Source organism: Papaver somniferum, chromosome 2 (assembly GCF_003573695.1).
Source record: "Papaver somniferum cultivar HN1 chromosome 2, ASM357369v1, whole genome shotgun sequence".
In the NCBI taxonomy this organism is placed as follows: Eukaryota; Viridiplantae; Streptophyta; class Magnoliopsida; order Ranunculales; family Papaveraceae; genus Papaver; species Papaver somniferum.
This window is the reverse complement of record NC_039359.1, coordinates 122,362,094-122,434,182: the sequence shown is the minus strand read 5'-3', so window position 1 is coordinate 122,434,182 and position 72,089 is coordinate 122,362,094. Positions and strand designations below refer to the sequence as shown.

Here is a 72,089-nt window from a genome sequence, read left to right as displayed (position 1 = left end):
GAATAAGGTTGATATGAAAGTGCTCATATGGTTAACCATTGGTTAACTATTGTTGAACCAACTAAGTGTACACGTTTAGGTACGGTTACTCAAACCTAAATGAAGTTACATTTCATTTGTATATAACAATCTAAGTTCAATCTAAAGGTTGAAAGATATTAGCTTGAATCTAATTAGGTTTTCATCTAACGGTGAATATTGAATGCTTTGTTACCAAGGTAACCTAGATTGCAAACCCTGATTTGAAATCTATATAAAGGAGAACTCTAAGAACTGGGAGCTACAACGACGACATCATCCTTCCACTTGAGGTTAGTAATATTCGACTTGAACTTTTCATTTCCTAACGTATCTTTCAAGTCGTGCATATTGAAAACATAACTGCGAAGCTATGAATGATTATACTCTTGTTAGACATACTATTAAGGAATACAATACAAAGTATAAAACTTATCTTTTGAACTTTGTATATAAGACATCGACATAATCGTTTGAATTCTATTGTGATTATGTATGGGTATGAGGTGAAGATTTTATCCTAGGAAACAATGTTTTACATTCGTTTAAAAGAAATAAATTCATGAACTTATTTTGTGAATCGAAAGGGAAATCGCTAGGCTTATTGGTATTGATATTCATTGCAAATCTTTTGAATTAACAATATGTGTGTTTAGTGTAGCCGCTCATGACTTGCTTATGTTCTTGGTAAAACTATTCACAAGGCCTGACTTTTGTATTGGTATGACTTTTATTAGTGAAACCGATCTTAAGTAATCACATGAGATGGTATGATCGATTTGTTGTAATTGGTATGACCAACTCTAGACATTGGGGAACCCATCCTAGTAAGAGGTGCAACCGATCACAAAAGGTGAATCGATCCTTGTAAGAGGTGCAACAAGTTTCTAGTTATTTGGAACCGATCCTATGAACATGTGCAACACGTTTTTAGTTATTGGGAACCGATCCTATGGACATGTGCACCAAATACAAGTTAGATACCATATATATGTGGGAACCGATCCTAGTACCTAGTCAACCAAGTTTTGGTAAATAACGTGACTAATTCTAGTACCCACATGGAGGTAGAACCGAAACTTGTTTTGGTAGAACCGTTAAACCCATGTTTGGTGATTTGATAGGATAATCAGTCACATATATAGTTCTTGGAAGTCAGATGAACCAATTCTAAACTTGTTTGGAAGTGTGGCAAATCGGTTCCAAGATTGTAAGTATGAAAAAGGACTTACAAAGTAAAGATGTCGACATACTTTGAACATGTGCAATAACGCTTATCTTTTATTGTTCAAAGATATTCCTTAATAGCTAAAAGAGAATCTCGGATCGAAAATAAATTGAGAATCTTTTAATTAAGGTTTTTAATTTTATATTTGGAAAATAAAAATTAGTAATGGAGATTTTCTAGTGAGATTTCAGTCAATATTTGGACAAAGCATTTTCAGGAATTATGGAAACCGAATTTGGAAATATATTGCATATCTTGAGAATATTTTCGGTTTTGGAAATTCCTTGGTGTCCAAACTTCCTTGGTCTATAAATATTGAAGTTTTCATTTCAAGCAAACTAATCCTCGGAGCCAGCAAAACTACCTAGTTGTGTTGTTACTGGTAGAGCCGCCTATTCAGAGAGGAAAGTAACCTAATTAGGCGAAATATCTTACGACGACTCAGTTTAAAGACTTCTTTGGGATTGAGAAGCTCTATTAGTACCGTTGGTGGAAAACTAGATAATTGAAGTTTAATTTTAGTTTTCGATTGATTTGATTGACTAACGGTTGTTGAACTTTGATTGCACCTAGTTTGTTTATGCTTGAGAATCTTCTCTTCTGATATAAGATTCACTCAAACTAGATCGAAGTTTCGACGGGTATCTTTAGAATGTTTGTAGTTCTAAAGACGTCTTGTGATAATCCGTTGTTAACAGACTCCGTTTTGTGTATGATTGATCACAAGAGATTCAAGTTGATTGTGTGCAGGTGTTTATTGAAGATCTAAGAATATTTGAAGACGAAGAAGATTTCTGATTTGGGTTCATAATCTTTGGTGTGCACAATACTTGTTTCGGGTAAAGAGGATCCAACTATAATCAGTTTATCTTTGTGATAGATTGGATTGATTAGTTGAGTAGATCGACATCAATACAATTTTTTGTGATTCAAAGTATTGATTGCAAAATCCTGACAATTACTTTGGTAATTGTTATTGGATAGATCTAAAGACCTGACAAAGGAGTTTATTGGGATAAATGGAAGAGCCTTTTATCGAACTCATATCACGTCGATTGAAAAGAGTTGTTACCGAACAAATTTGTTGTTCCTTTACTGTTTGAAATACGAACCAAATGAATTGTTCCAAGTGCGTGACTTATTGCAAGTTGGAGGTGCAGGGATACAGACGGAACTAGGTGAACTATAGGTTTAGTTGCTTGGTCTCAACTATACGAAGTTGGTTTATATTTTTTATAGCGGCTTAATCCTGAGAGTATTCAATTCTGGACAAGGTCCCGGGGTTTTTCTGCATTTGCGGTTTCCTCGTTAACAAAATCTTGCCGTGTCATTTACTTTTATTTTCCGCAATTATAATTGTTGTTATTATAATTTAGAGTAAATTACACAAACGTTAATTCCTATTTACTTGATAGCAATCCTATTGTGTTTGTTTAAGTCCGAACCTTTTATCAAGTAAACATACTTCGTTGTTGTATTGTCTCGATCTCGTATCCATAGACGATCACACGAAGTGTGAACCGATTAGTTGTATTGTCTCAACTCAGTCCATAGACAGTCACTTTCGGAGAAAGGACTTAGAGGTGGAAAATTTTTATATTCAGGTATATTTGGGTACCCTCGTCTTTTCAATTGGTATCAGAGCAGGAAAATACGAAAAGATCTAACAATCTTTGTTTGGTGCGATCCAACCTATAAGAATGAACTCGAGTTCTCGTGAACTGACTTCAATTAACGTACCGCCAAGATTTGACGGAACAAACTATCTATGGTGGAAATATGCTATGAGATATTTTCTTCAATCACGAGACTTTAATACATGGCTATTAACCGTCGATGGTTATAATTACCGAAGGTAGAAAATCGGAAACTGAGTTTAAACGCTTATTAATGGATTTTTCAAATGAAGAAAAGGCTTTTGCTAAGCAGAGTTCAGATGGTTTGAATGCTATTATACATGTTGTAAGTCGTGATCTATAACATCATGTATCAACATGTCAAACTTTGAAAGAAGCTTGGGATAATCTTCAGATCGTATTCGAAGGTAACACATCAGAGAAAGAAGCTAGACTTCAAACTCTTACATACGATTGGGAAAACCTTCGAATGGATGACAACGACACTTTTGAAGAGTTTCATATTAAACTCTCTAAACTAATGCTTCTTTCTCTTTTGGAAAGACTATTTCTGAAAATGATATAGTATGCAAAATTCTCAGATCGTTGCCATCTAAATACGATTCTAAAAAGCATGCAATCGTTGAAGCTAATGATCTTTCTACTCTATCTAGAAATTCCCTAGTTGGAAAACTGAAGATATTTGATCAGGAGTATCTGTCTAAACAAAAAGACAATCTGGCCTACAAAGCCATAAAAAGGGTTCCAACTCAATATTCGGAAAACTCTCAAGATCAGGAAGATCGAACTGCTGAAGAAGAAGCTGAACTAAATCATCATTTGTGTCTTATTACTCAACGATTCAAGAAACTGTTGAGACATCGAAAAAGAGAATCACTTGTGTCAAAAGGAAAACATGTTCCTTCACATAAACATGAAGACACTTGGGATGATGATGATATTATTCCTCAATGCTACAAGTGCAGAGGGTTTGGTCATATTTCTCCAGATTGTCCAACCAAGGATACACAGTGGAAGAGAAATGCTTACACTGCCACACTTGATTATTGTCCTAATGAGAATTATCAAGTTGATGTGATAGATCATATTGCAACCATTTCAGAAGTCTACGACTGTGAAATTCTTCCAACTCTAGATACTCAAGAAGAGTTTACCCCTTCGATTTTCAAAGAAATGTTTCCATGTAAATATAAAAGAACTCACCTTCTAGAATCTGACATCATTGGAATAAAATCATCGCTTGATCAACTCAAACTGAGCTTTCTGAATGATAAACACAATTTAACAAGCAACTGGAGAAAATTGAGGTCTCTCAATGTTCCGAAAAGGTACAAGTATCTAAACTCATTCTCGTTGTCAAGATGAGATAAGGAAGTTAAAATCAGAAAATCAGAAACTGAGAGATAGACTCAATTGCTTTAGAAAGTCATCACCTGAAATGAATGGATCAAAAGGAAAAAAGGCAAGGCTAAATGAATTTGTGGAATCTAGATCCAGAAATAGTAATATTTCTGGTGTTTGTTTCCAGTGCAAGCAAAGAGCGCTTTATCAAAGACAATGTCATGATACTAAACAGAGAGGAAGACTGTATAAACCGAAAATTCAAGATCTAAGTGTAGATCAAAAATCTCTTCTAAAAGGGAGAATAAGATTTTCGAACATCAAGATCTTTCATCAAGATTAAGGGTTGAACCTAAAAGTTCAAACATAATGTCTCCTCAATCTGTAAGAATGTTGAAATCGTCAAGGGAAGAAAATTCAGCAACCGAAAATGACGACCTAACTGGTTATCATGGATCCTTACTTGTTACCCTCAAAAGTATACAGTAAGGATATTTTTTATGGGTGAAAACTGTTTATGCGGTTTTTGGTAAATTTGGGTGTGTGGATGAGAAACGAATCTAAACCCTAAACAAATGCACTGCACGGGAGTGCTTTCTTATTCGAGAGATCAATCTATACAATTCTGGCCTAAACCAAGAAATGGCCGTTCCATAGTTGCTTCGGTCACAAAGTGAAGGAGATGGGGTTGATCTTAGGGAGGGAAGCGAATAAGGTGTTGAGATTGTGGAGGTGTTGGATGTTTATGACTTGTATCAGAATATCGAACTGGCTTGCAATAATGTAAGCAATCAGCTCTGGGTGTTTGAATACGTTGTATCAACACTTGATTTCTGTCTATTCTGGAAATAGGGAGGAGAACCTATTTATACAAGTCATTGAGCCTAACCCTCGTCTCTCGTGGGAAGTGGAGGAAGTGGAGTGATGGAGTAGTGGAATCGTGTTAGTGTCTCACGATCAGTCTTGGCCCACTTCTCCCATCATCACTAACCGTCCATGTCTTCCTGACACGTTCTTGTGTTGGCGCGTTGCACGCTGCATGCTGTAAACCGCCAGACCGATACCCCAGTAAGTATTCCCCTAGTTTGTGACATGCTTGATGTCTCGTTTGTGTGGATCGTGGGATCCACATAAGGTAGCATAAGGTGCTAGGTTAAATAACTAAGTCATTTGGAAAATCGATATTTATGAAATATCGTGTACATTTGATGTATGTAATGCATCACAAATACCATGCATGAAGCATTGTCATTTCAAAGCCTGTCCGGATAAGTCGCGGACTAAGCGTCATAGAAAAGGATCATGTCCAACCATCTTCGAGTGATCGTTTGGAGGAGGTGCCGGCAAGCCCTCCCTTGGCCGATCACTCCATGTGGTTGGGTGACGGATGGTGATCACCACGACACCTTATTGGCCACTTCACTCCTAGCTTGGGCTGTCCGACCAAGCTGGTAGAGTTGGACGGACGAGATGATCTGTGACGCTCATCTGCGACCGTTGATAGTGTTTTAGGGTTTTGAAGAGGTGCACAGGCATCACTCTTCAGCTTGGTCGAAACCAAGCATGGGAGGCGTTTTTGGCAAGATCGACCGGGCATGCGTGTAGACAGCTTGCCGGTGTACACGTCCGTACCTCACTGTCTCATGAAGGTGTGAGATAAGCCACTCAATTAACCTGCAAAGTTGAGTAGCTGAGATCGGTTTACGGCAGAAATCCATTGCCGCAAAGGAATTGGAGACCACGCAACATGCCTAGTTTGGACGCACGAATCGAGGCATTCAGCCATGATTGGCCTTGGCCGATCGGTCATACGTATAGATGGGCCCACGGTGATCATGTTGACATGCTCGGGACCTTTTAAGTCTATATATACACCCTCACTCCAAGCTTGCGAAGATGGACGCTCGTGATCGATTAGCGACACATGTAACATGCCGCAAACCCTAATTAGGGTTTTGGATCGGTCGTGCACATGCAACTTCAACCAAAATATTTGGAAAGCCATGCTTCTCCCTTGGGGAAGTCGATCGTATGGGTAGAAAGTGGTCCCGCCAGAGTGTATAGAAACACTTGACCGATCAGCCACCAGACGATCTATGTCGTCCAATTAGGTCGGCGAAGTTGGACGGCCGAGATCTGTTTGAGACCGACATTGGCAGTCTTGCGCGTACAAGCTTTTCCAATCTTCTCCACACCAACCCAACCATACTACTCCAAGACGACGTTCGGTGGTTGTTTTGGGGGCGTAGCATGCATTCGACCGATCAGGGGATAAACGGGCCCGCTGGTGGTCATTAAGGTGGTAGACTGCTTCTGATGGGGATCGTCTAGGCTGGTTAAATCATGTGGCCAACTTGCCTGGTCGTGATTATTTCTGAGACTGACATGGACAATCCAGATTTCCCTTAGGGAATTAAATATGCTCAATCGGGCTAGTATAACACACCTATAGATGTATCCTGTACGGGTATTTTGTGCATGCCTCACTATTGCCACTTGGAGATTCGTGTTACTCTGCTGAGAACAACACTCAGTCGTCATGCCGCACAAATAATGAGAGTTCTGCGGGAACAACACATGACACACAAGGCTAATCATGCATTATAAATAATGCTAAAAATTCACAGGGTATTTGGGATTGTTACCACATGATCCAACCTGGATGAATTTTGTGTATTTAATTCACCGAATACTGGGATTGTTGCCACATGCTCCATTCTAGGTGAATTAGTAAAGTGAAGAAGTACTCATCACTCAGATGGCCTTATCCTCTGCAGGATGTCAGCGTATTAAATTTGACTTTTACAATTTTAGCCCTGAACTAAAATCCACCATCAACATTAAGTCTCCTGCCTAGCGCATAATGGTTACACTATTGTGGGGTAGGCATGAGATGGTGATGTATACAACGTAAAAAGAAAAGACAAAGGAAGTTTACCTGGAGGGACTCTGGCCGCCCGTGTTGTCAATCGTCCATGTGAGTACGCCAGGTGTGACCACGACCTTGGTGGGATCGGTTTCCTCCTTCGGGTATTTGAGCCAAGAAGGGAATAGAACTTGTATGCTCCTCTTCCCATAGAAAACCGTGCATGTAACCCTGGACGAATATGGACCCCACCATGTATATGCTTCTACCAACGTCACCCCGTTGCACCTGTTTGATAGGCATGTGGGCCCGCCAACTTCTCAACCGTGGGACTCATCATGCGCCTGTTTGATCGAATGTGGGGATTGTTGTGCCTGTTTCGGTTAAACGTGGGTCCACTGCGCGCCTGCTTTGATCGAACGTGGGACCTGATGTGAGCATACTTGCTTCGAACATGGGCAGCTGTGCATGCTTCGATCAAATACGGGTCCACTTGTGTACATGTTTCAAACGTAGGCCATGTCATGTGCCTGCTTTGCCCGTACGGTTGATGTGCTTGCTCGAGTGTCATCCTTGCTACTTCGACCAAACACCGACCCTGCTATCTTGACCAAATACCGGCCTTGTTGCCTACTTCGCTCGAATGTGGGACCCACCGCGTGCTTGCTTTGCTCAAAAATCAACCTTGTGTGCTCAAATGTGAATGTGGGTCCTGCAGAGAGCGTTGAAGTGTTGAAGCGACTTCTACTGGAGAGAGAGCTGAAACACCTTCTTCTGGAGAGAGCTGAAACGCCTTCTTCTGGAGAGAGAGCATTGAAGCGGCTTCTGCTGGAGGGAGCGTTGAAGCGGCTTCTTCTGTAGAGAGAGCATTGAAGTGGCTTCTGCTTCAGTTTGGTTTCCTCTTGTGAATTACATGCTTCTTGATTGACCATATCTCTTGTGCTGAAGAAGTTCTTGACTGAAGGCGAAGGAATTTCATGCTGAGCCTCAGTCCCCAAGCGTGGTCTACGTGGTTCTATCTTGTGTGCCCGATGGGTCTACCATAATAAAGGTATCGCCATCCATCCTTCGTACTATAATCATATTACTTCTCCATGGGTAAAAATATGCAGAAGTTTTTAGATTACCTTTTGTACGTAGTGGTCGTTGATATGGTGAAGCTCTAGATGGTATCAATCGACGAGCAACAACGGTTCTTGGCAGCAGCTGTGATCAGAAGAGACTGGCAGAGAGAGGCGTGGTGGAAACTTTCACGAACTTGGCACCCTTCATACAATGGTAGAGATCGTCTCGTTATTAGAGGGAGAAGCTGGAACCGATGGCTTTCTTGATGTTTCTTCATGGAATATAGAAGAGGGAGACAGTCCCCTTCCCATGAGTATCCACTGAGCTTTTGACTTGATAGATGTTGTCACGCTAGGTTCATGAGGTTATCTTTACGTCTGCTCACTTGAGTATATCCTCGTCTTTGGACATCTTGGAATCATAATGATAGCGTGCTTGTATCTCTCTAAATTCACCATCTTTGAGGTGGGAAGTGCTAAGCAGTCCCCAGTCATGATCCTTTGCCATTATCATCTTTGGATCGTGTCTTTGAGGAGTAGCGAAGTTCCTTCATGCAAATGACTTAACTAATAGGTTCTGCAAATATGATGAAGCTCTTGACATGGAGGATCTGTATGTACCTCTTAAGTCCCAGGTGCAATCTCCTTTGGTAACGCAACTACTTCTTCCACGGGAGACAAATTCTGAAAGCGTCTCTCATTGATGTAGTTATCGTCGATCCAGATATGGAATATCTTGGATGTTGTTTCATCATTGTGGCAGTCGTGCATCTAGTACTAGAGTTGAAGTTGACAATTTTGGATGCGCAGGATATTGTATCTCGGTGGCTTTCCTCTTGCTGGTTCTTTCTAGCAGGGCAGATGTTGTTGTAGATGAGCTTTCAACAGCTTCACGAAGTCCAGAGAATGACCAAAAGCGCAGATTCTCCAACATAGCACGATAGACATGCACCATCGTCTGATAGAGTGATTCTCCCGGATCTTTCTCGACATGACGCGCGGACATCTTTATCTTCTTGAGGCTGCTCCCTTGAGGTATCGGTTCCTGTGGAAGATTGCCGTCATAGAGCGTTGATACGTTGCACCGGAATTCTTCAAACCAAATGGCATTATAGTATAATAAAAATTTCTGAGAGGCCGAGTTCGAAAAGATGTCTTACTTGCGTCATGCTCGTACATCCTTATCTGATTGTACCCGCTATATCCATCCAAGAAGAAGAACATGTCGTGTCCGCTGATGGAGTCTACTAACATGTCAATGTTAGGTAGAGGAAAATCATCTTTGGGGAAGCATTTTTTCAAGTCTCTGAAATCCACGCAGCACCTGATCTGTCTGTTTTCCTTTTCACCGGGACCACATTAGCCAATCAGGTCAGATGATGGATGAGATTAATGAAGCCAGCAGCAAGCAACTTCTGAATCTCAGTCTTGATTTTCTCTTCTGCCTCGTGCCTGAATTGTCTAGGAGATTGCTTGATCAGCTTGGCTCCAGGTATGACATGTAGATGGTGGGTGAACAATTTTTCATCTGGACCGGGAATTTATTCATACGTCCAAGCGAATATGTCCTGGTATTCTTTGAAAAGTTGTACAAGCTTCATGCGTTCATCCGTACATAAGGTTGAGCTGGTGGAGATAAGCCTAGAACATTCTTCATTCTTGATGTTAATGATTTCGAGCTCATCAGTTGTGGAGTTGGTGTCGTCTTGCAGCTATCGTGGAGCATCCAACACCTATTCTTGTGGATCGTTGTTGTAGCATTCCGTTGGGCGGGGAGACTGGGTAACAGTATCTCCTGATTATTGCTAACATCGGCGTCAGTATACGGTTTTCCTTTTCTGGTCACGGCTTTCCACAAAAGTTCGTTCCCTCTTAGCGTGAGCGTGGGTTGCGGCTTCACCGGATGAAAAAGAACTCCTTGTCAGCAAAGATGCATCGTGGGGCTTAGACCTCAATGATGCGAGTCGGTCCTTCTCCTGAATCGACGCCTACGTAGGGAGTGGGATGCAATGAACTTTGTCTGATCCTTCCTGCGGAGCTTCTCTTGGTTCAAACAATTCTACTCCACATATCGGTGCATAGGGAGACAGCGATACAGGGATACAATGACTTCTTTATTCAGCATAGTCTTCAGACACTGGTGATATGTCGAAGGGACAATCCTACTGTCATGAAGCCACGGTCTCCCCAATATCATGTGGTAGTCTGGCTCTTTTTCTTCGAATTTCACCTTTGACTGGACGGGACCTACAGATAAATCCAGGTTGACATACCCGTACGCGTTGGTTTGGTTTCCCTCGAAGTCTCTCATCGTAGTAGGCTTCCGTACGATCTTGCCTGGGCGAACCTTGGCTGTCCTGAGAGTATTGAGAATAATCACATTTGAAGACGCTCCTGTATCGATAAGGGCCCTCTTGAACTCTGAATCCTTAATGCGTGCGGTAACATGTAGGGAACGGTTGTGACCTTACTCTGGTTGATTGCAGCAAACGTCTCCGCCCGCTGATTCTTCGAGAGGTGTAAAAGTTCGCATAAACTTTCCACTAGAGAAGCCGCTTCCTGATCCACCGACCTCTGGTTCATAGTGAAACTATTGACTTGAGGAGGATCGTTATGAGGATCAGTCCCCAGTGTAGGAGTCTACATGACAAGACCGCTCATATCTGATGTCATCTTGATGAGGAGATCGAGTATGTCGTTTATCGCTTCTTTGATCAGGTCCATGTAGGCCCGCGCCGCTGAAGTACCTTCTCCGGGTGCGTTGAATGCGTTCCTAGTTGGCTCCATAGGCTGTCGCGGCTCTTGTGGAAATCGATTAGTTAATGTCTTAAGAAAATTGAGTACCTCTTCCTTAGTTGTAGCCATGTTTGTTTGTTCCTTAGCAAGGATTTCTTGTCTCTCCATCAAATCCGCCATAGTAATAGGGGGTTGTCCTACCTTGGCTCCTCCGGCCCCTCGTCCTGAGGGAGGAGTGGCGGTTGCCATGGTGACGGTCGGAGGCGTTACACTCGAGGAAATTCCGGGGTTTGCAGCTGCTCTGGCTCTGGTGATAGGAGGCGTCACTCCCAATGGGATATATCCTCCTGCTCCACTGGTGGTTGAGGATGTAATTCCACGAGATACATTGATTGCACTGACAAGATGCACGGTAACACCACCAATCGGGATATCAACGCCAAGAGTGTTGTCAGCGCTGGTTCCATCGGGATTGGTTGCTGATCCAGACCTAAGATCCACCGTTTTTGAAATCAGAAATATTGAATTGTATTGAGGAAATGGACTTCACAACCGAGAAATTAATCTCCCATTGTGGTCTCCAATTGTTTATTGGTGAAAATTGTCTGCGGTTTTTGGTAAATTTGGGTGTGTGGATGAGAAACGAATCTAAACCCTAAACAAATGCACTGCACGGGAGTGCTTTCTGATTCGAGAGATCAATCTATACAATTATGGCCTAAACCAAGAAATGGCCGTTCCAGACTTGCTTCGGTCACAAAGTGAAGGAGATGGGGTTGATTTTAGGGAGGGAAGCGAAGAAGGTGTTGAGATTGTGGAGGTGTTGGCTGTTTATGAATTGTATCAGAATATCGAACTGTCTTGCAATAATGTAAGTAATCATCTCTGGGTGTTTGAATACGTTGTATCAACACTTGATTTCTGTCTATTCTAGAAATAGGGAGGAGAACCTATTTATACAAGTCATTGAGCCTAACCCTCGTCTCTCGTGGGAAGTAGAGGAAGTGGAGTGATGAAGTAGTGGAGTCGTGTTAGTGTCTCACGATCAGTCTTGGCCCACTTCTCCCATCATCACTAACCTTTCATGTCTTCCTGACACGTTCTTGTGTTGGCGCGTCGCATGCTGCACGCTATAAACCGCCAGACCAATACCCCAATAAGTATCCCCCATTTTGTGACATGCTTGATGTCTCGATTGTGTGGATCGTGGGACCCACATAAGGTAGCATAAGGTGCTAGGTTAAATAACTAAGTCATTTGGGAAATCGATATTTATGAAGTATCGTGTACATTTGATGTATGTAATGCATCGCAAATAGCATGCATGAAGCATTGCTGTTTCGAATCCTGTCCGGATAAGTCGCGGACTAAGCGTCTTAGAATAGGATCATGTCCAACCATCTTTGAGTGATCTTTTGGAGGCTGTGCAGGCAAGACCTCCCTTGGCCGATCACTCCATGTGGTAGGGTGACGGATAGTGATCACCAAGACACTTTATTGGCCACTTAACTCCTAGCTTGGGCTGTCCGACCAAGTTGGTAGAGTTGGACGGACGAGATGATCTATGACGCTCATCTGCGACCGTTGATAGTGTTTTAGGGTTTTGAAGAGGTACGCAAGCATCACTCTTCAGCTTGGTCGAAACCAAGCATGAGAGGCATTTTTGGCAGGACCGACTGGGCATGCGTGTAAACAGCTTGCCGGGTACACGTCCGTACCTTACTGTCTCATGAAGGTGTGATCTAAGCCACTCAATTTGACCGGAAAAGTTGAGTGGTTGAGATCGGTTTGCGTCAGAAATCCATTGCCGCAAAGGAATTGGAGACCACGCAACATGCTAGTTTGGGCGCACGAATCGAGGCATTCAGCCATGATTAGCCTTGGCCAATCGGTCATGCGTGTAGTTGGTCCCACGGTGATCATATTGACATGCTCGGGACCTTTTAAGTCTATATCTACACCCTCCATCCAAGCTTGCGAAGATGGACGCTCGTGATCGATTAGCGACACATGTAACATGTCGCAAACCCTAATTAGGGTTTTGGATCGGTCGTGCACATGCAACTTCAACCAAACGATTTGGCAAGCCATGCTCCACCTTTGGGGAAGTCGATCATGTGGGTAGAGAATGGTCCCGCCAGAGTGTATAGCAATACTTGACCGATCAACCACCAGACGATCTATGTCGTCCAACTAGGCCGGCGAAGTTGGACGACCGCGATCTGTTTGAGACCGACATTGGCAGTCTTGCGCATACAAGATTTTCCAATCTGCTCCACACCAACCCAACGATCCTACTTCATGCTGACGTTCGGTGGTTGTTTTGGGGGCGTAACATGCATTCGATCGATCAGGGGATAAACGGGTCCGTTGGTGGTCATTAAGGTGGTAGCCTGCTCCTGATGGGGATCGTCTAGGTTGGTTAAATCATGTGGCCAACTTGCGTGGTAGTGATTGTTTCTGAGACTGACATGGACAGTCCAGATTTCCCTTGGGGAATTAAATATGCTCAATCGGGCTAGTATAACACACCGAGAGATGTAGCCTGTACGGGTATTTCGTGCATGCCTCACTATTGACACTTGAAGATTCGTGTTACTCTGCTGAGAACATGCTCCATTCTAGGTGAATTACTAAAGTGAAGAAGTATTCATCACTCAGATAGCCTTATCCTCTGCAGGATGTCAGCGTATTAAATTTGGCTTTTACAATTTTAGCCCTGAACTAAAATCCACCATCAACAGATATATATGTAAATATTTGGATAAAAATATTTCTAAAAATGATTTTTCGGTCAAGAATTTAATTGAAATAATATTCTCAAAGATTTTACGAAAAAGTTCTCGAACTTATAAGAGGGAAGACCTCTTACTTCATTTTGATAAAGATTTGACAGAATGTCTACTTCTAGCTGCAACTCTCGCAAAACCAAAAAATTCTGGACTATATTGTTTCCTAACAAGAAGCTTCGTCTCGAGTCTTCTGATGGTGATTCAGATTCATCTCCAGAACTTCAGCAAGATGTTCCTAATGAAGAAATCTCTTCGATCAATGATAATCTTCTCAATAACCTTTCACTCAAATTAGATATAATTTTGTGTGAAGTAAGGAACATGGAAAAGGATTTGCGAAAGGAAGTAAAAGAAGTCAATGACAATGTTATTAGTCTTGAATCAAGATTAGTAATTATAGAAGATGATTGGAATCCTGTGAAATCTTCTGATTCGGCTTCAACTTTGAAGGAAACTCTAAAAGGATAAAATTAGAGTTTCAAGAATAAAATAAAATAGACATCAGTTTTTGATGTCTTTCAATAATTGTATAAGGTCTATTATGAATAAAACTATTAGTTATGAATAAAATTATTAGTTTATAATTTTTCTTGTAATAGTTTTTGATTACATAGTCGGTGCTTGAATGATTTATATTTTTGCTATGTATGTTTATGGGATGTTTGGTTTCGGTTTCATTACCTTAATATTTGATTTCATATGTGTGAACCCTTATGGTTTGGGTGACTTTTTGGTTTAGTAGGATTAAGTTATAGCCCATGTTGGTAGGCTTTATCAAAGGATCATGAGGGGTTCTGATTGAAACAATATGTGAAAAGTCACAATATGTTGAATCGTTTTTTGGTTTAGCATAAAAGCATATGTGTTTCGGGGTTTCAAATTTTGCATTGCATAATTTAAAACCGGTTTTCAACCTTTCTCTGGCAAATGTTGGTTGTTGTTGTTCTTTTGTCTTGCAAGAGGATGACAACATAATGATATTTTGGTATCAATTCTCCCTGGGAAGATGCAAACATTAATGGAGAAGATGATGCGAAATTTGAGGTAACGACTTTGTTAGTTAATCGTTTTCCTGTTTGAGAAAAGCCTGATTTTATTGCATATATTTATTGCTCTTGCTTAACAAAATTTCGGTACAATTGGTGTTTTATTCCATTGTTTGTGTATGGATGTGTGTGTGATTCAATTGTTTCCGGTTAAGAAAAACTATTGTTATCCTGCTTTATTGTTTGGTATCAATTGTTTAGGCTTACAAAATTTCGGTGCAATTATGGTGTTTTAATGTCTATGTTGTTTCAATTGCTTCCGGTTGAGGTAAATAATTATGCAAGTTGATTTATTTGGTTTGTATGAATTGTTTATGGCTTAACAAAAGAAAAGGTTTACGTGATGAATTGTTTAGTCCAATTTTATTCCGGATAAGAGAAACTAAGTTAATTCTGATCTTAGTTAGACTTATCAAAGTGGAGGTTTCGATTATTCAAGTCTAATCGAATGCCTTAACAAGAAATGCTAGTTAACTAACCTAGTACTTGTCTTGTTTAAAAGTGAAAGGTCTAAGCTATATGGATAATTAGAACCTGATGAGAAAAATAGAGTTAACTCTGATCTTTATTTTGGTCTTATCGAACAAGCGATTGTATTTGTACAATCGGTTTAGGAAAAGGAACTAAGGTGCTTAGTCGATTTTTGGTTTTCTAAACTATTAGGGAAAATTGCTTCGGGCAATTGTTTTCTTGGTAGCATATCAAAACAAAATTACTTTGTAGTTTCGGTTTTGACATTGGTTATCAAAAATAGTGTGTGGAACCCTCGTGCTTAACTCTTATAGGTTGCAAGTCTTGTGAGATTTATAAGATCCTTTCGGTTTATCTTTTATTTGCTCGTACCTTTGTCATTTTGTGACAAAAAGGGGAAGAAATACATGGAGTAAACAAGTGATATTGGTATTGATTTATATTGATTTGGTATCACTAAGGAAAAGACAACAGTGCTTAAACGTTTTATCTAACGAAAAAGTAAAGCATAGACTAAGGGGAGTAGCATATCATATTAATAAGGGAATAACAAAGACGTGCGGATTGAAAATCTACCTATCTTATCTTTAGGGGGAGTATTAGCTTTGTCATTACAATGTCAACAACGGCATTTATGGATTGAATGTATACAGGTTATTGTGTTGTTGAATTTGGGAATCAAGCGTATGTGTAATGAATTCTTGTAATTTATTTATCCACATGATGTAAGAGTTTTGTCACTAAAATTGACAAATAGGGAGATTTTTAGAGCATAGCTCGGTTGAACCCACCAAGCGTTGGTATGTCAAGTTTGATTGTCATATTTTAGTGAACCAAAACTCATTTAAAGAGTCGCATGATTATACATGATAGATTCAACTTCGTATAGGTTAGCTTGAAAGTATTAGGATATGAGACATTACAAGTATTACGTGAAGACTTGAATAATGTGAAGAAGTAAGGAGCTACAACGACGACATTATCCTTCCACTTGAGGTTAGTAATATTTGACTTGAACTGTTTCATTCCCTAACGTATCTTTCAAGTCGTGCATATTGAATACATAACTGCGAAGCTATGAATGATTATACTCTAGTTAGACATAGTATTAAGAAATACAATACGAAGTATAACACTTATCTTTTTAACTTCGTATATAAGACATCGACATAATCGTTTGAATGCTATTGTGATTATGTATGGGTATGAGGTGAAGATTTCATCTTAGGAAACAATGTTTTACATTCGTTTAAAGGAAGTAAATTCATGAACTTGTTTTGTGAATCGAAAGGGTAATCGCTAGGCTTATTGGTATTGTTATTCATTGCAAATCTTTTGAATTACCAATATGTGTGTTTAGTATAACCGCTCATGACTTTCTTATGTTCTTGGTAAAACTATTCACAAGGCTTGACTTTTGTATTGGTATGACTTTTATTAGTGAAAGTATGAGAGATTTGTTGTAATTGGTATGAAAAACTCTAGACATTGGGGAACCGATCCTAGTAAGAGGTTCAACCGATCACAAAATGGGAATTTATCCTTGTAACAGGTGTAGCAAGTTTCTAGTTATTGGGAACCGATCCTATGAACATGTGAAACACGTTTTTAGTTATTGAGAACCGATCCTATGGACATCTGCACCAAATACAAGTTAGATACCATATATATGTGGGAACCGATCCTAGTACCTAGTCAACAAGTTTTGGTAACTAGCATGAGTAATTCTAGTACCCACATGGAGGTAGTGCCGAAACTTGTTTTGGTAGAACCGTTAACCCCATGTTTGGTAATTTGATAGGATAATCACACAGATAGTTCTTGGAAGTCAGATGAACCAATTATAAACTTGTTTGGAAGTGTGGAAAATCGGTTCCAAGATTGTAAGTATGAAAAAGGACTTACAAAGTAAAGATCTCGACATACATTGAACATGTGCAGTAACGCTTATCTTTTATTGTTCAAAGATATTCCTTAATATCTAAAAGAGATTTCCGGATCGAAAATAAATTGAGAATCTTTTAATTAAGGTTTTCAATTTTATATTTGTAAAATAAAAATTAGTAATGTGCATTTACTAATTGGAGATTTTCTAGTGAGATTTCGATCAATATTTGGACAAATCATTTCCAGGATTTATGGAAACCGAACAGATTGAAAAGAGTTGTTACCGAACAGATTTGTTGTTCCTTTACTGTTTGGAATACGAACCTAAGGGATTGTTCCAAGTGCGTGACTCATTACAAGTTGGAGGTGCGGGATACAGACGTAACTAGGTGAACTATAGGTTTAGTTGTTTGGTCTCAACTATACGAAGTTGGTTTAGATTTTGTATAGCGGCTTAATCCCGAGAGTATTCAATTCTGGACAAAGTCCCGGGATTTTTCTGCATTTGCGGTTTCCTCGTTAACAAAATCTTGTTGTGTCATTTACTTTTATTTTCCGCAATTAGAATTGTTGTTATTATAAATTAAAGTAAATTACACAAACACTAATTCCTATTTACTTGATAGCAATCCTATTGTGTTTGGTTAAGTCCGAACCTTTTATCAAGTAAACATACTTCACTGTTGTATTGTCTCGATCTCGTATCCATAGACGATCACACGAAGTGTGAACCGATTAGTTGTATTGTCTCGACTCAGTCCCTAGACAATCACTTTCGGAGAAAGGACTTATAGATGGAAAAGTTTTAGAGTGAGGTATATTTGGGTACTCTCGTCTTTTCAATCTACTAATGAACTGCCCCTTTACAAGAGCAGTTCTTACTCTTGTTCCTTGTATTCTGAGTTCTATGAGTCAAGTTAATGGGGTGCAAAACTGGGTCATTAGCTGGTTCAATTACTCTCATGCTCCTACTAATGAACACTGGATCATACAAATATCATGTTCTTTATGGAAAGTTTGGAATGTGGGGTGTAAAAACGTTTTTGAGAAGACAAAATCAAATCCAATTTCCTGCATCAGAAGAGCTCAAAGTATGGAAAAAACTATCAAAACTGATAACACTAGTACTAGAATAGCCAACTCTACAAATCCTCTACCAAGGAATAGTTATTAGAAACCTCCAACTGCACCTTTTGTCACTATTAACTTCGATGCTTCTTTTAAGTTATCATCTAAAGATTGTGGTATATGACTAATCATGAGGGATTTTGTAGGAACACACCAAGGATAAAAATGCATCAACAACAATGGAAATTTGAATGCAGAGGAGGCAGAATGCATGGCTGCTTTGGAGGCGGTACGATGGTCTATAAGTCAACAACTGGAGTATGTGATTCTAGAAACAGATTCATCTAACGTTGATGCTACAATCAATTGAAAAGATGCAAGAGTATGCTGGGAAAATTTACCAATAATCTACGATGTTAAATTTTATCTTAATGATATTAGGTTATGGAAAGTAAGGCATGTAATAAGAGAGTGCAATCATGTAGCTAATATTTTAGCTAAACACTCTAGGAAGCATAAGGTGAATAATTTATGGGAGGGTACACCTCCGGTCTTTATTTGTAGTCAATTAGAGGTGATATTAAGGATATTTTCCTAATCTTACCTCCTTAATCAATAAAATTTTTTTGAATTAGAAAAAAATATTTCAAACGTCAATGAATTTTGAAGTTAATTTTTTATGACATATTCTTTTAATAATGATCTACCTTCCTACCAAAAATGAGACACATTTTAAAATACGAAACATCACCACGTATAAATTTTGATTTCAACCGTCAATTTTCAATTGTTGAAATTAGAAGTGATGGACGGTGACCTTATATGTCTTCGAAAGTGCTCATTTTTGGTAGGAAGGTAGATATTTATAAGAGGAATATGTCATAGAAAATTAGTCTCAAATTCATCGCCGTTTGAGTTTTATAAGAAAAACGGCACTGAAATGTCAACCAAATGTGATTTTAACCATGTCATTGGATCCTTACCCAATCATATGATCCAAAAAGTTTAAAACTTGTTCAGACATAAACATAAATTATAAAATCAACACAGCAACCTATAGTTATTCATTACCCAAAGTGAAAGGCAACTGCAAATTATCCTTTAAGCACCACAACTATTTATTAAAATTGCATATATGAAGTTTGTGTTATTCACCAATGGGCATGGTCATGTTTTGTATGCTTTTTGTAATTTCCTAAGTTTGAAGAACCTGATTGTGTAGAGAAGGTTCTCAAAATTGTTTTGTTATCCCTCCAACAATGTTTTGTTGTTCCAAAGGTGATTCATGGATTTTAATTGATCCTCAAAAAAAGAAAAAAAACCGCATGACTCTCCATATGTGCTAGAATATTGTTGCACAAAAAACACTCCAAGCTCTACTATTGTTCTGCCATCTTTGAGGATTCAAGTTCTACTTTATTATTCATTGCTCTGTGAGGGAGTATACTTGGTGGAAAGGAATTTTCAGAAGAAGCAAACCTGACACATCCAAACAAAGGGCAGTTAAAAAATAAATGCATTAGAGTTTCATTATGTTGAGAACAAAGATGAAAGCGTTTGGGATGTCTATAAACTTTGCTAAAACCGTTGTTATTGGCGCCATTCTTTGCATGCACTAGATGAAAATGAAGTTCTTGGAGTAAAATTGATCTCAAAGGAAAAATGATCATTTTAAGGTTCAATTTGATTTTCATCGCAAAAACCTACCCAAGTCCCAGCCTCATGAGTCTCGCTCTCAGCCTCACGAGCGAGACTCATCTACGGCCTCTCGAGACTTAGCTTTCAGCCACACAAACAAGACTCATGAGCTCTTGGCCTCTCGGGATTCAGTATGCAGCCTCATAGAAGCAGATTTAGTTATTCCTCGTGAGATATATTGATCATTTTTTTTTATCATTATCCTCATGATGCGTCCACGACGTCCATGAGCATGATCAAGACCAATTAAGTCCCCAATAAGCACGACTCACGCCTCGGTCTCACGAATATGACTCAAGTCTTACGAGCCTCGTGACCAACTCCTAGTACACATTCATGAGATACATTGGTCATGTGTGCCCAATAAAAGAAAAGAATCACGAAAGACTCCTAGTAACATCCTTGTGACATTTCACTGGCTAAATCAAGTATTTCATATATTTTATAAAAATAAGAGACACTTTCAGGCACATATATGGGCTTGACTCCCTGTCTCATGAGCATGTCCCCGCCGACTCTATGAGACCTGGGCCCTGCGAGATAATCTCAATCTCGTACAAACATGAGATTCAAGTATTACTAACAAACCTCAGATACAAGCCTCATCCTCAAATATAGGCCTCAAGTCTCTCCCACGTTCATCAAAAAAGACTCATTGATAGGGTTCGTCCCTCGCAATCCACATATGCACAAAAATATAAGGTTGGGGCTCAACCTCAGCTCCTATCGTGTGCTCTTCACATGACTCAGCCTAGTCATAGTGCACGAATCAGAGAATATTCCTCTAACTTAGCCAACATCGGCTGCATAGTGTATTTTTACTCTACCACCAGATCATCACGAAGGCCAGCTCGGTCAAACATATTTTGGAGTGTAATACCATAGGAAGTAGAAGGTAATAGTGTGTGGGAGAATTTTTTGATTTTTTAATTTTGTTTTCTTAGATAAGCCCAGTCGAAAATTTGGATCCCAAACACTTTTTTTGACCTAACAGTTATTAGTGTCTTTCTTAGTGAAGGCTTTTGTACCCTATTTTAAATAGTACCTGAATGAAATTAAGAGCTGGGGATAATATTCCACTTACATGGTAGAAGAAATTTGGTGTAATCTCTTTCTAACTCACTTTAAAATATGAGGCATTCCCCAAAACTCTTCTTCTCATAAATTTGATTGACAAAGACACGCCGAATTTGTCAAAGTAAAAATAAAATTTATCCGGTAATTTCCAAAACCCCTTGATCTTCCCTTGTAACACCCACGTATTTTTTTCCTAGTATCACTGCAAGTCTTACTCCCGCATGCGAATGACTCTGACTTTCTCCACCACCACAAAATGTCATGAGTCAATTATTTATCTAATACGTGTCGCTATTTTGACAAACTCCCCAAATATGGATGCAAAATACTCGTTCCAGTCGCCACAGCAAAGCCGACGTGTGTCAACAGTTAACACGTACAGCATAGAGCTTTCCACATTTGCAGGTGATACCAGACACTATATAAGCATCTCAATGAAACGTTAAAAAGACATCACATTCTCACACTATCAAAGAGAAAAGAAACAGCAACCCTCCAAACAAAAGAAATCAAGCTAAATCCTCCAAATCAGATCTCAAATATGTCTTCACAAAACTTCAATGCAGGACAAGCTAAAGGCCATGCACAGGTTAGTTTACTTGCAATAAGGGAGATCGGATTTGCACTTTGCTAGTATCCAACATGACTTATCTTCTGTTCTTTCTCGCAATTCATTCAAGTGACATTTGTTTATGATTTTATACATTGTAGGCCAAGACACAAGAGTGGGTCGAGTCCGCTAAGGACACTGCTCAATCAGCTAGGGACAAGACAGCGGATGCAGCCAATGCTACATCCGATTCTTGCCAACAGAAAAAGGAAGAGGCATCTGGCTTCCTCCAACAGGTAATTTACCGATTTGAATACGTTAATTATCTTGTATATACCTAACCGAAGGCTGCGTCTTTCTTTGTTGAGCTAATATTTGATGGTATTCTGGTTGTTGTTATGCAGACTGGAGAGCAGGTGATGAACATGGCACATGGTGCAATGGAAGGTGTCAAGAATACACTTGGAGTTAATGACAACACTAGCCACAGCCACAAGAAATAAACAATTCTAGAGAAGAAGAGGACGATGCCAATAAGTAGGACTAATAATTGGCATCGTCGTTTATAATAAAAACACATGAGGAGTATCCCCTCATCATTCTGTGTGTGTTAATTAGCATCACTGTCTTTTCATTTGTAATTTTTTTGTTCTCTTCGATGTTTTGGTTTGGCAATTGTGCTCGTGAAATGAGTTGACAGTTGTTCCCACTCCGAATGGGGTGGAAATAACCTCCTTCTTTGTTTCTTAAGTAGCTCTGTTTTGTATAACAATCGATTTTATTCGAATTGACAATGATTCAGTGCATCTGAAAAATTGGGTATTTGTCATTCTATTTTATTTTTTACTATTTTATTTTTTTGTTGTTGATAGAAATTAAAGTAGATAGTGTTTAAATTAGCCCAATTTGAATAAACGCAAGTGATTTAGAGATGTTGGAATTAATCGCCCTTTACCCGTACATATTTAACTTAAGGACTCTTTTTCAAAAAAAGAAAAAGAAAAAAACTTAATGACTTAAAATGAGTCATTACATGTTTCGGTCATTCAATAATTTCAGACGTAAGGAGATAATAGAGAAAGGATGGGGCTAGAACATATTTGAGCCACGCATTTTTTTTTTTTTTGCAATTCTATGGAAAATTACTTTTTGGTTAGACGACTCAAAACACATCCTAAATGATTTCTTTTTCCACCGGAAGTACACAAGAAACTGACTCTATTCAAGGAACTTGGACTCATTCCACCTTATTACAGGGCTACACCACTCATAACAAAAAGAGTCTTAGCAAACCTTACAAGAATTATGAGGAATTTTTGGTGGGGGCACAACAAGGAAACAAAGAAGATGCACTTTATAAATTGGAGCATTTTTGAGCTGGAAAAGGAGCAGGAAGGCTTAGGGATAAGGTCAATTCATAAGCTGAATATGGCGATGATAGCAAAACTGATTTGGAGGTTTCTGGAGGATGAGGATTGTGTCTGGGGTCAGATTATGAGAGCAAAATATGTAAAGTTTGGAAATTTTTGGGAAGTAAAGAAAACTAAAAGCTGCTCAGCTACGTGGAATGCTATGTTACAAGTTAGAGAAGAATTGAGAGAGGGATGCTGGTGGAAGATAGTAAATGGCGAAAATATGGATATATGGGATGATCCTTGGATTCCGAGTATTCCAACTAAGAAGCCAGAAAAACGGGAGAATGGTGATCAGACTATTAAGAAAGTGAAGGATCTTATTATTCAGGAAGAACACAGATGGGATGAACTCAAGCTGCAGCAGCTCTTCAACCCAACTGAAGTGACCAAAATAATGGAGATTCATCTACTCACTGACCCAGAAGAAAACTCAGATGATACATTACTGTGGACACATCATCCAAAAGGTGAATTCTCATCTAAATCCTTTTTAAAAACTTTAAACGACAGAATTCCATCTACTTCAACAAATTATATCTTTCCATCGAAGAAATTTTGGAGTGTGGGAAACATTCCCCCCAAGAGTACATCTTTTTGTATGGAGAATGCTTAAAAATGGGTTACCTGTTGCTAGAAATATAAAGAAACATATTCATGGATAAATGATGACTGCAGGCTATGTGACAGAAATGTAGAAGACAGAGAGCACTTATTCCTTTACTGTCAGGTGGCTCAAGCTGTTTTATTTGCTTCTCCATTAAGTCTTAGAATAGGGGAAAAACCAAACCTAACTGTGAAAGACATCATTATACAGTGGCTGGATGAAGGAGGAGATTACACCAAACTAAAAATGGGTGTGTGCATCTTCTGGGCAATATGGAAAGGTAGAAATGATGTGGTCTTTAACAAGAAGAAAGTCAAAATCAGGGAGGTTATTCAAGATCGGCTCTGTACTGGTTTAATATGAAGCTTGAAGCGGAGGTCCGTGATATGCATCCAACATAAGAAGGCATGATGGAGGCTCAGAAGGATAAATGGGAACCACCTGTAGGAGAAAAAATCAAAATTAATTTTGATGGAGCTGCAGGGCCAAGGGGGTTTGTTTGTAGAGTAATTGCCAGAGATAAAGAGGCTAAAATGCAGGGATGTCAAAATAGGACTATTGATTACTGTACTACAATTGAAGCTGAGGCAGCTAGTGCTCTATTGGCAATGGAACTGGGGGTCAGTATAAGATTCAGAGATATAGTATTAGAAGGTGACTCTCTAAATGTTATCAATGCTCTGAAATACAAGCATCACAATACAAACTGGAGAATTCAAAATACAATCAGCAGAATCAGAGATGAGCTGAGACATTTCAACTATGTGGAATTCAGGTACATCAAGAAGAATGCCAATGATGTGGCACATATCTTGCAACTTTAGCTGCTTCATCCCACTCTTCAAATGTGTGGATTTCTTCCCCTCCCTCTTGTATTTCCCTTCTCATTGAGAGTGAGAGAAGTATTCTGTAACTTATGAACTCTTGTGTCTTTCTTTTCTTTGTTGTTGATTTTTTTTCCTCCTTCAAAAAAAAAAAAAAGAAAAGTCATAAAAGACATTGTGGCTACATTAATACTCCTTTTCTTTTTCTTTTATTTTTTTAATGAAAAAGTTATATTAAATAGAAAGAACGAGGTACAAATACAGACAGACCAAACCAATTTTTCAGAGAGGAAACTACTGCAAACCAAAGAGTTAGCAGGCAAAGAGAAAAGGAAAGACTACACCCCCAGATACACCATGTTCAGAAATGAAACAAAAGTATGCATAAAACAATCCTAAAACAAGAACCTACAAACTACAGAACAAAAGAGTTTGCAACAACCTAAAACAAGCTGCAGTAATCCATTAAGTAGTATTTGTCTTTATTTTTGGTTTGTTTTCAGTTTTCTCGGGCTTCTCATGAATTGTTCAAGTTAACCCTTAAACATTCACAATTCATGTTAACCCTTAAACATTCGCTCGCATTACCTATAGTTCACCTCTGTAGATATGTGTATATGCTATTTTAACTTCTCATCAAAACAAAAAGTGTTTATGTCAGGTTACTGGACAGTAGTATGAATGGGAAACAAAAGTAGTTTGCTCCTTAGAAAGTTAATTTTATTTCTTTCAGAAGTCACTCTTATATTCCCAAACTATCTTTAAGGTTTTTAATTTAATCTAAAACTAAATTGGTTGAAGTGCGTCTAAACACCCTTCGAAGTCGAAACACTTGCATGAAACAACAAAAAATATCGACCACATGATTTATACGAGTTTGTTAACTTTTTTTTAATCGATAAAGAATTCGGCACTAACAAGTTTTGAATCCAGGCCGTTGGTATCATCACCCAATAACTTTTCCACGGTAACATATTCAGGGAGATATCATCAACTCATGATCTTTCACCATTCGAAAGAAAAATGTTACAGCGGAACTAACATATGTGAGAAAAAAAATAATGAGAGTAATTATTCATATTTGTTTCATTGATTAACCAAAGAAATTCATCGTGCTAACACAATCAAAACATTTTTCTTTGAACCTATGATATAAAGTATGCTTGTTCGTGTTCATATAATTTGATTTTAGGTGTGCAATTGTGACCTTGATTTTTTATGTTTTTTTACTAGGAAAATAGAATTTCATTAAGTTTAAACTTGGATTACAGAGTGAGGAACATTATCCTCATTCCATTCATCCATGACATTGGAGTTTCTACTATGTCTGGTAGCCTTATCTGCTAAGCCATTAAAATTCCTACATAAGCATTCAAATATGATGAAATTGACCCCTTGTAAGAGGGATAAAAAGTCATCTATAATAGAGAAAGTAGACAAGATAATATGGCCCTTACTTTTATTGAGATAAGAAATGACAGTTTTCAAAAAATTATTCTCTTTGACAGCTTCAAGAAGAGCTAGACTCTCTGCTTACCTGACATATTCATTAAGATAATTCCAAAACCACATCTGTGAGAATTTATCAAATGAATCACCACAATCATGTGGAAGATTATAAGTGATGTCATTATTCGTCGCAAAACTCTGATGATGATAAGGAGCGTCCTCAACTAAGACTAAATAGCTTTGGGTTTCTTCAGACATTTTAAAAGCATATCTCACAGTAGACAGGTATGTAAACGTTTCTCCTGAAAAAATGTTGCATAACTTTCCTACTATATGAACCAAGTTGTATTCATTACATCTATCATGTGATTCTGAAGATTACTAGATGAAAGCCATTTCAGGATCCAGTCTTGAATACTGATGTTAGAGTTTATGTCTTGAAGGACTTAGTGACCAGTTGGGATGGCAGACCAGACAAATCCGGAGAAAAGAAAACTCAAAATAATATGTTTAATAGTTTCAGCTTGACAAGAATTACACATTTTGCAGACATCATCCTGACTATGATTGAATCTAGCTAGTTTAGTCATAGTAGTTAGAATATGTTCCACACATTTCCATAGAAAAAGTTGAACCCTCAGAAGTAAAAGGGGCACTCCAAAGAGCCTTATAAGTAGAAAGCTTAGGATTAGGTTTGATATTGTGAAGGAGTTCATTAGCCAACAATTTATACATAGACTTAACAGAAAGATCCTCTGATTTGGTGTTTGGTTAGATGAGTTTACCAGAAAGAGGGATTCTCATATTACAGATTTTTCGACTATTGACATAAGTGAAATAATCTTGGACCAAGGTGACATTCCAACTCATATATTGTCTGGATATGAAATCAGCTACCCTATAGTTGGGATTAGGTTTGGTTATGCAAATGGGATTCGCAGCACCTAAAATCCAATTGTCAGCAAAAGCATTCACACTATTTCCATCCTGAATGTTCCAATGAGCATGTTGCTTAATAATATCAAGACCATGACAGATTCTGGACTAGACCCCAAGACATGTTCCAAGGTTTTTTCTATTGGAGAGGATCACAATCCTTAAAATACTTACATTTAAGGACGATCACGGATCACCCATAACTCATTTAGCGAATGAATGAGATTCCAAGCTACTTTAGTCAATAATGCAATATTAAATTTTCATTCAGTTACAAAAATCTAACCCACCATGCAATTTATGGATACACACTTTATCCCATCATTTGAAATAAATTCTTCTATAACCATCCTTCTCCCACCAGAAGTCTCTTTGAAACTTTTTCAGATTCTGGAAAATGAAATCTGGTAAATAAAAGGAATTCATATGGTGGTTAAAATAGGGCTGAAGATTGTGTTTGACTAGCACAGATCTACCAGACTATGTTAGATGATTACATTTTCATTAGCAACTCGAATATGGAAGTGGTTGTTTAAATGTGAAGTATTGTAACAAAATTTAACACGATGCAACAATCATTAAAGATGGTCCCAGACGTCTAGGCAACCATTTGATTGGAATCCAAACGCAAGGCTAGTTATTTTGCAGGGCTTAATTGGGGGCCCCAAGAAATAATTAGGGGCCTCAGCTATTTTATTCCCACCCAAAATAATTTATTCCCACCCCAAAATATAGTGAAAATACTGTTTACTCTTCGCCAAACCTAAAACTTAAAATTATATTAATCCTTAACTTTAAACTCATTTTCATTTTTAATCCCAAAGGAAGAATCAATGTTCTCCTCCCCTCTCTCTCGACTCTCCATCACAACTCCATTAATGACTCAGGACGAATCGGAAGAAGATATGGCCCCAATTAAAAAATAAGTGAACTAAAACTTATGAATCTACTTCCTATTTACGTTTTATTTGATGTTTTGTTTGCAAAATTCGGTTTTAAAATGAAAAATAGCAGTTACAGAATAAGGGTCGTCAACCTCTGTAGTTATATACCCCAACGATTTTTCATCTGCATGTTATTTTTGTATGAAAAATCGTTGATGTCTAAGGTGTAAGAGATAACGACCCTTTATCTGGATTTAAGATTTTTTTTCCCAAAATAGAGTCGTCAATATATTATAGAACCAATTGACGACCTTACCATGACGACCCCTTTTTATACACTAACGACTCTATATGACTAAAACTACCTCTCTGACCAAATAAATGGAAGGGTCGTCGTCTTAATTCCATAAAATCATCACTAATGATAACGACTATTTGGTTGAGTCGTTCATGTATAAAGAAAAATGTTAACGACTCTTTCTTATTTGTCCACTAAATGACAAAATTGATAAGGAGTCGTTCATGTATATATCTAAATGTTAACGACTCTTATTTATTCTTCCATTAAATGAGGAAAATGATAAGTAGTCGTTCATGTATAAATCAAAATGTTAACGACTCTTATTTATTTATCCACTAAATGATGAAAATGATAACGACCTTTTTGTCAGAATGATAAAATGATAATTAGAGTCGTCATGGTATAAAATAATACCTTGACGATTTTTCATAATCTGTAAAAGTTGCAGGTTTGAGTCGTCAATTTTTGTGATAATATAGTGACGACATTACGGAGTCGACAGGGATTAGATCCCCGACATTAACGACTCTTTCTATGAATTGTGACATAGTGTATATGATCCCTTTAAAATCTCCTTTTCTTCTTCTTCTCAACTCAAAAAAACACAAAATTATTTTTCTTCCCTAAATTTTAATTCTAAAGTCTGATTATAGTCTAACCATACTATTAACTTAACTTAATTACCTATTAACAGTAATCATTTAAGGGCAATATAGTCATTTTTTTTAAAAAATGGATAAGGGGTGACTCAAACTAGGTTTTAGTGACCTTTTTTGTCTTCTAGTGTGAGTCCCCTAACTATATTTCCGGACCCAATTAAGCTATGTTATTTTGAGACCTTTTCCCTCAACTGATGACTTTAATGTGACTTTATTACTATGAAATTAAAAATATAATTAAATATTTTACTAGATAACCCAAAATTTCTTTACTTAGATGAGCATTTTATTCTTCGTACTTTATTAGCTAATAATACAATACGACGTCGTTTCAACGATATGTAATTGGATTGTTCGTGTAAGGTAGAAGCATAATAATATGATAAGTTTTATAATTCTTTAATTATCGCAAAGTCTCTCATGATAATTTTATTACTACAAACGGTCTAGTTACATTGATTTTTTAGAAACTTTTGTGTAGAAAATTACAATACTTATGGAAATGTTGGAACCTTGTTTCTATTTAACAGCTAACCAATTTAACAGGGGTTGGTCAAACAAGATTTCAAATGATCTTCAGAGAGTTCTCAAATTCACTGTTAGTCCATTGAGATTTTTGGTGAGTTTCCCAATGTCTCTTGTTATTGGTTAGAGACTTTTTTTAAGACATTTAAATTCTCTAAAACTCCATGTTATTGGATTAGGATTTCATAAGAGTCACTCCAACATCCCTGTTATTCTAATGAGAATTCAAAATCATTGATTTCTTGTTTTCAGAGATTTGGAGAGACTTTTTTAGGAAAATAGGCATGGCAGAAATCTCTCCTCAAGAGGTGATATTTCTGGAGACTTGGAAACTTGAGAGTAGGACCAAGTTTTTTTTTTTTTTTTGAGCTGATGACCAAGTAACGGGTCATTTGCGGAGTAAATGAGTGGCGAGATTGCATATAAAATAAAATGAATGTGGGATGAGTGAAATAAAAAAAAATGTAAGGCAACAACGATATTTATTTTGACAATGAACACGTATTTACCGGGTATTCATGCTACTTTTATTTAGATTATACCATGCATGATAAAGTAACCAGTAGATGTTTTGAATTTTTGATTAGATGTTGTACATTTTTTTGTCTCTACAAATCACAAAGACTCTCTACGAATATTAATTTTTTGTCTCTACAAGTCATAAAGACTCTCTAATATACTCTCAGAAAATCACTAGAAGTCTCTATATTTTAGAGAATCTCCGGGAGTCACTCAAATAAAATATCTATGAAAATCTATGTAAATCTCAATTGACTACCTCCCAGTAACTTTAACTCAATCTCCTTCATCGCAAAAACATACATATTTTTCAAAAGATCACTCATGTACGGAGTCTACCCTTTGTTGCCATCTCCTCATTTACCAAATCCCAGTCAGACGCATCGTTGAAATGTCTTAGGCACCTTTTTGTGGAAGATTTCTTCAGTTTTCTCCCATGCCTCATCAACAGTGAAAGCTGCTAGAGTATCCATGGCTTTGGTGCTAAAATTCTCCGTGAAAGCCACTGAATCCCTCACCTCTACCTGTATACAAGTTTTTTCCCTTGTGTACTACTAGTATTTGTAGTTTTGTCCGTGTGTCATCTGTTTTGTTTATGACATGCTTAATAGCTCAAGCATTTCAAATCGATGTCTATGGTCATTCATTCCGACAATTTTCTAACTAACCACCACTAAGCAAATAAAATTTTAGTTGCAGCGCTGCTCATACAAGATGTGCCATCGATTCTACATTCCCAAGGTTTGACTTGTTTTGTTTTAACGGAAAATGGATCATTCGTCCAAATATTTTTGAAATATGGTTTAAATGGACGAATAAAAATTAGTATGAGTGAAATGGACACCAAGAAAATACCAAGGATGAAACTGGATGCATCCTGATGTAAATTAAAAATAAAAAAAATATTTGAAAATGGGTAGGATGAAACCGATTACATCCTTGTTATTTTTACATTTTTATCCATTTAAACAATATCAAAATCTAAATATCTTTTTCACCCAAAAATTGTTAATTTTAGTCTTTTTACCAATTTTGTGTTGTTTTAATTCGGGCCAAGTGAAAGGAAGCCCTTCAATATGGTGAGTTGGGTATATCCGGTTTTCTGGTAAGTTGTCCGTTTTTTCACCATCATGTAAAATGCATTTGGGGTGCATTTATCTGGACGCGGATGATTCTTATGGCTCATTTTTCTGAATTCATTTTCCAATCCTAAGTTCAAACTTTTGTTTCTAATGGTAATGGCGTAGATCCCATATGGATTCTTTTTGAAAATGAACAACCCTCTAGCATACCGTATTAAGTTGAGTAAAACAAAATGGACGACAAGAGGGAAGCATTGTGACAACAGAATCCAGCTTATCATTAAATTGTTTTGGAGACAATGTTCTCTATTCCCATTCGTCAAACTTAAAAAAAAAACCACAAAATACAAAAATCCCGATAACAGAATTCTAAAAGTAAAGACAGGATATGATAGTTCGCAGCCAATTCGTCAAACTTAGCCTTATTGGCCGCTTATCAGCCCAATCCCTCTTAAAGCTTAACTACAATTTCCAATACCCCCTGCTTAAAGCCTACCACCGAAAGCTTGCCCTACGCTGCACTAAGATTTTATAACGTCCTGCACAAAGTAATCTAATGTCAAATATACCCCTCATAGTTTGTAGATATTACGAAACTTGTGAAGCATAATTGACAAGAAATTGTGAGTAAAGTGGTAATTTCAGGTTCATAACGTCTTGCAGTAATGAAAATCTGACGCAGCCGAATTTTATCTAGTTTTCAGTTATCTTTGCACCAAATACAATACGCATGTTAATGCCTACGAGGCCCTAGACTCTCTAGTTTCTCATCTCTCTTTTTCTCCTCCAGAAACCACCAGATACTATCCCTCCAGTTCAAAGGCTTATACTATAAATATGCACTGTATATCACTTGACCATGCAAGAAATATATAGAGATTAGAGAGTAAGACCGTCAAGTACTGTCCTTCTTGCAATATTGGTTTTGAGGAGAATGTGTAATCACAGCAGATGGAATCCAACAAAGGAGCAAATCGATATGTTAGAAGGATTTTACAAAGCAGGAATAACAACACCAAGTGCTGCAGAAATCCAACATATGACAAGCAAGCTGAGAATGTATGGTGATATTGAAGGTAAGAATGTTTTCTACTGGTTTCAGAATCATAAAGCTAGGCAGAGGCAAAGGCAAATTAGACACAGTTATGGTTATCATGATCCAAGAAATCACTTCAATCATCAGTTTCTTCATAATCAAATTTCATCTCCAATGGGTTTAGCTCCTCCTAACACCAATGGTAATCCTCTCTCTTTTACAATCATGTAGATAAATTTCTCTCTTAGGTTGTGTGACTGTTATGCATGAACATCTAACAGACGTAGAGTTTTTCTTATCATATGGTTTATTTCAGGTTTTTTCTGTAGTAAAACTAGTCCATATTGCGCATCAGCAGGGCCAAGTTTTTTCCCTCCTTATGCTCATCAGCATCAGAACCCAAAGGTTTTACTTCCCCCAAGAAGTACTGTTATTGCAAGATCTGCAAGCAACATTGTCAATAAAAGACCAGCTGATAGTCAAACATTAGATTATGCTGTTGACCAAAACTCAGATTATGCTGTTGGCAATGCTGAGAATCATTATCATGAAACATTACCATTATTTCCGATACATCCAACAGGGATTCGAAAATCTGAAGACAAAGAAAAAGACTACTCAGGGTTCAAGAATGCTTCATTGACAACAATTTCCTTATGTACCGCTAGTACCAATCGTCGAGAAGATGATGCTGATGCTGATGCCAATGCAGCACAAAAAGAGAATGGTGGACAATTCCTCGATTTCTTTGCAACTCATTAGGTTAATTGAGATCATCTTTTTAAGTAAGGTTAAAAGAAAATGCATGTAATTGATCATCAAAGTAGAAGAGGATTTAGACTTAGCTTTTTTCTGGTTCAATTGTTTGTGCTTACAATGTCTTCTCAAAACAAAATTGATTTCTTCAATCTACGTACTAAGAAGAATATATTCACTAATGTTAAAACAATATTATCACAATTGCTTCCACTTTTTGGTTCTACTACGCAAAATCCTAGAAACATCCGACATGTACAAAATCGCATAACTAATTAAGCTATGAGTGTTACAGACGGTGTTGTATCATTAGATATTTCAAATTCTCAATTTGTTGAAGAGATGTTCTGGCAACCAGCATATCATCCACAATTCCACATACAATAGTAATATGATGTAATCAGAACATATTTTTTGAAGTAACAACAATGATCAGCATGACATTGTGAGTAACCACTTCTATGCATGAAGTTATCAAACTTCTTATACCACTATTTTGGGGTTGTTTAAATCATACAAACTCTTCTTTAGTTTGCATACCATATCTTCTTTGCCTTTTATTATGAATCTTTCCGTCTATTTCATGTAAATTTTTCATATAGATCACCATGAAGTAAAGATGTATTTATATCCAACTATCCAAGGTAGAGATCTTTAGAAGCCACTAGGCTTAACACTACTCTGATAGTAGTCATCTTCGCAATTGGAGAAAATATCTCGTTGTAATCAATATCCGGCTTCTGTTGAAACCCTTTTATAACCAACCTCGCCTTGTACCGAGTTTCTCCATTTGCATCAGTTTTCATCCGATAAACCCACTTGTTTTGTAATGCCTTCTTACCTCTTGGTAATTTTGCTAACACCGATATGACATTCTCCTCAAGTAAATTCATCTCATCCACCATTGAAAGTTTCCACTTGCTTGAATCATCAACCGTTAGTGCTTCTTTAATATATCAAGGTTCACCTGCATCCGTAAGTAATAGATGATTCAAAGCACATATGGGATTTGGTTTCGGAGTTCTAGACGATCTTGGTACTTCTTGTGGAACTGTAGGAGTAACTCTCGTTGTAATAGAAGTCCTTTCTTCTGCCAAAGGTTCTTCAATAATAGCAGCAATACCATGCTCTTCTTGTACCACACTTCTTCCAGAAACATCATGTATATCGATATATAACTCTTTATCAACATTGCCCGACCTGACATGTTCAACTTGTGTTGCATTTCTGTCCTTGTATAACTTATTCTCATTGAAAATAACATCCCTACTTCTGTGACCCTCATAGTCCCAAAGTTTATACTCAAAAGCGCACCTCCATAACCAATGAATACACACTTCTTTGCTTGAGCACTTATCTTAGACCTCTCATCGGGACCAAGATGAACATAGCCAACACAACTAAAAACTCTCAAATATGAAAGATTTACCTTTTTGCATGTCCAATCTTCCTCCGATGTCTTCATATCTAATGGAATACAAGGTGTCCTATTGATTAGATAAGCATCCGTCTCCGTAGCATGTGTCCAGAAGGTCTTAGAAAAACTAGATTGCAACCTCATGCACCTCGCACATGCATTCAATGTCCAATTTATACATTCTGCTACTCCATTCTTCAGTCGTTTCCTTAGAAACGTCATCTCCAAACGAACTCCATTAGTAGCACACAACTGTAATAATTTTGTTTTATCATACTTACCAACGTTGTCTAACCTTTAAACAATTCAACTTCAGACCCCTTTCTGTTCAGCCAAAGCTTTTCACCTCTAAAACACTTCATCCACCTCAAACTTATTCTTCATAAAATAAAGCCACACTTTCCTTGAATGATCATCAATAAAGGTGACATAAAAATGGAAACCATTGTGAGATGCAACTTCAATTGGTCCTCATACATCAGTATGAACCAAATCAAGTCTCACATTTCTTAAGCTTCTGACACTTCTGTTGAAACTAACCTGTTTTTGCTTTCCCATGACACAGTCTTCACAAAAACTCATACCAATAGATTTCACCTTCGGTAGATAGCCTCCTGAACATAGAATCTTCATGTTCTTCTCACTCATATGCCACATTCTTATATGCCATAAGTTAGTGCTTTCATCTCTACTAGCCATTGCTAAATTAGATCTGTCTAAAGTATGGTATAAAGTATCATTTTTAAATCATCGAGCTAACATCATAGTCCTTTTATTCACTTTCCAGTTGTGCTTCGTAAACATAACTTCACGGCCATCATCAAAAATTGGCTAACAGAGACCAAGTTTTTCTTCAAATTATTAATGTTTTAAACATCCTTCAACTTCCATGCCAACTATTGACTTTCATAACCATATCACCCAAACCGATGATATCGAATATTACGCCGTCACCTAAGAATACTTGGTCATAGTATCCTTCCTTGTAAGAGATCATAATACTCTTATCACCCGTTGTGTAGAAAGAAGCTCCCGGGTCTTTAATCCAAGACTCCTCTTTCCTGTCCTCAGAGAGTAGTTGAAAACTTTATGCAATCACCTTCTTGTTATCGACAATGATCTTCATCGGTTCTGCAGATGCAACTACATTTACCTCTTCTTGATTATATTTGTTTCTACCATTATTAACACCTTTGTTTTCAGGAAAATCACGCTTGTATTATCCTAATTTCTTCCACATCCATCACTACACAGTACCTCTAGGTCGATCTCCCCCTTGACTTCCCTCTAGATTTCCATCTAGTTTGTCATTGTTTCTATTTGAACTCTTGTCTCTATCTTGTTTCAAACTTAAGGTTGAACTTGAAGAACTAGAACCATAACTGTAATAACCCGTCCCTCCACCGATACTGTCCCCACTTAGACACTGCGGTTATCCGGCAGTGTGGGTTTTTCAACGGGCATCGCGGTCATCCAGCAGCAACTTCCCGGGAGGTCACCCATCCCAGGATTGCTCCCGCCCGAGCACGCTTAACTGCAGAATTTTCTACCAACTCTGGAGCCAACTGTGCTGAAAAGGACTCGGTGTTAGGAAGTGAGAAACCATTACTTATATTCCATTCGACCAACCACTTCCGAATATCGGGGTATTACAATACCACCACCTTAAATTGAAGTCGTCCTCGGCCCCGGAATATGTACAAGCCCAGATCTCCGACATTCCCTGCTCCTCATGAGAAGAACCTGGACCAACCCCGTCCAACGTACCTTCTCACCGTCGACAGGGACCCGTTGTCGGTTCTGATACCATTTGTAATGACCCGTCCCTCCACTGATATTGTCCCCACTTAGCCATTGCGGTTATCCGACAGTGTGGGGTTTTCAACGGGCATCGCTGCGGTCATCCAGCAGCAAATTCCCGGGAGGTCACCCATCCCAGGATTGCTCCCGCCCGAGCACGCTTAACTGCAGAGTTTTCTACCAACTCTGGAGCCAACTGTGTTGAATAGGCCTCGGTGTTAGGAAGTGACAAATCATTACTTATATTCCATTCGACCAACCACTGCTGAATATCGGGGTATTACAATAACCTTGTTTTGTTCATCTCTCTTCTTCAGCGATCAACCTTTGTTGAGCATTATCAAGCTTCAACTTCTCACTCCCTGTGGATTTGTTTATACTTTTTTGTTGTTGTCTTGTAACTCCTTGGCAATGAGGACAACAAACGTTAAATTGAACTTCATCATCAAAAGTAAATACTAAATTTTGAAACCTGAGAAATAATCGATTTAAATTTCCTAGGATGAGCTGAAATTGCTTCCCCTTCATACATCTACAGATTGAATAGTTGTTCATACAACATAATCTTCCCCGAGGATCGATGATGACTTTTGATACAAATTCTTTGGTTTATTCATAAGATCCCTTATACTAGTAACCTCTTGTATGTTATCATAGATTTCCTTCGTTAGACATCTACGGATCACGGCCATACACCAAAAATCATGAACTAGTTGTTTTTGAGTGCTCCTCTTTTAACAACTCCACGTAATGGAATAGTAAGGTCTTTATCGTATAGATAGTCTTTCAATTGAGACTTCCAAAACACAAACTTCTTCCCACTGCAATCGTACCCAAAACCTAGGCTCTGATACCAGTTGTCAGGGAATTCTAGAAGAAATGGTGCACACAATTCTTGTAAAATTCTAACAAACGCAGAATAAACAGGATCTTGGAATATTATGATAAATAATAAGTAAACCAAACACAAGCAACAATGATAAACGTGAAAGATAAATCAACTCACAAGACACAAAAGTTATAATGGCTCAAAAATACATACAACTTGTATATATTGTCTAGGTTCACTTTGAGCCGCACCAACTCAAATCCACTATGAAAAAACAATTACAACGTAAAAATCGTGTGAATTATAGCAACCCCTTAGTTATACCGCAACAATTACCCGAGACGATCACCTTGTCTCTTGCTCCTCAACAACTTCCACTCACCATGAAACCCTAGCTTTTATCCCAAAAGCTATACAATTGTAATTCACTTTCTTAATCTCTCTACAGGGCTTAATAACCTATTTATATAAGTTACAAACTTGGGCACCAAGAAACCTACCCGGTTTAGGAAACCCCTTCCTCGCAAAAAATATAACTGGCTAAACGTAGGAAATAAAAGACTCAATAGTTTGCGAACCACCCTTCGCGCTTCACAAAAAATTAATTCATGGCTTAGGGTTAGAGAACTGGGTTTGTGAAACCCTCTAAAAAAAGTTAAATAATAAAGTTCAAAAAAAATCCAGGGCCTCAGGGTAGGCGAACCCCTCACATGGGTATACAGTTTGTGAACAAAATTATTAAGTCTTCAATGATTAACATTATCTATTGCCGAGGGCGTCGATAACTAAAAGACCATCGAAGATCATAATAGATAAGAGGTGAAAGGTTACTGATTCCGATGAAAGAATCTTGAATTTGAATATATGTTGATCGACTAATGTCAATTCCATCTGTATTATGGTTGTTGTCTAGGGTTGTAATATTGATGTTGGAGACGATTATGTCAATACAATTATATGTACTTAGATATAATTTCTCAAACTATTTATAGCCCATTAAATTTAACCCCGTCGCATGAATCCAATTTAAAGGCATGCATTTCGTCGTGCAAATTTACTCTTTTTTGCTTATTCTCTAGAAATAAAAATCTCATACTTTTTGTATATTTACAGTATGATGATCTTCTACTTGAAAAAGTTTTGATAAAATCAATTAGAGTAGAATAACATAAGACTTATGTGTAAAATGAATAAAAATTGAAGAAAAATTGTAAAAACAAGAAAGAGAGGAAAAAAAATGAATGAAAAAAATTTGATTAGCTTACACGAGATTGGTTCACCAAGTGAGTCCTTTCCCATCAATCAGACCAGGTCCATGAATCTATATGAGAAAAATCAATTAAGTTGTGTTTTGCATCATTACCCCATGCTGAAATTTGGTTAGGTGATACCTAAAACTTGCAAGTTCCATCTGATATAAAACACATAAATTTCTAACTAGACAAACTCTTAGAACCCCTAACCTCACACCTTTTCATTTGTAATAAATTTCTCTCTTACTCATGCCAAAAAAAAGAGAAAACAAACAATCATTCTCCTCTCAACTTATTATCATGAATTTTCAAAAAAAGATAACATGTATAAATAGATTTTTTTAATATTTTCTATAAATGATAAATAGTTACACGTACAACAAGCTTTGGAGACCTACCGGAACCTTTGAATGTTATACAGATCGATAGAAAATTCTTTCCAGAGTGTATTCTATAAACTGGAAATGTTGAATTTTCTCGACAAACCTTCTATCCACACATTTTGGAATGCCTACAAATATAAACGTTCCAGTTATCACTACAATGACCAACATTTAAAATTTAATATACTACTTAGAGCAAGATCCCTATAGATTGACACTGTTATCACCCATCACATTATATATTGGGGTGTATATTATAAATTTTTATGTAATTAAATTTGGGGGAAAATATTGAAGGGAGATTTATGGAAACTAAATATGTTATTTTCATATCATTATTTGTATTTTATTATTGATAGTTTTAGTTGAAAAATAGATAATTTACGGAGTTATTAGTCAATGATAATTTTAGTAGAAAAATAAATAATTTTTGGATTTATTAATTAGGGTAATTTTAGAAGACTTGAGTTTTAATAAGTTAACAAAGTTTTCTAAAGGTAATAAATACCTTGAGAATAAGTTTTCAGTATTTTTGTTAAGTTTAGCGGTTTTTTCGAAGAGTTGTCTATATAAGAACCTTTAAAAATGAAGTTAGAAGACTCTTTATAACTTCAAAAGTTTGTCTTTATTAACATCATTATTGTTTCTTTTATCATGTATTTTGGTACAGTATAAACAATTTTTGTAGGTTTTAGATATACTACATTCTCCCTTAATTATTTTGTTAATAATAAATAATATAATATATATTACGGAGAATGAGTCATTTGTCCAAATATTTTTGAATCACGGTTTAAATGGATGAGTAAAAAATAGTTTGGGTGAAATGGACAAAAAAAATTTAGCAAGGATGAAACTGGATTCATCCTAGCTTAAACTTAAAAAATAGCAAGGATGAAACTGGATACATCCTGTGTAAATTAAAAATAAAAAAAAATATTTGAAAATTGGCAGGATGAAACCGGTTACATCCTGACTATTTTTAAATTTTTGGCCATTTAAACAGTATCAAAATAATTTTTGTCCATTTAAACAGTATCAAAATCTAACTGTCCTTTTTACCCAGAAATTGTTGATTTTGGTCTTTTTAACCAATTTTGTGTATATATTAATCGACATTATATTTTCAAAAAATGTCATTAACACTTGACAGGAAATACATATCATACAAATGTATTTACGATTGTATTATTACTAAAAATTTAATTAGTTATGACAATATATCTTATGAACTGAAAAAGATAACTATGTGAAAGATACATTCATCGTATAAATGTGATCTTTTGTTTGTACAAACACAAATTTAAAACTAAAACAACAAACTCAGATAACTTATTATGAATTTAAGCAAACAAAAAAAAGTTTGAAAAAGAAAGAAAGAAATTTATATCTTGCTAGTACCAATCGTCAAGAAGATATTAATGCTGATGCTAAGGCCAATGCAGCACAAAACGAGAATGGTCAACCATTTCTCGATTTCTTTGCAGCTCATTAGGTTAAAAGAAAATACATGCAATTGATCATCAAATTAGAAGAAGATTTAGACCTTTTTCTGATTTAATTGTTTGTTCTTACCGTGTCTTAATTCTCAAAACAAAATTGAATTCTTACTAAGAAGAATATATTCTAATGCTAAAACAATTACTTCCACTTTTGATTCAACTAGACAACCAAAATCCTAAGCACAACCTTCATGTACAAAATTACACAACTAATCAAGATATGAGTGTTACACTTGGTGTTGTATCATTAGATATTCCATAAGCATTATAACTGAAAGAAGTACTTTTTTCAAGTGTATCCATTGGTGTATGTTGATTTGGTTCATGACTATATTAGTGCAAGGGACATCTTGGATGCACTTCAGGTTGATCACATTTTTGCGATGTTTCGAAGTTCCATATATCCTGGTGTAGTATACATCATTAACTTCAACGGCAGATGTCTGTTCCATCGAAACGAAGTCCCAAACAGCAAAATAATCAGTAGATGTAAAAATTTCAATATCCAGTAGATAGAGCGAGTGAGAACTATTCTTACTTGGTTCTTTCAATTGTGTTTAGCATTACAATAGTATTGATCGATAACAATTGGATTATACACTTCTACAAACTTAATTTGGTCGAATGTGATATGCCTTGCATAGCCAGAGCCACCCTAATTAAATAAAATAATCATTATAAACTAAAAACCAAAAATCTAAGCATAAAAGAAAAATTAATACTAGTGTTACCACCTTCCATGTTTTGATTCTCACTCCATTCTGTGTCCCGGTAAATGTACAATTTTGGACGTGTATATTTTCGACAATTTCAGTAGCTCCTTTCTCTCCCAAGCTTCCGACACTACCTTATATTGGTTCATCTTAGAACAAGTCTCATGATGTTCGAAAAGATTTCTAAGTTTTTAATTTAAAAATTTGAAAACTTCTATTTGGTTGTTGAGCCAATCTTTCTTAGTTAACAAACCTTATGCCATGGCCTGGTCCACATGCCACATTAGTGATTTCTACAGAGGAGGTTCCACCATTAATTGCTATGCAATCATCACCTACAATTACATAACAATATTAACTTAGCATGTCAAAAATCAAAAGCTCGTCTAATATCGATCATTAATGAAGCAAATAAACTACGAATAGATAATTAAGAAAACATCGAACATTCATTATAGATATGAGGTGGGAAGTTACCTGTTCCGATGAAAGAATCTTGGACTCGAATGTAAGTTGATCGACTGATGTCAATTCCATCTGTATTATGGCTGCTGCCAGGGGCAGTTATGTTGATGTTGGAGATGATTATGTCACTACAATTATGTATTGAGATATGATTTCTAGGGCTATTTATATGTTTCATCCTACTTAATTCAACTCTGCTGCACGAATCCAATTTAAAGGCCTGCATTACCCAACACAAAATTACTCTTTTTTGCTTCTTTTTTTTTCCAAAAAAATAAATAAATCTCAGACTAGTTGTGTACTTACAGGTAGACGCTCGTCTACCTGAAAAAGAATTGATAAAAAAAGTTGGATAGTATAACAAAAATGTATAAACTTCTGTATAAAATGAATAAAAATGGAAGAAACAAAAATCCTAAAAACTAGAAAGAGAGAAAAAAAAGTGAACAAAAAATTAATTAGCCTACGTGTGATTGGTTCCACCAAGTGAGCCCTTGTCCATCAATCAGACCAGGTCCATGGACAGTCAGCCCATTTATATGATAAAAATCAATCCAGCTATGTTTCACACCATTACCCCATGCTGAAATTTGGTCAGGTGCAACAATATTACCTAAAACCTGTAAAGCACATGAATTTATTACTAAGAAAAAAAAATACTCGTTCTCGTCTCAACCTTTACTTGTCCCTTATCACGCCTTTTTGAAAAAAAATAATTATATGGATAAATGATATATAGTTACCTCAACAACAATCTTTGGAGACATGCAAGGACCTTTGAATGTTACAGGGCTCAACAGGAAATTCTTTCCAGAGGGTATAACAAAAACTGGAAATGTTGAATTTCCTTGACAAACTTTCATCCACACATTTTGAAATGCCTACAGATATACACCGTGCAATCAATCACCAAAATGACCAACATTTAGAATTTAATATACTACTTATTAGCTGCTTGTAACAAAGATCCTTATAAGTTGGCAGAATAACCCATCAAATCATATATATTAGGGTACATAGTATAAACTTCTATGTTATTAGATTTTGGGGAACGTATATTGATATGATTATTCTTACATCATGAGAATATTATCTCATAATTTTGGCGTCAATTTTCTTATAAAACCCAAATGTTAATGAGTTTGAAGCTAGTTTTTCTGGTGATGTGTTCCTCTTACAAAACTCTACATTCATACCAAAAATTAGCATAATCTAAAACGTATAACACAACCATCTAGCATTTTGAACGGTTGAAATTAAAATTGGTAGATGATAAGGTTTCTTCTGTCGAGGTGTACTAGTTTTTCGTAGGAATGTAAAGCCTTGTAAGAGAATCACATCACCAAAAGTTGAACTCCGAGTTCATTCTCCTTTCGATATTATAAGAAAATTTGTGTCGAAATTGTAAGATAATGAGAGAATAACCATGTCAAATGAAATTTATTGCCGCCACATACTCGTTTTATATATTGGGTCATGTGATTTTCTTACACCTGAATTGTCTAGGTTTTAAAAACTTGTCATATTTATCCTATTCATCTCTTCGTCTCCGGACGATGTACCCCGAACGAAGAATTGTTTTTCTCCATCAAGATAGGCTTAACTATTTTATTAAGATATTAAATTTTGATTTTGCCTTTATTTATGATACATTTGTATCAACAAAAATTCCATGTTTTTTTCTTATCACTAATATTATTTAATACTCTTTTTGTTATCAACAATATTTATACTAAATTTCATGCAGAACAATACTCATATACTTCACGAATAAACAACTTATAATCTCTTCCGTATAAATAAAATTAGGTATTACCATGGATTTGTAACAATCGGCGGAACCAACGACCCTCATAACAAGAGTTTAATTTATTATGATGTACAACAAAACATCGCGGTCTCTTTTATATATTTATACAAAAATCATTCTTTTAATGAAAATAATATTCATGGTGTGGGTTCTACGAGAGAAATGTATTTAAAGAAAAATAAAAAATATGTTTTATTTTAACAAGAGAATTTGAAGTATTTTTTTTTCTCAAAGAGTTATATTTTGCCTAATTAATCAATGGTGATACCTTCTTCCATCACTTGATAATGTGCTTAAAGAAAAGACATGTTGCAACTTTCTTCAAATCCTTTTTAGCATATTTTACCAAAATGTATAAATGGATTTAAGTTTTCAATAATAATAGGTGTGAGAGAAATCCACCAAGATTTCTCAGGGGAGAGACAACCAAGTGGGATCCAAACTCATTCCCCTATTATTTTTTATGGGGTGCTTTCCGGGCTTTCTCTACGAGGAGAAATCTCGATGCATTTTCTCGGTGTGTCTAGGAGCACTCTTAAGCCTAAGAAAAGAGATAAGAGTAATATTTTTATATAGAAACTAGTATAAATTTTGTTAATAACAAAGAGAAAAAATTAAATTTAAATTGTTGATAAAAATATATCATAAATAAGAGCAAAATCAAAATTTGATATCTTAAAAATTAGAGTAACGCTCATCTAGATTGAAACACGTTAAACCGGAGTTCAACTATAGAAGCGTTTGATTTGTTCTTAAAAATCAATTCATAGATAAAATAGTTTAATTGAAAGACAACTTACCGTAGAATCATCTGCGACTCCATCTCCAACGGCTCCACCTTGGACAACAACATCATATACATCAATTAATATGTTGACGACCGCTGGTTTTATGGAAAAAAATTTGCTACTCCAGTTTGGGTTTAGAATAAGTAATACTAATTCCAAAACCATACAATATAACTGAGGGAAAAAAATGACGAACTTCAATATAGAACAACTATTTATAAAATGTACAATATTTAGGTGTAATAGAAATTTATATTCAAAATATCCCACCTTCATGTCCATCACCATTAGGACCGTTTCCATTTGAGATAAGTTCTTGTATTATGCAGTGTTCCTTTCCTTCATTCCTTAGCTTTATATACAAACTAACCCAGTCGTATTACCAAGAAATTACACTCCATTAAATATTTATGTTACTAATAACTTAAAAGCTAATTTATTAGAGAATGGTTTAAGCCTTTAAGAAAGATAATGTCATTTTGTTTAATTTTGAGGTTATTCTTTTGCCTTAAATCTTTCACTAAAGAATAAAACAAACCACTACAAGGACCGGGAGATACTTAATGAAAATGAAGCAGAATTTTCGTTAAGATTCACTTTTAATTACGTTTTATGTACAGTGTTGAGCGACTCACATTTTCTGTTTCAGAACTGGGTGCAGGGTGCTACAAAAATGCTTTGACATATCACATATCCATGTACGATTTTCGTAACGAGCTATCTATAGTAAAACATAAGTGGGTGTTGATCGATTAATAATAAAATTTTGGAGCACAAAGATAAACAACACCGGTTAAATTGGAAGGAAAAAAACAACCCACAAAAGGCCGATATGGCTGAAGTGAGCTCTGTTAGTTATTGAAGACTAATTAATTATTTCCTAATGTTAGCTGTGGTTATTTAGGGAAGGGGTTTCCTAAAATTGCTAGAATTCTTGGTGGCCAAGTTTGTAACCTATATAAATAGGTAGTTAGGCCTTGTATAATTTGTGCATTGTGTAGAAAATGATTAAGAGATCGGTGAGAGATTTCTTGTATAGCTTTTAGGGCTAAAGATAGGGTTTCGTTGTGAGAGCATATTGGTGAGGAACAAGAGACAAGGTTATCGTCTCAGGTAATTGTTGCGGTGTAACCAAGGGTTTGCTGGGATTCACACGACGCTGTAATCGTTTTTCTTCATAGTGGATTTGAGTTGGTGCGGCTCAAATTGGACGTAGACAATATATACAAGTTGTATGTATTGGTCGAACCACTATAAATCTTGTGTCTTGTGAGTTGATTTATCTTTCTCGTATTATTATGGTTGCTTGTGCTTGGTTTACTTATTATTCATCATAATATCTCAAGATCCGTTATTCCGCGGTTGTCAGTGATTATTCCCTAAGTAAATCCTGACAAATGGTATCAGAGCTCGGGTTAGAGCTTTAGGGTTTATCATAGTACGATTGGAGTGGGAGTTATGGGTGATAATAACGAAAGTACGGTAGCTAGGGTTAAAGTTTTTAATGGGAAGAACTTTGCGTTTTGGAAGTCTCAGATGGAAGACTACCTATATGAGAAAGACATTGCTGATCCTTTGGGTGGAGTTGCGAAAAAAAGGAGCACGCAAAGACGATGAATGGACAACTCTTGATCGCAAGTGTGTAGCCGTGATCCGTAGATGTCTAACTGAGGAAGTCTATAATAACGTACAAGAGGAAACTAGTACGAAGGATCTTATGGATAAACTTGAAAAGTTGTATCAAAAGTCATCAGCCTCGGGGAAGATTATATTGTGTGAACAACTATTTAATCTGAAGATGCAAGAAGGCGAAGCGATTTCAGCACATCTTGGGAAGTTTAAATCAATTATTTCTCAGCTTCTCAAAAGTTAGTATTACTTTTGATGATGAAGTTCAAGCTTTACGGTTGTTGTCATCATTACCAAAGAGTTGGGAGACTGCAAGGACAACCATAAGCAATTCTGCAGGGAGAGAGACGTTGAAGCTTGATGATGTGCAACAAAGGTTAATTGTTGAATATGAGAGAAGAATAGAACAAGGTTATGTTTCTAGTTATTCAAGTTCAGATTTAAGTATGCATGAAGAAGATAGAGGAAGGAGTTCAAATCGGAACAACAACAACAAATCTAGATGGAAGTCTAGAGGAAAGTCAAGGGGAAGATCTCAATCCCGGACTAGAGGTGTTGTTGAGTGTTGGGCGTGTAAGAAAGTAGGACACTTCAAGCGCGATTGTCCGGAAAACAAAGGTGTTAATAATGGTGGAAATAAAGGTAATCAAGAAGAGGTCAACGTAGTTACAGCTGTGGAACCGGTGAAGGTCCTTGTTGATAACAAGAAGATGATTACAGAAGGTTTTCTACTACTCTCTGAGGACAAGCAAGATGAGTCTTGGATTATAGACTCGGGAGATTCTTTCCATGCAACAGGTGATAAGAGTACTATGATATTTTATAAAGAAGGATACTATGGACAAGTATTCTTGGATGACGGTGAAGCATGCGACATCATCGGTTTGGGTGATGTGATCTGGAAAGTCAATGGTTCGACATGGAAATTGAAGGATGTACGACACGTTCCAAATTTGAAGAAGAACTTAATGTCTGTGGGCCAAATTTGTGATGGTGATGTGAAGTTGTGTTAAAGAAACACAATTGGAAAGTGGAGAAATGATCTATGGTATTAGCTCGTGGAGTTAGAGTCGGTACTCTATACCGGACTTCAGATGGAACTACTTTAGCAGTGGCTAGTAGTGGTGAAGACAGTAACTTATGGCATAGAATATTAGGACACATGAGTGAGAAGAACATGAAGATTCTATGTTCGGGAGGATATCTACCTAAGGTGAAGTCTGTTGATCTGAGTTTTTGTGAAGACTGTGTTCTTGGAAAACAAAAACGGGTTAGTTTCAGCAGATGGGGAAGAGACTTGAGAAGTGAAAAACTTGATTTGGTTCACACGGATGTATGGGGACCAATTGATGTTGCATCTCACAGCAGGTTCCAGTATTATGTCACCTTTATTGATGATCACTCAAGGAAGGTGTGGCTTTACTTCATGAAGAATAAGTTTGAGGTGTATGAAGTGTTTAAGAAGTGGAAAGTTTTGGTTGAAACAGAAACTGGTCTGAAGTTGAAGTGTCTAAGGTCAGACAACGGTGGTAAGTATGAAAAAACAGAATTCTTACAGTTATGTGTTACAAATGGAATTCGTTTGGAGAGGACAGTTCCAAGGACACCACAGGAGAATGGAGTAGCAGAACGTATAAATTGGACGTTGAATGCACGTACAAGGTGCATGAGGTTGCAGTCTGGTTTGCCCGAGACCTTCTGGGCACATGCAACAGAGACGGTTGCTTATCTAATTAACAGGACTCCTAGTAGTCCATTAGATATGAAGATACCATAGGAGGTTTGGACTGGCAAAAAGATAAATCTTTCCTATTTGAAAGTTTTTGGTTGTGTTGGTTATGTTCATCTTAGTCCCGGTGAGAGGTCTAAGATAGGTGCTCAAGCAAAGAAGTGTATATTCCTTGGTTATGGAATTAACGCTTTTGGGTATAAACTTTGGGACTATGAGGGTCACAAAGTTATTAGAAGTAGAGATGTCACTTTTAATAAGAATGAGCTATACAAGGACAAGAATACAACACAAGTTGAATATGTCAGGTCAAGCAACGTTGATAAGGAGTTGTATATCGATATTGATGATGTTTCTGGAAGAAGTGTGGAACAAGAAGAGCATGATATTGCTGATGGCAGAGAAGTACAAGTTGAAGATACTTCTACTGCAGTGGGAGTTATTCCTACAGTTTTACAAGAATTACGAAGATCGTCAAGAACTCCTAAACCAAACCCAAGGTATGCTTTGAATTATCTATTACTTACGGATGGAGGCGAACTTGAAGATATTAAGGAAGCACTAGCGGCTGATGATTCAGGCAAGTGGAAACTTGCTATGGAGGATGAGATACATTCACTTGATGAGAATGGCACTTGGGTGTTAGTAAAATTACCAAGAGATAAGAAGGTGTTGCATAACAAGTGGGTTTATCGGATGAAATCTAAAGCAAATGGAGAAATTCGCTACAAGGCGAGGTTGGTTGTGAAAGGTTTCCAGCAAAAACCTGGTGTTGATTACAACGAGATATTTTCTCCAGTTGTGAACAGTTGGATGTAAAGACAACTTTTCTTCAATATGACCTAGATGAAGAAATTTACATGAAGCAGCCAGAAGGATTCATAGTAAAAGGCAAGGAAGAGATGGTGTGCAAGCTAAAGAAGAGTTTTTATGGTTTAAAACAAGCCCCGAGACAGTCGTACAAGAAGTTTGATAACTTCATGCATAGAAGTGGTTACTCACGGTGTAATGTAGATCATTGTTGTTACTTCAAAAGGAATGGTTCTGACTACATCATATTACTACTGTATGTGGATGATATGTTGGTTGCCGGAACATCTCTACAAGAAATTGAGAATTTGAAGAAACAATTAGCAAGTGAGTTTGCTATGAAAGATCTTGGTGAAGCAAAGCAGATTCTTGGTATGAGGATCATAAGAGACGGAGCTAAGGGTGTACTTATGCTTAGTCAGGCTGAATATATTGAACGAGTGTTGAAAAGGTTCAATATGGAGAATGCTAAACCAGTTAGTTCTCCACTTGGAAGTCAGATTCGTCTTTCAAGTATGCAGTGTGCGAAAACATATGAAGAAAAGGAGTACATGTCTAACGTACCATATTCTTCGGCTGTTGGGAGTCTAATGTATGCTATGGTGTGCACGAGACCGGATATTGCACATGCAGTGGGAGTAGTAAGTAGATATGCAAGCAACCATGGAAAACAACATTGGGAAGCTGTGAAGTGGATTCTCAGATATTTGAGAGGTAACACAAACGTACCATTGTGCTATGGAAAAGGTGGTTCTATTTTGAGGGGTTATGTGGATGCAGACTTCGCAGGTGATGTAGATAAAAGGAGAAGTACGACCGGTTATGTTTATACTATGGGGTTAGCTGCAGTGAGTTAGAATTCAAGGTTACAGAAGTTGGTGACATGGTCTACTACAGAAGCGGAGTACGTAGCGGTGACGGAAGCGAGCAAGGAGATGATTTGGTTACAAGGATTATTAGCTGAGTTGGCCAAGGAACAAGGAGATAGTGTTCTGTTTAGCGACGATCAAAGTGCTATACATTTAGCCAAGAACTCAACCTATCATGCTAGGACGAAGCATATAAATATCAGTTATCATTTCATTCGGGATCTCTTAGAAGAAGGAGAGTTGAAGCTCGAGAAGATTCTTGGTTCGAAGAATCCGGCGGATATGTTTACCAAGGGAGTTACATCAGACAAGCTAAAGCTCTGAAAGGCTTTAGTTGGTCTCTCAGAATGAGGATATGGGAGGAAAGCCGCACTAACAAGGAAGATGTTTTAGCACCGTCAATCCAAAGTTAAAGAATGGAAGACAATCAATAAGTCTTCAAAGTGGGAGATTGTTAGTTATTGAATACTAATTAATTATTTCCTAATGTTAGTCATGGTTATTTAGGGAAGGGGTTTCCTAAAACGGCTAGAATTCTTGGTGGCCAAGTTTGTAACCTATATAAATAGGTAGTTAGGCCTTGTAGAATTTGTGCATTGTGTAGAAAACGATTAAGAGATCGGTAAGAGATTTCATGTATAGCTTTTAGGTCTAAAGTTAGGGTTTCGTTGTGAGAGCATATTGGCGAGGAACAAGAGACAAGGTTATCGTTTCGGGTAATTGTTGCGGTGTAACCAAGGGTTTGCTGGGATTCACACGACGCTGTAATCGTTTTTCTTCATAGTAGATTTGAGTTGGTGCGGCTCAAAATGGACGTAGACAATATATACAAATTATATGTGTTGGTCGAACCACTATAAATCTTGTGTCTTGTGAGTTGATTTATCTTTCTCATATTATTATAGTTACGTGTGCTTGATTTACTTATTATTCATCGTAATATCTCAAAATCAGTTATTCCGCGGTTATCAATGATTATTCTGTAAGTAAATCCTGACAACCTCCTATAAAACAAGCAAGCTACGTAACTAAGAAAACAAAAGATAACCAAATACTTGACATAAACAAGCAAACACACATAGAGGGACAACTCTTAACTATCTCACAGACACAAACGTAATATGTTACCTAGTTAGCTAGCTAGACTAGAACTTATAAGATCATCAATTGTCGTCCAGCAGTTATCACTTCCGAATTCCCTGGAAATAAGCTTTTGGATTACTTTCAAAAACATCTCTAGAAATTTGCTTACCACCCCCTCCCGGGGCTTTCATCATTCCACCACCAGTACCACAGCCACAATGACAAGCACTGCCTTTGCCTCCTCCTCCACCCGATGATGATTTGGCCCCCGAAGAAGCAGATGAAGAGCCTTTACTACTTCGACTTCCTCCTTTATTTCCTCCTCCTCCACCCCCTTTTGCCTCCTCCACCACCACCTTTGCCTCCACCTTTACCACCCATTTTGTATTTATACTCGCACGCCAATAAACAATGAAAGAAGAACTCGCTTAGTGTTTAGTCCTAATGGATAAATTTAATCGGTAGCGGAGGACGTATGCTTGAATCAGCTTGATAGTCTCTATTGGTGATTTATGGGTTCGTTAAGTTCATTTTATAGTGATGGGAATGGCATGACCGCCAAGACAGTTAAACAGTACGAAGTCGTTAGGGATATTCATTCGGTTGATGCATGCCTGCAAAGTTCAGTCGTCTAATTGGCTTCTCTGGGTTGCTCGATTACACTTGTCAATGTTGTCATAGTAGTTCCGACACGTAAAAGAACGTCTGAATAGAGATGAGGACAAAACCACAGTCAGTCAAAGGCCGAATTCCCAAGCGTGCATGTCAACTTTGAACATCGTCGTTCAATAACTTTGTTTTCATCGATCACCTTGAGGAACGGTAACTGCAGTCTACAAAAGGACTTCACCGAACCAACGAGGGGGGTAAATTTATGATCACCTTGACAAATAAGGCTCTTCGTTTGGTGGTGATCTAGGGAAACCGCCAGGACAATCTAGTGGATGAGGAACGGTAACTGCAGTCTACAAAAGGACTTCACCGAACCAACGAGGGGGGTAAATTTATGATCACCTTGACAAATAAGGCTCTTCGTTTGGTGGTGATCTAGGGAAACCGCCAGGACAATCTAGTGGACCGAAGACCTAAAGTACTAAAGCAGAGACCCATTGTGAGTAATAGTTTGTTGCGATTTCCTTAACGAGCTAGCTAGCTATAGTAGAACACAACTAGGTGTTGATTGATTAAAAAAAATTGAGACAACGGTAATTCATTCTTCTTTTTGTTTATGTTAAATTTTTTTTTTTTTGGAAAATGAGGTTTAAAATTGTCAAGGAGCATAGAGATACACACGAGCAAATGAGACGGAAGAAAAAAAAAATACAAAACGCTGAAATGGCTAAAGTGTACTCTTGTAGAACAAGAAGAAAAAAGATAACCAAATTCTTTTCTGATTTACATAACTAGCAAAATACACTTAAGTACAGTACAGTCGCTCTCATTCAAACACAAAACACAAAGAGACACAAACGTAGTTTCAGTTCAGTATATCTACATGTTAACTAGAACCTATAGCTATAAGATCATTGTAGTCCAGCAGTCCTTACTTTCGAATTCCTTGAAAATAACCACTTGGATTATTTTCAAAGCCAGCTCTGGATATTTGTTCACCACCCCCTCCGGGGGCTTTCATCATTCCACCAGCACCACCGCCGCTATGTGAGGCACTGCTTTTCCCGGCCCCTCCGCCAGAAGATGATTTTGATCCCGAAGAAGCAGATGAAGAGCCTTTACTACCTCCACTTCCTCCTTTGCTTCCTCCACCACCACCCCCTGATCCTTTACCACCTCCACCTCCTCCACTACCCCCTGATCCTTTACCTCCGCCTCCTTTGCCACCCATTTTCTCTTTTATCGCTACTCCACTACCGTTTCTCTATTCTCCCTTGCGGATAAAGTTAATTCACTGAAAAATGAAGGAATTTGTTCGAGTATTTATAGGTAAAATGCATCCTTATCTTGGTACGTCGTACACTCGTACTCGTACTACCAGCTCTTGGGGAGTGAGCCCGTTAACTGTAGAACAAGTAAAAGATTTGCATGGTATTCTTAGTTCCGTTATTATTAATCCAATCACGTGATTAACTAATGTTCAGTGCATTGCATTTGCATACTGAATAAAAGAGCCAATATAAGCCCAAATTAACTGAACTGTCTATCAGTTTAATGCGTGCTTGATTTTATTATCCCTTAAAGTGGCCCTAGTTTCAAATAGTGTGGATAACACTGAACAAGTTCTGCTCTGTTATAATGTGATTGATTCTATGTTTGGCCGTCGATTAAGCAGCCACATATGCAATGAATTGTCATATCGAGTGCTTATCTGTTGTTTACTCACGGACATGTATTTTCACACCACAGTCATAGTTATCGGCTGTCATTAAAGACAAGTCTGCTTTCAGAATCTTTTGCCTGTTGGGGATAACGATAATTAATCATTTTGCTTCGTTGAAAACCATTAGTAACAGCGATTTTTTTTCTTATATATGGTGAAAAACGTGTTATGGAATTGTATCGAGACAACTTTTTTTCTTCTTGAAAAAAAGAGATTGATTCCAAAAACTGCTTTAGCAAGTACATCATTAAAGGAACCGAGACATGCATACTATGAATTCACGTTTACAAAATGAATAGTAATTCCTAGACTTCTAGCTAATGAAACCTACATGTAAGAGTAGTGTTGGGGTGCACTGCATGTCTGTACTCTGTAGCAAGATGTGTGAGGCCGAGCAAACATTAACTGGTTTTAGGCCGAAGCATACGATAACAAAAAATTGATCAGTTCCATGACCATGAGGTTTAAAACTGGTGAAATCGTTTGGGATTTTGGTTCCCGCTCTGTCCGGTTTTAAACTGTCAGTTCCAAGAAACCGACAGTTGCAGGAAACAATAGTAGGTTGTTTTCTCTTCTTGCTTGTGCATTCGAGACGGCTAGCTTTCAAGATGCAAAACTAACCGTGACAACCTAATGCGGAAACGTGCGCTTCCATTTTCGAAGAGAAGCTGCACGCGCCAAGTGCGTGTTTGCTTTGCACACTAGTTAATTTTTTAAGCACACATAACTCAAGATGTTTAGATCTTTTATTCTTTCCGGTGATTGTCGACTTGCTACATATTTTATCGAAAAATTTTCGACCATTTCTTCCATCTTTAATTAATTTATTCCTCCCACTTCCGCCAGTAAACTGTGTATAGCGAAGGGATCCTCATCTTTTGACCTAACTTTCAATGAATCTTGAACATGGGAAGCTTCTACTCCCCAGTAACCTAACTTTCATTTTTCATTGGCCATTTTCGGAAGAGTATGCCAATTAAATACTCCCCCAAACCAGCTCATTATTTTCAAACAGTGGGAATAGTAATTAGATTAAATCCAATAACAATAAGCGTAATCTTTCTAAAAAAATTCACCATTCCTAAATTTAATGTTGAGATAGTGTCATGTCATGACCAACATTTAGGTGATGTTTTTTTGGTCCACCTGTATTGCTTTGTATATATTACATGAAGAGAGAAGCTAATTATGTCAGTGACGAAATTTCCCTTCTAAACAGTGGGCAGTGCACGACACAAGCAGACATCATACGACATATGGTGAAATCAACCAGTTTTATTGAAGAATACTAAACTTTGCAAGTATAATAAATAAAAATGTACTGTTTTTGATTTGACTTATGTTTGTCACAGACGTTGGCCGCAGTAATTAGTATATAACGGTACCAAATTTCTTTCCACATGTAAACAAAAACTAAGAATAGAATGACCGGAAGATCGAATTTAAAGACAAACCTAAACCTTAACCTTCATTACCAATGTCTGCTTCAATCCTTATGAGTTCTCATAGTATGGCTTTTGCAGCTGCCATGGCAGTTTCCGGTACAATAATTATCCTCTCGTTTTGTCGTCCAAAACTGACTGCAGTTTCAGTCTCCAAGTTTTCCACCAAGTCTGATGACCCACAAAATCTTCGACCTTGTACATGTTCTGGTACGTTAATTAATGTTTTAGTACATATATTTTACTAGTCATTTTGGCATGCAATAATCTGTGTAAAGTTTTGTTTATAGAAGGAAAGAAAAGAAAGAAAAAGATGAAGAAAAGGGTTCATTTTGCTGAAGATGTAGTAGATCCAGTTGGGAAAGATTGTTTTGGTCCTTGCGGATCTCAACAAGAAGAAGTTCGAGGAATTCCTCCTAATCGTATGACTTTGTATAGTGGAATTTTACGAGATCGCAAGCACCGGATGACTTATATTCCGAGTTCATAATGCATCTGAAACTTTACGTCTAAGATCCATTTTATTTTGCGACTCGGGATTATATCACAGTAAAGCCTCACTAGACAAGACAGTATTTGCACATTCCAAGTGTAATCAACTAATCATAATTCCTGTAAAAGTAATAAGTCGGGTTTTATATTTTGGGCTTTGTTTAAATTAGCTTTGTTTCAGGACTAGCAATATATAAGGCCATGAAGGTATTTGGTGAGCACATTATTTATACATAATTACCACCTTTAGGTGTGAGCAAAAATTTCGGAACCGCGGATTTCATCCGTATTCGTCCGTAAAATTGCGGGTAAAACCCAATCCGCAAGATCAATGGGACGCATACGGGTGAGATTCTCAAATCCACACTTTCGACGGTTTGGTTGCGGTTGGAGATTGAAATCCGCTGATTCATCCAATCCGCAAGAGAAATGTTGTTTCATCTTCTGGGGAGACTGGTGTGACCACTGTCACATAGAAGCTTATCTAACTCTTTTTCTCCTAACTGCCCGCATGGCTGTAACCTTCATTTTTGTTACATCAGTCCTCAACCCACATATAGCAAAAAACAAGGGCAATAACAAACCAGACACAAAATCCGAAATCCTCCAAATTTTCTATCAATACAGTACGTAGTTGCCCATTTGATATCACCAATCCAAACACAAATGCACCAAAAATTGAGTGAGTTCCGGTTGAATCCGATATAAACCTACATATCATAGCTCCCGTTAGTGTCAGACAAATGCAGAAATCATTAAAATTTTCTCCTTCGGGTGTTCTTCTTATAATCCATCCAATCACTGGCCTGATTACGAAGATACAAAAACCCACAAAGGCAACACGAGAGCGCAACGAATATAAGAAGCCCAACAGCTGGCATGATCGTTGTGATCACTTTCTGCAAGAGCTATAGCCACAGCTAATAATATCCAAGCACACAATATCATAAACTATGGCAGATGACACTATTCTACCAAGTTCTGTATTTAGAAGTTTTAGTTCACATCCGGTCCGTATGACCCGCTAATCCGCGGACGTGAAATTCGCGGATGATTGGGCCGGATACGGTTGGATTTTTAAAATCCGCAACTTTGACGGTTTGAACGCGGATGATCCTAATCCGCATCCGTCAGTCCGTTGCTCACCCCTAACCACCTTGTTTGTACTTACTTTGGTACTAGTACTTATTTTTGAGTTAATGTTGTGTTTTCCTTGTAACTTTTTTGGTTGTACTGTAGTAGATTAAAACCCGAAATATGAGTAAAGGTGACTAAATTAGCCATTATTCTAGAAGTACTAGCAACACGGATGCAGACCACGGTCTCTACTACAAATGAATAAGAGAAGCAAACAACTACTTGCAAATAAGTATCACTAATAGCACCGTAAAATAAGTAGAAGTGAAGTGGGCTTAGAGTTTGAGTGGACGTTCCCGAGCTCTATCCGGGCTTATAAATGTTACGCTTGGCATGAAGAAGTTGAGTGGAGAAGTTTTTAGAATGATTTGTTGGGCACTATTCAAAAATGGAGGGGGACTACTCTTCATTTTTTGGGTGGACATTTGAAGTAATTTTGAATCACCCCTTATCTATTTTTTTTTTATTAGTGAGTTAATTAGTGTTTAGTGAGATTAAATTAATAATTTGATTTTTTTTCAAAAGAAGAATTAGTGAGAAGGAGAAGAAGAAGATGAAGATGATAATGAAGATGAGGGTTGTGGAAGAAAAAAGTTAGATCTTTTTCTTTAAGAGCCACAACAAGAGTATGATGTTTTGGGTACTCACGGATACTTCAAATTTAGTTAATGGTGCTTGAATTGGCCAAAACATTCCTAAAAATGAACAATTTACAAATTGATTTGGGTTTGGTTAACAAAGTTCGACTACGACATTTGAAGAACAGGTAGCCGAACTCATCTGCAAGTATAGTTCGGATAATATTTCTAAAAACACAGGTAGCCGAACTCAGCTTTAATGTAGTTTTTTCTTTCACAGAAAAGTTCGGTTAGGAGAAAAAAATTGCGACGTAACTGAACTAAAAGTTCGGCTGGGAAAATAAATTGAAAAAATTTGCGACGTAACCGAACTCAATATATAGGTTTTCAGAGAAAAGTTCGGTTAGGAGAAAAAAATTGCGACGTAACCGAACTAAAAGTTCGGCTAGGAAAAAAAAAATTGCGACGTAACCGAACTTTTCTATGAAAGAAAAACCTTCATTAAAGTTGAGTTCGGCTAGTTCGACAAAGTTTTTCAGATAATTCCTAGCCGAACTTTTCTCTGCAAATTCCATTTTCAACTCGTTTTGATGATTACTTCTCATTTTCTCAACCAAAAACAAATGACAATTAATGGATTTGTTATAATTTTCTTTTTGATTTTGTTTTGTTAATGATTTAAATTAAGTTATATATAGAGGTGGCTGTGGTGGTGGTTCGAGGTGGTCGGTGGTGAGCGGCGGTGGTGATGGGAGGAGGTGGTTATATATATAGGTGGTGGTGATGGGAGGAGGTGGTTAAATATATATAGGTTAAGGGTAGGTTAGTCATTTCCACACTTTAGAACATCCCTTATAATTATAGGGTAGATATTTTATCACTTAGTAGTTCCCACCATTTTTGAGTAGTGCCCAAAAAATCGTTCAAGTTTTAGGTGGGAGTGTGGGACGTGAATTAGAGCCAATGCCTAGTGTACATGCACCCAAGAAACCAAAAATGGCCAAAATGAACCCCCTTTAGAACAAGCTTCGTGACCAAAAAAGAAAAAAATGCACACATATATAGGTTCTGGGAGCATGATGAACTCTCGTTCAAACAGAAAAAGAAAACACATACATACTACGTAGATTTAGTTATAAGTTTTTTTTTTGATTTTTTTTTTTTAATCCAAAAACCAAAAATTTATTAGAAAATGACAGAGCAAAGAATTACATCCCAAAAGAAAAGGAAACACAAAGGAAGAAAGTTAAGCTAAGCTAAAAATCAGAAATCTAGACAAATCTATAATAAGGCTGATCTGGGAGTTCAAGGAAAGTCAGGCTGCTAGGTTTCTCATTGAAAGTCAAGCTCTGTCCCTTCTGAAAGTGAACTCCTTTCTTGGAAAAATGATCAGCAGAAAAGTTTACTTCCCTGTACACATGGTTGAAAGATATTGAGTGAATGCTAGCCATAACTTTTTGCCATCTTGCCAAAAGGAACCAGGGGATCTTCTGTTGCTGTAAAGCTGTAATACAAGTCGTGGAATCTGATTGCAGGATTAATCTGAAACTCTGGTTTTCAAAAGTCCATTCTAGAGCTTTGATACAAGATATAAACTCTACAACTTAATTAGAAGTAACCCCCAGACCACCAGATTCTGCAAAAATGAAAGCCCCAAAATGATTTCTAACTATAAAACCATAACCAGCATTACCTGGATTACCTCTAGAAGCACCATCACAGCACAAGAGCAATTCCCTTTCACTTGGGAGATGAAAAAGATTTCAATTGTTGTAGTTCTTCTCATTTTCCTAGCATGGATAGAAAAGACTTGTAAAATGTCATTTTCAGCAACAGAACCCCACATAACTCCTTTTAATCTTCCTTCACAATCATGGACCATTCTTGTTTTTTTTGTTGCAGTTTGGAAAGGACATGCTTCTCATCATCATAAAAGATTGCATTCCTCAGGAACCACAATTCAACCATAGAAGTATATGGACTTATAATCCACAATTCTTTGATCACAGGACTAGAATTTTTACTCATTTTCAACAGAGCCTCAAAAGAATTTGGCTTAGGGAAATGGAAAATACCTGCTAACCAACTCCACAATATGTTACTGAATTCACACTTCCATAAAATATGGTCCATACTATCCTCTCCATCATGGAAAATATAGCATATAGAAGCAAAGTTAAAGCCTTTTTTCCTCAGATTCTCCTCTGTTGCACACACACCTCTAGTGATTTTCCAGACATTTGCAGAAGTGGAAGGAATTACAGCAGAATGCCAGATTTTTTGTACCAATGCAATTTAGGCTGATGCAATCTAATTTTATTCACAGCATCAGAAACTGTGAAATTCCATGAATGACTGTTACACCATATCAATAAATCTTCACCTTCTTTAATGACAGGTAATTTCCCAATACTAAAAAACTGTAAGAAATATTCATGGAAGCACCAATGCTCATTAACAATTAATTCTTGTACTTTAAGATGAGGGTGTAGAGCAATATAAGGATGGTTAGGAAATAACTTACTTAGGGGTTATTCAAAGATCCATCTGTCATTCCAAAGAGAAATTTGAGAGCCATTACCCACCATCCATCTAGTATTCTCATTGAATTCATTAATAATCCATTTTATGCCATTTCACACAGAGAATCTTTTATAGTAGGTAATCCAATTACCATTTTTATCCATGTATTTAGCAAGAAAAAATTTGACCCATTCATCCTAACAGGTAATTTCCCAATACTAAAAAACTGTAAGAAATCTTCATGGAAGCACCAATGCTCATTAACAATTAATTCTTGTACTTTAAGATGAGGGTGCAGAGCAATATAAGGATGGTTAGGAAATAACTTACTTAGGGGTTCTTCAAAGATCCATCTGTCATTCCAAAGAGAAATTTGAGAGCCATTATCCATCACCCATCTAGTATTCTCATTGAATTCAGTAATAATCCATTTTATGCCATTTCACACAGAGGATCTTTTATAGTAGGTAATCCAATTACCATTTGTATCCATGTATTTAGCAAGAAAAAATTTGACCCATTCATCCTGACAATGAAGAATTTTCCATAGAAGTTTTATTAGAAGGGGTTTATTCACATCTTCTAGCTTCCTGATGCCAAGACCCCCTTCATCCTTAGAAGTGCATACATTATCCCATTTAAGAGTAATACACTTTTTATCCTCAGCATTGCCTGACCATAAGTAATTCCGAATAATTTTTCACAAGCTTCTAGAACCTTTCTAGGCCATTTATAGATGGATAAATTATAAATGGGAATACTGCTAAGAACATGATTCACCAGAGTAAGTCTAGCTTGAAAATTGAGAAGTTTACCACTCCAGGAAGCTAGTCTAAGCTGCATATATTCAACCAAATGCCAGATATGAATAGATTTCATTTTACCTTGAGCAAGAAAGACTCCCAAATATTTGTCAGGGAAGGAAGCCAGATCCAGTTGAAAGAAAGCGGCAATTTGTCTCTTCCTAATGTCAGAAGTACCATCCATAAAACATTTTCTCTTAGTAGAATTAACTACTTGACCAGAAGCAGCTTGATATTCCATTAGGAGAGCTTTCAAATTTTCAATACTTTTCTTGCCTCGATTACAAAACAGAAATATGTCATCAGCAAACATTAAGTATGGGATGAATTCCATTTCTTACAACCATTGGTTGAATTTTGTTCTCCATGACTAATTTGTGAATATTTCTACTCAAGACATCCTGAGCAAGAATAAACAGAACAAGAGATAGTGGGTCTCCCTGTTTAAGACCTCTGCCAACACCAAAATAGCCAATTGGACCACCATTAAGCATAATTGAAATCTTGGTAGAATGAATGAGCACCATAATCCAGTTGCAAAATTTTACAGAGAAACCAAACTTCTTTAAGACTCTGTATAAGAACTCCCAACTCATAGTATCATAGGCTTGTGAAATATCTACTTTGAGCCACATATTACCCCCTCTTCTATTTGTTGGCATTTCATTTACCAATTCAGATGCTAGTAAAATTTGTTCATGAATGTTCCTATTTTTAGCAAAAGCATATTGTTGTTGAGATACAAGGTTTGGCATATACTTATTGAGTCTTTCAGTAATAATCTTGGTTATAATTTTAAAACAGAAATTGCTAAGACCAATTGGTCTAAAACTTTTAGCATTCTTAGCCCTTTTCATTTTAGGAATCAAAACAAGAAAGTTGGAGTTCATACCACTAGGAATCATGTTATTTTTCCAGCAGAATTGAATAGCCTCCAATAAAAAAAATTTGATTATGTCACAAGTTGCTCTGTAAAAAACTCCAGTAAAACCATCAGGACCTGGTGCACTTTCTGCATTCAGATTAAAAACAACATTCATGATCTCATCTTCATCCAAGAAATGATTTTCATCATCAGAAATAATTTGAGGAACAATATCAAAAATCAAATCATTAATATTAACTGACTGATATTCAAATTTATTACTGAAGTAATCAATTAGTAGATCAGATATACCCTGTTGAGTAGTGATAATATCTCTAGAAGAATTCTCCAGTTCAGTAATGGCATTTTGAGATTGTCTCATTTTTATACTAGTATGAAAGAAACTTGAATTCACATCACCATCCTTAATCCAATTCATTCTAGCTTTGTCTCTCAATAAGGTATGATAATTATTGTCAGCCATTTCATATTCACCTCTAGCAGTTACTAAGTTGTTCAATACAGAAATATTAGAAGGATCTGCATCAGAAATAATAGTTTTTTCCATAACCTTGTCCTCAGCCTTTTTGAGATTTATTTTAACATCTCCAAAAACTTCCCAGTTCCAGACCTTAAGAACTTTTTTAGTCTTTTAAGCTTGTTCATGAAGATAAAAATAGGATTACCAGATATGTCTTCATTCCAGGAATCAATGACCACTTGAAGAAAAGAAGGATGAGAAAGCCACATTATCTGAGATCTAAAAGGAGTATTTAAATCTCTATTTATAACAGTATCAGAACCAATTAGGGGACCATGATCAGAAATTCCTCTAGCAGCCACATGCTAATGCCAACCATTATAAGTGTCTAGACATTTCATATTAAACAGAGCTCTGTCCAAATTGCATAGAATTCTTTTACTTCCAACTCTGCCATTACACCAAGAGAATTCTAAACCACTCTTAGGAGCTTGAATAAGCCCACAATAGTTAACACAGTCATTAAATTCACTAACAGCAGAAGTAAGAGGACACCTACCACCTTTTTTCTCATCAAAATTTAAAACAGTGTTAAAATCACCTAAGATTAGCCAAGGCTTATCAAGCAAACTAATTTCATATAAATCCTTCCACAATTCTCTTCTATTCATTGTATAAGAATTAGCATGAATACCAGTCACCAACACACAACCAACTTCCACAGTAATACATTGACTAGAAGTTTTAACCACAGTAGGAGCTTGAATAGAGCAATTCCAAAACAACCAAATGTTACCTTTATTGTTTTCTTTAGAGTTATGAATTATTTGATGATGCATACCAGGGAGTTTAATTCCACATTTTTTAACTTTAATTTTTGGTTCCACTATCCACACAAGAGATGGATTATTTGTCTTCACTAAAGATTGTAACTTATCCTTGGCCTTTTATCTTTTAAGGCCTCTAATATTCCAAAAAACAACTTTCATTTAAAAGGAGGTTGGGGAGGATGAGTTAAACTCCCTTTATCAACCACATGCTTCAAAATTTCTTTACTAGCCTTTCTTGTCATCACTGAAATAGTTTTAACTGGTTTTGCTGGAGGTTTTTTCTTCACAATACCAGTAAGTTTACTAGTCTCATTAGGCTCAAGGACACACTGAGTTATAGGGCTATACTTTTGTAAAATAGTAACAGGTTGAGATATAGAGCCAAATTTTAATAAGCTTGAACTGCTGACCTCCTTAATTTCACCATCCTCAGAATCAGAATACTCACTATCATTATCTTGTAAAACTTCATATTGATTATTATTAATGTGAATTGCAGGATTAGAGGTAGGAAGTAAACCTGGATTAGAAACTCCTCCTATGACATCAATAAAAGGAGCTTCAACAAGTGTTGCTGCTGCTACTTCTGGTGGAGGCCTTTCAGAAGAAGAAGCTCCGCTAATGTTGTTTGAAATACTAGGAGGCTGAGAGATCTCCACTGGTTTAGTAGCTGGACTTGAGACAAGTGATGATTGAACAACCAAATTTGAATAGAAGTATCAATAGGTTGATTCTTTGTACATGTGACATTTGAAGCCCTTTGATTCTCTGTTGTTGCAAAGGATTGTTTGTTAACTCTACATTCAGACTGCATATGTCCAACAATTTTGAATTTGTTATAGAATTTTGGTAAATTTGTTAAAGTCACCCCTTGAGAAAAAGCTCAATATCTTGTAACAATCCATAGTTTATTGGGAATACTTTTTCTTAAATCTATTTCAATCAAAACTTTGGCATAATATCCACTCTGATAATTCAAAGTAGCTGCATCAACTTTGATTGGATTACCAATAGCTCTACTAATCTTGAAGAGAGTTTTTTCATCCCAGTATTCTAGACTTAATCCTGGGAACTGAACCCAAACCATTGCCTTTACGTTGATTTTCCGATATGAAATTTGGAATCCAATTTCTAACTCTTAATACTTGATCCAGAATTTCCCATTTACCAGATTTGATGTAGTTTTTATCTTCATCATTCGCTAATTTAATCGTAAAAAAAACTTTACCCGGTGGAATCATTTGACATTGACCTTTTAAACTCCATTGATTTCTCAATATAGAAGCTTATGAAAATCAAGTCTCCCAATAAGAGAAAATTTCCATGAATCATATCTATCACTATCTTGATCATCAATCATGTTAAGCACTGCTCAGTTGAACCCACTAGCGTTGGTATGTCAACTTAGTTGTCAATTTTAGTTGCCAAAATGGATTCTTAATTTAGCAAACTAAAGATAGTTTCGGACTAGTTTAGGTCTAAGAAGTTGAATCGAAGCTATCCTTAAAGGATGAAGATTGAAGATTGAAGGCTACAAGAAGACATCAACAAGTACTTCATCAACAAAGGTATGTGATTGATTTCAATTGGATTCTAGTTCAATTCTACCTTTCTAATCTATCGAGATAAATGCTCACTCTATGGAACAATTCCTATGACGGTAAATGTACTTTTATGTATATATACTTGAGGTTATTTGATTCATGACCTTGGTGATAATAACCTTTATCCCTATAAATGATCTCATGTTATAGTGAATGAGCTTTCGAAACCAATGAGCCAAGAATCACTCAATTCCGAGTTATAACGACAAAGTTATGAGTGATTTAAGTTAATTAGTAGGAAACATTCCATGGGCTTTGGAGTGGTCCGCGAACTTGGGCCCAATACGTGACTAAAAGGGATTTTTGGTCAAGTTGGTGATGTTTCCTTATCTAGGCAAGTTAGCTATTGGTCCAAAAACTTTTGATTATCATATTAAAGTGTTTGAGATTCCTGCCTAAGTTAAAATGTGATTTATTCACATAAATACAATTTTTGCTAAATAAGTTATTTATTTAATTATTTTGGCAAGAGTTTTAACTTAGGAAAGACTCCCATAATTAGGAGAGTCTTGTAAAAGGAAAATAGCTTTGCTTAGCTTCCAAGATATTGTTCATTATAAATAAGGAGTTCGTGAGTTTACACGTTTTTCATCCCTTTGGAAAATTGGCGTAAGCTCTGCAGGTTGTTTTCCATGTCTTCCGTTCTTCGTGAACGAAAGTGAGATAAAAGTCTTTGTATTAGGGATCACAAAGCCAAGTTGGATTTAATCTTCGTGATTGATCATACAACTTGTAATCTAGGTTTTTCACCTCTTGTCTATTCTAAGGTTTTCTCTTCTGATATAAAACCATTCATGAGTTGTTGATCATAAACCCTAGGTTTTGATAGATTTCAGTTTCCGATCGTATACCAACACTTGTTAGTCGAAATCGGAGACTAGAAAGAAAAACTTATTTTGAGACATCTCGTAAAAATCCTTGAGAAGTTTTAAACAAGATATCTCTAGATTTATTCTAGTTTTTCTGGTGGTAGATTTATTAGGGTTTTCTTAACTTGGAAATTGATCTTTGGAATCACCCAAGTTTACTTACGGAAATCAGGTTCACAGACTCCTTGTGTGTACGCATACTGATTGTAAGTTAAAACCCTAATCTACAAGTTTGTTTTGATATTACTTTTACCTAGTAATTTTTTTTATCAAAATAAACACAAGATTTCCAAAACCTTGATTCACATCTAAAGGGAAATCAAACTGGTGTTTTGTGCAAACAAAATATCAAATCGTATCCATCGTTGTGGTGTATCTTCTAAAGAGAACTTTGGGTTCTGCTAGAAGATTTGTATGAAGAGTTCCTAAAGAGAATCGGTATTCTGCTAGGAGTTCTATAAGTGCTGAAGAAGGTATTACATCTAGTCCGAATAGGTAGTAAAAATTTGGTGTAACAACTTATTATCAGTGTGTGTTTATTCTGGACTAGGTCCCAGGGTTTTTCTGCATTTGCGGTTTCCTCGTTAATAAAATTCTGGTGTCTGTGTTATTTCTTTTCCGCATTATATTTTATTTATATAATAGAAATATCACAGGTTGTACGTTAAGATCAATCAGTTTTTGTATCCGGCTTTAGGGTTGTTGAGTGAATTGGTTGACACTTGAACAGTGGTCTTTGGTACCGTTCAATTTAAACCTCTTATATTCAATCGAGCTCGCAAATCCCTATTTGCTGATTGCGGATTGAATCAAGAGATAGAGATATAAAACTCTTTGATATACTTTTGATAGATTGAGTCTAACTGTCTAGTTGATTCTCTTGAAAGGATATTGGAGTTTGTCTATTCAGATTGCCAAACGAAATATTGGGTGGTGTTGTTAGACCCCCGCTTTTTCAATTGGTATCAGAGCAGGCAAACACGTTAAGACCTCATAAGTCTGTGTTTGTAGCAATCTGATTCTATGGACAGAGGTACTATCTCTATAAACGTACCAACATCCTTCGATGGCACTAATTACTTATGGTGGAAAATTGTTATGCGAGCTTTTCTTCAAGCACGTGATTTTCAATCATGGGTATATATATTTAATGGCTATGAGGCTCCCGTTGTGGCAGTTAGAGATGTAATCGTTCCCAAGAACATTGGTGAATACAGTCCTGCCGAGATACTTGCTGCAAATAAAAACTCCGACGGTTTGAATGCTATCATCCATGCCACTACGTGCAATAAGTCTAAAAATGCTTGGGATATCTTAGAAACCATATTCGAAGGGAATGCCGCGGAGAAAGAAGCAAGGCTTCAAAATCTAGCTTCTGACTGGGAAAACCTTCGCATGTATGATGATGAAACCTTTGATGAGTTTAACCAAAGACTTACTCAAATAGTTAACTCATCTTTTTCATTAGGAAAAACTATTTCGGAGAAAGATATTGTGTGCAAAAGTCTCAGGTCTCTACCATCAAGATACGAGTCTAAGAAACATGCCACTGAAGAAGGAAACGATCTTTCTACACTCTCCAGAAGTACTCTTGCTGGAAAGTTAAAGATCTTTGATAATGAACACGCAAGAAAAGAGGTGATTTCTCTTAAAGCTGCAAACAATTCTGAATCCTCGAAGGATAAATCCGGTTCGCCAGATACTAAGGATGTTACTCCACGACAAATTAGAAAATTCTTGAGAGACAGGAAAAGAGTTTTTCTAAAAGTGTAACATCTCCTAAGGACGATGCACAATGCTATAACTGTCGTGGTTTCGGGCATTTGTCTGCAGTATGTCTTAGTTGGAGTCGTAGACAATCGGATATGCAGCAGACTTGCCTACTCTTGATGATGGACCTGAATATTATAATCCTCAAGATCTCATAGGCGAGGTTGCATTAGCTTCTGGAAAAATTCTTTCTGATTCTGATTCTGATGAAGAAGTGTTCCATGATGATCCAGTAGCTAATAATCTTCTTAAAGAAAGTCATCGAAAACTCTCGGAGGCTGAAAGCACCATTTTCAGTGTGAAAGTTAAATATGACAGACTTCATAGTCGGAATAAAGACTTGCAAGACCAACTTGATTCTATTGGTGCAAGAGATTATCTCAACGAAATACGAAATCTTAAAGAAGAAATTGCCGACGGTCGAGATCGGGAAGTTACTCTTCAAGCAAAGCTATATAACTTGGAGAATATTGAGATGAACTTGTTATTTGATTCGGAACGAGAAGATCTCAAAGTTCAATTTTGAATCATCCAAGAATGATCTAGTTATTGCACTTGAGGAGGTCAAAAGTTTGGAAGAAGAAAACTTGAGATTAAAAGAGAGTTTGTCTAGAAATAGCAGCTCAGATAAATTAACCTCGATATTGGGAGCATGTAGAATTCATCGTGATACACGAGGATTGGTCTATGAAGGAATAGACGCTCCTAGTATTTTCAAAGAGGTAAAATTTGTCAAAGCTAAGTATTCTTCTCAACCAAAACCTTCCACGGTTGACAAAAGTAAAGTATCTCTACCAACTACGGATGGCGAAAATAAGAAATCCTGCCAAGCTCCAAAGAAAGCACATACACATTCAGGTAATGCTAAACATAACTTTTTCCGTTATACTAAACATTGTTTTTATTGTGGAAAACCAGGTCACTTGCAAAGGAATTGCAGATTTCTTAAACGAGATAAAACCAGATATGATTATGTTAGGATGACAAGATCTGATGTTCCAAACTGGAGAAAAACTGAGTCTCATAATATCAGTTCTTTCAGTATTCCCCCAAAGAAGTTTCTTAATTATATTGGGGAGAAAAAGAAATACGTTGCTCCAAAAGCTACTCAGAAATGAGTACCAAAGAAGACCAATAAAGCAACGAGTTCTATTAAGAAGGATCTCCCAGACAAGAGTTTGACAAGGGATAACATCTTAAAAAGGTATGGAACATTTATTGAAAGTTTCAAGGAAGTTTTTAAATTCCTAGAGTTCATGCATGATTTTGTTTCGAATACCTGTAGTGAGCAAGATTTTGCTCACCTCAGCACAACCTGATTGTGTTGAAAGTGCATCCTCGCCAAGAATCCCTAATAAATGCGGTGAGGATTGCAAAAGAATTGGGGCGCACATATTAAGTTGGGAAATTTCTGAATATGTGGAACAATTTATTGTTTCGAGCTGAGTTTAAATCGCTTATATATTCCTTGAAACATGTGTTGGTAAGCTTTCGCTTCAATCAAGTTTATCTTCACCTAGTGACGAAAGTCATGAAAAGTTTCAATTACTTTGAGAATTGCTCTAACGTGAAACGGTCTGTGAATAACGGCTATATAACGTCCTCTGAGAATGTCTCAATGATTGGAATGAGGGTTTAGATTACATAACCATGTATTCCTTGAACCGAAGTTTTCGAACTTTATTGATCAAGAGAAACTGGATGATTTGGCTTTGCCAAGTCCGCGAACCCAATCCGCGAACTTTCGGAAGTTCTCTTACCGAAAATTTCTGCTGGGTTTTCCAAAAACTCGTTTGCGCATTTAGTCCGAACCTAGTCCGCGAACTGGCGGAAGTCTCCTTGCCGAGATTTTCTGCTGAGTTTGGAAAACTCTGCCGGTTATCTTAAGTCCGCGAACTTGTTTGTGAGCTTAAGTGTTTATGATTTAAAGATGTGCTCTGAACATGAAACTTAAATTACTAAGGAATGCTTTATGCAAACCGTGACTATAAAGTTCATGAGCCGATTGATCGAATCGAATCATCTTTGTTTCAATTGTGTCTTATGTAGTTACATAAGATCTCATAGCAATTGAACAACTCTTTAACTAGTTCATTTAAGTCAATTGAACTAGTTATGGTGAAGAAGAATATGGTTTATATGGAAGTGATCATATGGCTAGATACCATATGTATAAGTCTTAATTACCTAACTTGATTTGTATTGAAATTCCTAAATTTAACAGGTTAGAAGCAATTATCAAAGCCATGGATGTTGGTTTTTATTGTCAAAGAAATTTTTTCATACTCTTATGGTAACCATTCTTTGTGTAAATCCTTGTGCAAAAGTTTATTCTTCCTTCTAAGCATATCAAGTCTTGTTTATACAAGTTTGTATCTTAGAAAAGATGATCACAATACTTGATCTTCATGAGCACATATTGTGTATTGTTACCATGAGATAGTTCTAAACTTTTTTAGTAACATTTTCTCATGAGAGACTTTCAATGATTGGTTCTTAAATCATATAGAAAACCCAATTTATAAATCCTTATCTCTGGAGTAAGGTCGCTTTTGTTGTTCTTTCGGGAATGACATCAAATGGGGGAGAGTTCTTTTGAACTTGTGCTTAATGGTAATATCTTGCGGGGTGTGCGGCTGTGGAATTTTATAGGGGTTATCTTGTATCTTAAAACTCCTTGATGAATGCATTTAGCTTCGGCTTTATGATGCATCTAAATTAAGTTGGTATGTATTTTTCTTTTAGTCTATGAAAGTCTCTTCTGGAAATTTCATTAGGATCCCGTTTTTACCTTTGCCAATTTTATTGACAAAAAGGGGAGAATTAATGTAGTTCACTACAATACATATGGTTTTCGGATCATTGTGTAAGGGGGAGTGGTTTCCATGAGATGGAGTATTGACTAAGGGGGAGTGATACATATCACCGTAGTATTATTGTCAAAGTTGTGATACAATGAAACTTTGATGTGTGTAATACTATGATGGATCTTCAACAAGTACAGGATGAACACATGAAGAGTTGAAGAACCAAGGAAATCAAGATTGTCGTTTTTACTTTTAACAAGTACAAGCCATATGTAAAATGGTTTTGTCACTAAAATTGACAAAGGGGGAGATTGTTAGAGCACTGCTCGGTTGAACCCACTAGCGTTGGTATGTCAAGTTAGTTGTCAATTTTAGTTGCCAAAATGCATTCTTGATTTAGCATACTAAAGATAGTTTCGGACTAGTTAGGTCTAAGAAGTTGAATCGATCCTTAAAGGATGAAGATTGAAGATTGAAGGCTACAAGAAGACATCAACAAGTACTTCATCAACAAAGGTATGTGATTGATTTCATTTGGATTCTTGTTCAATTCTACCTTTCTAATCTATCAGATAATGCTCACTCTATGGAACAATTCCTATGACGGTAAATGTACATTTATGTATATATACTTGAGGTTATTTGATTCATGACTTGGTGATAATAACCTTTATCCCTATAAAGGATCTCATGTTATAGTGAATGAGCTTGCGAATCCAATGAGCCAAGAATCACTCAATTCCGAGTTATAACGAAAGTTATGAGTGATTTAAGTTCATTAGTAGGAAACATTCCATGGGCTTTGGAGTGGTCCGCGAACTTGGGCCCAATACGTGACTAAAAGGGATTTTTGGTCAAGTTGGTGATGTTTCCTTATCTAGGCAAGTTAGCTATTGGTCCAAACACTTTTGATTACCATATTAAAGTGTTTGTGATTCCTGCCTAAGTTAAAATGTGATTTATTCACATAAATATAATTTTTGCTAAATAAGTTATTTATTTAATTATTTTGGCAAGAGTTTTAACTTAGGAAAGACTCCCTATTTAGGAGAGTCTTGTAAAAGGAAAATAGCTTTGCTTAGCTTCCAAGCTATTGTTCATTATAAATAAGGAGTTCGCGAGTTTACACGTTTTTCATCCCTTTGGAAAATTGGCGTAAGCTCTGCAGGTTGTTTTCCACGTCTTCCGTTCTTCGTGAACGAGTGAGATAAAAGTCTTTGTATTAGGGATCACAAAGCCAAGTTGGATTTAATCTTCGTGATTGATCATACAACTTGTAATCTAGGTTTTTCACCTCTTGTCTATTCTAAGGTTTTCTCTTCTGATATAAAACCATTCAAGAGTTGTTGATCATAAACCCTAGGTTTTGATAGATTTCAGTTTCCGATCGTATACCAACACTTGTTAGTCGAAATCGGAGACTAGAAAGAAAAACTTCTTTTGAGACATCTCGTAAAAATCCTTGAGAAGTTTTAAACAAGATATCTCTAGATTTATTCTAGTTGTTCTGGTGGTAGATTTATTAGGGTTTTCTTAACTTGGAAATTGATCTTTGGAATCACCCAAGTTTATTTACGGAAATCAGGTTCACGGACTCCTTGTGTGTACGCATACTGATTGTAAGTTAAAACCCTAATCTATAAGTTTGTTTTGATATTACTTTTACCTAGTAATTGTTTTTATCAAAATAAACACAAGATTTCCAAAACCTTGATTCACATCTAAAGGGGAATCAAACTGGTGTTTTGTGCAAACAAAATATCAAATCGTATCCATCGTTGTGGTGTATCTTCTAAAGAGAACTTTGGGTTCTGCTAGAAGATTTGTGTGAAGAGTTTCTAAAGAGAATCGGTATTCTGCTAGGAGTTCTATAAGTGCTGAAGAAGGTATTACATCTAGTCCGAATAGGTAGTAAGAATTTGGTGTAACAACTTATTATCAGTGTGTGTTTATTCTGGACTAGGTCCTTGGGTCTTTCTGCATTTGCGGTTTCCTCGTTAATAAAATTCTGGTGTCTGTGTTATTTCTTTTCCGCATTATATTTTATTTATATAATAGAAATATCACAGGTTGTACGTTAAGATAAATAAGTTTTGTATCCGGCCTTAGGGTTGTTGAGTGAATTGATTGACACTTGAACATTGGTCTTTGGTACCGTTCAAGTTAAACCTCTTATTCAATCGGGCTCGCAAATCCCTATTTGCTGATTGCGGATTGAATCAAGAGATAAGATATAAAACTCTTTGATATACTTTTGATAGATTGAGTCTAACTGTCTAGTTGATTCTCTTGAAAGTATATTGGAGTTTGTCTATTCAGATTGCCAAACGAAATATTGGGTGGTGTTGTTAGACCCCCGCTTTTTCAATTGGTATCAGAGCAGGCAAACACGTTAAGACCTCATAAGTCTGTGTTTGTAGCAATATGATTCTATGGACAGAGGTACTATCTCTATAAACGTACCACCATCCTTCGATGGCACTAATACTTATGGTGGAAAATTGTTGCGAGCTTTTCTTCAAGCACGTGATTTTCAATCATGGGTATATATAGTTAATGGCTATGCTCCCGTTGTGGCAGTTGGAGATGTAATCGTTCCCAAGAACATTGGTGAATACAGTCCTGCCGAGATACTTGCTGCAAAGCAAAATCCGACGGTTTGAATGCTATCATCATGCCATTACCCCAGATCTTCAGCACCACGTGACTACGTGCAATAAGTCTAAAATGCTTGGGATATCTTAGAACCGTATTCGAAGGGAATGCCGAAGAAAAGAAGCAAGGCTTCAAAATCTAGCTCTGACTGGGAAAACCTTCGCATGTATGATGATGAAACCTTTGATGAGTTTAACCAAAGACTTCTCAAATAGTTAACTCATCTTTTTCATTAGGAAAAACTATTCCAGAAAGATATTGTGTGCAAAATTCTCAGGTCTCTACCATCAAGATACGAGTCTAAGAAACATGCCATTGAAGAAGGAAACGATCTTTCTACACTCTCCAAAATACTCTTGTGGAAAGTTAAAGATCTTTGATAATGAACACACAAGAAAAGAGGTGATTTCTCTTAAAGCTGCAAACAATTCTGAATCCTCTAAGGATAAATCTGGTTCGCCAGATACTAAGGATGTTACTCCACGACAATTTAGAAAATTCTTGAGAGACAGGAAAAAGTTTTTCTAAAGTGTAACATCTCCTAATGATGATGCCAATGCTATAACTGTCGTGGTTTCGGCACTTTTTCTGCAGTTGTATAGCTGGAGTCGTAGACAATCGGATATGCAGCAGATTGCCTACTCTTGATGATGGACCTGAATATTATAATCCTCAAGATCATAGGCGAGGTTGCATTAGCTTCTGGAAAAATTCTTTCTGATACTGATTCTGATGAAGAAGTGTTCCATGATGATCCAGTAGCTAATAATCTTCTTAAAGAAAGTCATCGGAAACTCTCGGAGCTGAAAGCACCATTTTCAGTGAAAGTTAAATATGACAGACTTCGTAGTCGGAATAAAGACTTGCAAGACCAACTTGATTCTATTGGTGCAAGAGATTATCTCAACGAAATACGAAAGCTTAAAGAAGAAATTGCCGAAGGTCGAGATCGGGAAGTTACTCTTCAAGCAAAGCTATATAACTTGGAGAATATTGAGATGAACTTGTTATTTGATTCGGAACGAGAAGATCTCAAAGTTCAATTTTGAATCATCCAAGAATGATCTAGTTATTGCACTTGAGGAGGTCAAAAGTTTGGAAGAAGAAAACTTGAGATTAAAAGAGAGTTTGTCTAGAAATAGCAGCTCAGATAAATTAACCTCGATATTGGGAGCATGTAGAATTCATCGTGATACACGAGGATTGGTCTATGAAGGAATAGACGCTCCTCGTATTTTCAAAGAGGTAAAATTTGTCAAAGCTAAATATTCTTCTCAACCAAAACCTTCCACGGTTGACAAAAGTAAAGTATCTTTACCAACTACGGATGGCGAAAATAAGAAATCCTT

General features: G+C 36.8%; 5 protein-coding genes and 1 pseudogene across 5 annotated transcripts; 4 read left to right on the top strand and 2 right to left on the bottom strand.

Annotated features, from left to right (window-relative positions):
* The first annotated feature begins 21,356 nt into the window (after positions 1-21,356).
* On the top strand, positions 21,357-22,303 carry LOC113353884 (late embryogenesis abundant protein 7-like). The gene is made up of 3 exons (XM_026597354.1): positions 21,357-21,518; positions 21,641-21,775; positions 21,884-22,303. Exons 1-3 carry the CDS (start codon positions 21,471-21,473, stop codon positions 21,980-21,982), a joined length of 282 nt encoding a protein of 93 aa, XP_026453139.1. The 5' UTR covers positions 21,357-21,470; the 3' UTR covers positions 21,983-22,303.
* A 1,605-nt stretch (positions 22,304-23,908) lies between these two features.
* On the top strand, positions 23,909-24,322 carry LOC113351867. The gene has a single exon (XM_026595780.1). It carries the CDS (start codon positions 23,909-23,911, stop codon positions 24,320-24,322), a length of 414 nt encoding a protein of 137 aa, XP_026451565.1.
* Positions 24,323-31,611: 7,289 nt separating this feature from the next.
* Positions 31,612-32,475, top strand: LOC113351866 (WUSCHEL-related homeobox 5-like). Its single transcript, XM_026595779.1, has 2 exons — positions 31,612-31,915; positions 32,030-32,475. Exons 1-2 carry the CDS (start codon positions 31,612-31,614, stop codon positions 32,473-32,475), a joined length of 750 nt encoding a protein of 249 aa, XP_026451564.1.
* A 7,405-nt stretch (positions 32,476-39,880) lies between these two features.
* LOC113351865 lies at positions 39,881-50,228 on the bottom strand (annotated as a pseudogene).
* A 748-nt stretch (positions 50,229-50,976) lies between these two features.
* LOC113353883 (putative glycine-rich cell wall structural protein 1) lies at positions 50,977-51,433 on the bottom strand. Its single transcript, XM_026597353.1, has one exon. It carries the CDS (start codon positions 51,390-51,392, stop codon positions 51,093-51,095), a length of 300 nt encoding a protein of 99 aa, XP_026453138.1. The 5' UTR covers positions 51,393-51,433; the 3' UTR covers positions 50,977-51,092.
* Positions 51,434-53,261: 1,828 nt separating this feature from the next.
* LOC113353882 lies at positions 53,262-54,037 on the top strand. The gene is made up of 2 exons (XM_026597352.1): positions 53,262-53,536; positions 53,617-54,037. Exons 1-2 carry the CDS (start codon positions 53,362-53,364, stop codon positions 53,814-53,816), a joined length of 375 nt encoding a protein of 124 aa, XP_026453137.1. The 5' UTR covers positions 53,262-53,361; the 3' UTR covers positions 53,817-54,037.
* The last annotated feature ends 18,052 nt before the right edge of the window (positions 54,038-72,089 follow it).

What these genes read in the sequence shown, in the direction of transcription:
- LOC113351867 (XM_026595780.1), top strand. Translation starts at nt 23,909, where the DNA reads ATGGAGGCTCAGAAGGATAAATGGGAACCACCTGTAGGAGAAAAAATC.
- LOC113353884 (XM_026597354.1), top strand. Translation starts at nt 21,471, where the DNA reads ATGTCTTCACAAAACTTCAATGCAGGACAAGCTAAAGGCCATGCACAG. An exon ending in AAGCTAAAGGCCATGCACAG is followed by an intron (nt 21,519 to 21,640) that starts GTTAGTTTACTT and finishes TATACATTGTAG; the next exon opens with GCCAAGACACAAGAGTGGGT. An exon ending in CATCTGGCTTCCTCCAACAG is followed by an intron (nt 21,776 to 21,883) that starts GTAATTTACCGA and finishes GTTGTTATGCAG; the next exon opens with ACTGGAGAGCAGGTGATGAA.
- LOC113353882 (XM_026597352.1), top strand. Translation starts at nt 53,362, where the DNA reads ATGTCTGCTTCAATCCTTATGAGTTCTCATAGTATGGCTTTTGCAGCT. An exon ending in TCGACCTTGTACATGTTCTG is followed by an intron (nt 53,537 to 53,616) that starts GTACGTTAATTA and finishes TTTTGTTTATAG; the next exon opens with AAGGAAAGAAAAGAAAGAAA.
- LOC113351866 (XM_026595779.1), top strand. Translation starts at nt 31,612, where the DNA reads ATGTGTAATCACAGCAGATGGAATCCAACAAAGGAGCAAATCGATATG. An exon ending in AGCTCCTCCTAACACCAATG is followed by an intron (nt 31,916 to 32,029) that starts GTAATCCTCTCT and finishes GGTTTATTTCAG; the next exon opens with GTTTTTTCTGTAGTAAAACT.
- LOC113353883 (XM_026597353.1), bottom strand. Translation starts at nt 51,392, where the DNA reads ATGGGTGGCAAAGGAGGCGGAGGTAAAGGATCAGGGGGTAGTGGAGGA.